Source organism: Rhipicephalus microplus, chromosome 9 (genome assembly GCF_043290135.1).
Source record: "Rhipicephalus microplus isolate Deutch F79 chromosome 9, USDA_Rmic, whole genome shotgun sequence".
In the NCBI taxonomy this organism is placed as follows: Eukaryota; Metazoa; Arthropoda; class Arachnida; order Ixodida; family Ixodidae; genus Rhipicephalus; species Rhipicephalus microplus.
Genome location: NC_134708.1, coordinates 78,490,529 through 78,547,295, shown reverse-complemented (window position 1 = coordinate 78,547,295; position 56,767 = coordinate 78,490,529). Strand labels below are relative to the sequence as shown.

Genomic DNA, 56,767 nt, shown 5'->3' with positions numbered 1-56,767 from the left:
TGTGTCTCACTAGAATGGCTTCTAGCGATTCGCCTTTACTGAAAGTTGACTGCCTCTGCTGAGATTGGATCTTGCGCCTTTGAGTCAGCAGTAAGACACCGTTACCATTAAATAACTGTTCCAAACCATTCGCCAGCCTCGCTGAGTTGCGTTGCGACATACTAATGGTGAATTCATGCTCCGATTCTTTGGTTGAAATTGTACACACCTTATGCACTTGCAGTGTGCACAAGGGTTTGTAGAAGTGGATGCATGGCACCGCAAAGGAGTTCTGCGGAAACCTGCAGGGGGGGGGGGGTTAAGAGTTAAAAAAGGAAAGAAAAAGCAAGCGCGGGTTTGTAGCATGGCATGTAGCACAGCGAAAACTTTACAGAGAATATTATAGCTAACGAAGACCCTCCATTACTGCGTCGTCAGTCAGTCATTGGTTCTCTTCAACGGCAACTTATTCATTCAAGTTGAACTACCTTGCCGCTAATAAAGTTACTTGGAAAAAAATCAACATTATTTTATTTCCCATTTAAGTAACTATCTGTCACTTAACTTGATGGCCAGTGTTCATAGGGAACAATTGTAGGGCAATATAATAACCGGCACGTCTATAACACAGAAAGTTATAGTTTCAAACAATTTGACATCATTTTCTTATTATTTTAGTAGGAACAACTGAACAGGGAGTGCGTAAGACGCGCATAAAAAGCTACCACATTGTGATGTCAGACCCAGGCATCGCATGACGAAGAAAACGGGAATTTCACAAAGAGGGACTTTGTGACAACGTCTTGTGATAAAAAGCGGCCAATCGTCTAACATGAACAAACGGGCCGACCACCTTGCAATTCGAAGTGATCTTTATTTCTCAGTGCTCTGCAAATATTTTGAACACCCGCTCTTACACATTGCAGTTCTAAATAACGATAGGACCCGACAGATGGAACCACGTCGTGAGATAAGCGGGGTAAGCAGTGGAGTGCCTCAGACAGGCTGGCCGACGTTTCGATTGAAGGACCTATCTTTGTCAAAGGCGCCTTCTATCTAACAACCTTGAAACTAACACGCCAAGGCTCTCAAGGCTCCTTTGACAATGATAGGCCCTTCTATCGAAGCATCGAACAGCCTGTCTGAGGCACTCCACAGCATATCCTGCTTGTCCCACATCTTAGTTCTAGTAATTTAGGAAGCTTTCATGTGAGGTAATGCATCACAAACCTGAAGGGATACAGAAAAAAACTTTTTTCCGCCAATATTTTCAGTCAAATAGATTAATTGGATCCTAAAATCTGCTGACCACTCTATTCTTAAAAGATACTTCTGCGTACTGACATAAAATACATTCGCTACATATGATGTAAGCGGTCCCTTTTTAATGGTAATTTCTGCGCATCAACAAGTATACTTTTGGAGGAATCACTAAATTTATAATGCTTACAACTCTGTTGGCTTTCTCATTTAAGCTAGCCATTTGTAGGGCAGTGCGAATAAAATCTCCCACTTGTTTTTTCCCATGTATTGTTTTTCTACATAAAGCTACTGAATCGAAAGCAGTCACGCTTTTATTGTGATCGCGTTGATGTCCTTCGAAGCGGTTTCGGCAGTTGCTTTCATGGTATCCTGAAGTATGTAACACATAAACATGTTGCAATTGAACATGTCCACTTACACGCGTTTCATCCTTTGTTTTGTCAGAATTGGGCATGTTCTCTAACTAAGTGAACAAAACAAGCAAGCTTCAAAATTTTACTTCTTACTCACTAGTGCTTTAATGAGTTGTTTAGCGATTTCTTTCATTTCTATTTAAAGCGAGTACTAAAAATTGTGCAATGCGAAAATAATTGACAATTATTCGGTGATATACTTCTGAAAGCGTCACCAGTCGAACGTCGTGTGAATTTGATTACTTCTGATAAGCAGTTCAGCAGTTCATCGTCGGACAAATGTATAGATGGCGCACTAACACACCTGTCTTCGCCAAGCATGCGCATCGCGAAAGCTTCAATAATTCGCCTTTCCCTCGTGTCTTTAGCTCTTGATACAACTATGGTGTTTTCGAAATCTGACTCACAATCGACAATAGACAGCGATTGCCCTGACGTATAAATCACTGTCTTGGCTGAGAGGCTGTTAAAAACCACAAACACAAACGTATATGACGGACGTAGGAGTAAATAAGAAGTCAATGGAGAGGCCTATAGTTATGTCCTACGTCGCACGGACTGAAAAAGATCGCAAGTAGGCAAGGCATACCCATCACTTTCACGGTGCTTTACAAATGAATTTCACTCTGTAACCAAGTAAATGGCCACAATAAGAAGGAAAACCATACATGTTCTCTTAAGCCTGTTAAGAAGTTTGTACCATGTGCAAAAAAAAAGAAAACGACAGGCTTGCGCAGAAGGTGCTGCACAGTCACAGCGAAAGCTAAAAGAGGAGGCTTTCAAAGCCTTTTCTAAACACTGATTGGGTAAATACTGCAAGCACGCTTGTTTGATAGTCACTAGGGCATTATTAACAAACTTTTGAGTGGTAGGTTGGCATTCGCTATGCTATTTTCCACCATTCTTCTGAGAAGCGTGGTATCGGCTAAACACTTGCAAGGAATTTCGGGCCAATCGTTCATGCAGTAGCTGACGACGATGAGGAATTATAGGTGAAGTGGGTATGCGCTGCAGTTAATAGGGGAACAAGAACAAGGTTTTGTAATGTCTAGAAGCACTGGACAGCGCACTCGCTACGCTATTCACATTGTGCTACGACAGGTTGTTTTCTCACTGTTTTAAAACGCTTTCTGAGTCGTATTAACGCGAATGATTTCCCGACATTAAGCCTGCTAAGGCAAGTTTGCTAACAAGTCACATGCACCGGCGTAGCTCAGCGGTACAATAAGGGGCTGACAACCAACAGACGCGGGTTTCAATACGTACTGTGTCTTTATTTCGCGCGATGTGGTTACGGACATCGCGGTGGTTGAAAATTGCGCGGTACGTGAGTTGTGACCTCATATAACAACTTTCGCTGTAAAAACTCTTGTTTCTAGTGTTCATTTGTCTTGCGGGAAACGGTAAGTTGGACAAACAAGTAGCCGTCTTAATTCACGTTTACGCGACTAGTATAAGCATATTATTCACCCTGGTAACTTAGTTACCCATTGCAGCAGGTGCAATTGTCAGCCATATTGCGGCGGCACATCCGTCTTACTCACAAAAGGGGTTTATTTTTCATGTAGGCAATACCTGTCTGTTATAACACTCACATGGAATCGCGCACCATTAACGCAATGCTAAGTCACCCCAGTGGAGAAGCGAGGCTTTTAGTATATAGTAGAAAGTAAATCATGCCCATCTCACAACGTTCAACAATGATCTATAGATGGTCGTCAGTATGGGCACTCGCGTGAGAAATTCCTAAATTGTTGAATGCACACTTATAGGAAAATGTTAACTGAATCGTATAGTGCAGCAAGTCAATTCACCCAAACTTTTAGTTGTGGGCAGGGTAGCAACGGTTGATATTGCTTAATGCAATAGCGTGTAAGGTGAAGGTTTAGAAGCATTTAGGGGGGGGGGGGTAGTACTGATATATTTCGGCATTCATAAGCGCCAAACAGGCAAGATCCATAAGGGAGATTAAGAAATTTAGCGCTCATTTTAAACTAAAGTTTGTTGAGAGAAACTGGCCAGGTTTCATCTTATATTAAACATGGAAGCGCATGCGTGAAACCACAACCTCAATATCAAAGGGTGGTTATCACCTTAGCGTTAAAACTACGTAATAAACAACCTACTGACAGCCTCCTGAGGTTCTCAAAACAGATAAAAAACAACTGAGAATGAAATGACGCTGGTCATGCCAAGCATTCAAAGGGCTACTGCTTGTCTGTTTTCAGTGCAAAAGACTTATACGTAAGCCACTTCACTGGTTAGTAGGTTAACAGACTGTTGGCTGACACACGTGGATACATCATTCCGTGGAGCCTGATGCCTGATGTCTCCACGTGGGGACATCATCACGTGGAGACATCAGGATAGGGAGCACCACAGATTCCTTAATGACACCCCCTTTAGGCCTGTATGTTATTTCCTTTCAAATATACCACAAACGTGTCAAAAAATAGTAATTGTTGGGGTTTCATGTCCAAAAACGGCCGCATGAACAGGAGAGATGGTGTAGTGGAGGGTTCTGGAAATTTCTAGCCCGCGGGGTTTCTTCGACGGCGACCTACATCTAATTACACGGGTTCGAAGCAGTTGCACGTACATAAAAAATGCGCTACGGATAGCATTCGCGATCTGTGGCGACCTGTGGGTCGAACGCCATGACCACAGGAATTTCCATGGCGGTTACAAATGTATATGAAATTCCCACAGAAAAGGCAACTATGAATGAAACGTTGACCAAACTCTCTCCGGCTAAAGGGGAATTAAACAACCTAAACAATACTATCACAAAAATCAAGCTTGCCTCCAGTGACATATTATTCTGACACGCTGCATCAGTATAGTGCTTGTAAACTTTTTCAGTTTTTCTCATGACAGCTACTCATTATACACGTGTTGTTTAGAAAGATCAGGAAGATATATTCACAGCGCTCACACAATTTCTGTCATGCCTCAACCCCGATACACATTTATACTTATGAAATTTAGAATTTCTCTGTTTGGCACTAAATTTAAAGACGTCAATGATAATATGGTGTTCGCGAAATCATTCATAAATTTTATAAGCAAAGTTTTTCCTAATTTTTGCGCTTTATCAACGAGAGAACTAGTCTGAAGCCGTTTAAGTAGGTGGAAGAGCCATGACAGGCCGTCCGCATTGGCCGCTTTTGTACGACGTGCTCAAACATAGTTGCAAACTTAGTACATGGCACGAAAAGTCTCCAAAGCAGTGTGTGCGTCAACTCACGCAAAGAAATGAAGACTCCAGAGCCAAGTAGCGTGAATTTTACCGTTAATAAATGAAGTTCAACAATTGCACCAAGGTTCTCAAGGTGGTATACACAACAAATCTCCTTCAGTTTCTCGAAGGAGGTCTTTTTGGAGGTCTTGCAGAGCAGCACTGAGGTATTTAGAGTTGTTTAAATTGACACATTGTCATGTCGCGTAGCAAAACACTTTAAAAAGTCGCCTGCTTTATGTGTCAATCAAGCACTGAATGGCGTGTCAGCTGAGTGTCCGTATTATTCAGGTTATTCCGTCTGCTCACCTCAGAATCTTCTGTCGAACGCACTCGGTCAAAACTTGCCCACAGATTGTCCCCTATGCAGAAAAATGAGTACTACGAAATAGTTAGGTCACACAGCAATCAAATGTGAACCAAACCACATTGTATCTCGCGCAAATTTACTTGCGAAGAAGTTGCGCAAACTTAGCTTTTCCTTCAGTGCAAGAAATGTGCGCGCATATATGACCCATCTGGAGGGCTGGTTGCTGGGCTGTGGAAGCAACGGGGTTGCTTAGCCATTATCATCATCATCTGCCTGACTACGTCCACTGTAGGACAAAGGTCTCTCCCATGTTCCGCCAGGCAACTCGATCCTGTGCTTGCTGCTGCCAATTTATCCCCACAAACTACTTAATCTCATCTGCCCAGCTAACCTTCTGTCTCCCCCTAACCCGCTCGCCTTCTCTAGGAATCCAGTTTGTAACCCTTAATGGCCAGCGGTTATCCTGCCTACATGCTACATGCCTAACCCATGTCCATTTCCTCTTCTTCATTTCAACTAAGATGTCCTTAACCCTAGTTTGTTTCCTAATCCACTCTGCTTCCTTCTTATCTTTCAAGGTTACACCTACCATTTTTCTTTCCATTGCTTGGTGCGTCGTCCTTAATTTAAGTTGAACCCTCTTTGTAAGTCTCCAGGTTTCTGCTTCTAGCTAAGTACCGCTAAGACGCAGCTGTTATATGCCTTCCTCTTGAGGGATAGTGGCAATCTACCTGTTGTCATTTGAGAGTGCTTGCCAAATGTGCTCGACGCCATTCTTATAATTCTAGCCATTATCATATCTAACCTATACTCGTCCACAGTTATGGTACGCATCATCCACATGTTCACCACATCAAGATTACGTAGTCCGCACGTTTGGAGCCATCCAGAATAGGGCAGCGAGATTCATAGCTGGTGACTATGACTGCCATTCCAACATCACCCTAATAAAACAAGACCTCGCATTACTGTCACTAGATGAATGCCACGTAATCGCCCTTTAATGTTTATTTCATAGGTACATCAACAAATCTCACTGTTTGCAACTCCATGTCTCTTTGCGCACATCTCGATGCACTCACAACTCACGTACTTTCATGCACTTTCATGGTAACACACTGGCATTTAGCTCACAACCTTTATCTCGAGCTATAGCACATTGGAACACCCTTCCAGACACATCGTATCAATTTTTAACCGTGAATCTTTTCGTAACAACCTGATTTTGTTGCTTTTTTCTACTGTATAACTTTGTTGCACCTAGCTTGATTGGTATGTGGGGTTTAACATCCCAAAACCACCATATGGTTACGAGAGACGCCGTAGTGCAGGGTTCCGGAAATTTCGACCACCTGGGGTTCTTTAACGTGCACCCAAATCTGAGCACACGGGCCTACAACATTTCCGCCTCCATCGGAAATGCATCCGCCGCAGCCGGGATTCGCGCCCGCGACCTGCGGGTCAGCAGCCGAGTACCTTAGCCACTAGACCACCGCGGTGGGGCGTCGCACCTAGCTCTTTATCTTATGCTTGTTTTTTTTTAAATAGTCTTTCTTGTGGACCTTCGACAGAAAAATTTTGGTCGCTCTGTCTGTCTGTCTGTACATATGTTTGTTTGTCTACCCTAAGATTATCTCAAGTGGCATTGAACGGCCAACCCTATCCGCAGCGCCCACCAATATTGGTCAAGGTTTAGCGTTCATAGTTGTGCGATTGTCAATTAAAAAGCGATTATTGCGCATATCTGAGGCTCCACAACAACGCTTCGATGTTTTTAGATGCGGAGCATCTTATACTCGCGCCTTGTAGTGCGCCGTCCGCGCCGTCCGCGCCGTCCGCACCGCTTCTCGAACATTCGACAGCTGACGCGCGCGCATGCGCCGTCGCGCCGTCGCCCACTCTTCCACCATCTGTGCATCCCTTCCTCCTCTACACACCGCGCGCGCTTCACTCCTCCACCATCTGTGCACCCTTCCTCCTCTACACACCGCGTTCGACATCTACAATTCTCCTGATTCTCCAGTGGACGCGCATGTGGCGTCGCGCTTCGAGAACATTCAACAGCTGACAGTGCATGCGCCGTCGTGCTGTATATATACTCAAGGTCGGCGCTCGCTCGCTCAGTTGCCGCTCGTCGGTTGGTTTGTAGGCGCGTCGACGTCCAAGGTCGCGGTGAAATGAATTCCAACGAATCCACAAACACAATGATCGACGTCCCTTCGACCAGCGCCGCCCTTTCGCATACGTGTGTACGTGTTCACTCATTTAACACCCCCTCCTACAACCACGTTAACCAATTTAGCCATCGACCCAAGTAAGTCGCAATTTAACACCCCATTTCACAACCACGTTAACCAATTTAGCCATCGACCCAAGTAAGTCGCACTTTAACACCCCGTTAACCAATTATATGGTCCGCATCCTCCTCAGTGTTCCCCCGAGGGAAGCTGCGGGCAATTTTTTTATGTCTCCCTTTATACTTGAAGAGGCACACACAAGAAACTGTAACGGATGTAGCGTATATTCGCGCTTCGCTTACAGTGCAACACGATGCCCGAAGAGGTGTTTCCAACGCTTTGCTACGACGCCATGGAGGTGGCACCTGCCCGTCGCTTTTTTCGTTCCACACCTTATCACCTCCGAGATTGGCACGCATCTTTCTCCGCGGGCTGCACGCCTTCGTTTTCGAAGATAACTGCCAGATGGCATTTGTGTATGACGTGCCTCGATGCGCTCGTTCGCCTCCGCTACACGCTCGAGGCACTCTAACGCAGCGCCTGCAGAATACCATTCACCAATTTTCTTGCGCAGAGCATCAAATAAACGTTTTGTTCACTCTCTCCAAACGCAAGACTATCGTGTTTCGACGACATTTACAGTGTAACATGTAGATTCGAGCCCATTTTTGTTGTTTTTTGTTTTTTTTTACTTTTTGACATTATTTTTTTGCAAAGTAGTAACTGATGCCTCTCTTGCTCAATGCCATTTAATGGGCCTGTAAGGCAGTTTGAATAATAATAAAAATAATACTACTACTACTAATAATAATATTAATATTATTGTTATTAACATCCCTCACAATGTATTCATACGCGCCTCGTCGTCTGTTCGGCATCTCGACAGCGTCCGTGCTCATGCGTTGGGCGAGGAGAGCCACCACCTTTCACTCAGCTTTCACTCAGCTATACTATTCAGGGCTATGCATCGATAGTAGCGTTGATACTATACAACGTTGCAGCTTAATAGGATGAATTATACCCCACATCGCTTGCTGTTCTCCACCCATTCCTTCTTTTCCTTGCTCCTAAGCTTCACGTCACCCCATACCCCCCTCTGCTCCCATTTATTGCTACAGTACTATGAATTGGTTACGCTATGCTTGGGGCTGCTTGGCACATCTTCTAATGATGGTGCGTACTCACCTTGTTTTCTCTCTAGAACAGCTACCTTCCTGCGAGCTGAACAGTAACCTCTGTAAAAAAGGCCGGAAGTGGCTCTGCGTGGTTAAACAAAATGATCTGCTCTGTTAATAACGTAATCTAAACAAAAATAACAGGCAGCGTAAGTCTTGTCAAGCTATCGTAGTAGCCATTACCGCCACTATTTTGCAAGCAGTATAGACGTTTTTTTCAGTCAAGCTCAAAGGGAAATTAAAACATAAATCAGTAAACACTATGATATATTATATGGTTCCATGTAGTCTGCTTAAAAATAGCTTAGTTCACTTTATTACCGGTTGAATCTAGATGGTATGCTGACGCGGTGCCGACAACTTTTCTGAGTGTCCTCCAAGAAGCTCAGTTGTCGAAGATGCATCGCCTGCCCACTGCCCAGGGTCAGCTGATGGAAGTGCATCATTGACGCGATAGCATCAAAAAACTCCTTCCGCTGAAAGTTCAGTCGGGGCGTCATTGGTTGTGAGCGAGAACTCGTCATCTTATGCGTGACCGAAAAATGAAGAACGTTGCCGAATGAATATTGATACATCGGAAATATTATTCACCAAATAATTATTCAGTAACTTCCTCAAGATAAACTTAATGGCAGTTGTTTACAGCAATAATTTTTACTGTATCAAATTATTGGCTCATCTATAACACAGAATTGTGTAATGTTGCACTTGACATATTTGTATTCCGATTCTAAAAGAGAGAACGAATTATTCGAGCGTGTCAGGCGCGCAGAAGAGCTTGCCACTCTCTAAAACAAAACCGGGACATACCACGACAATGAAGACACGAAGTTTACCTTGAGGCACGTCGTGGTGATGGCCTGTGATGAAAGAGGCAGGTCATCTCACTTGCACGAGCAAGCCGATCACCATGCAACTGCAGTGACATTTATTCCTTTTTACACCGCAAATGTACTCAGCCCTGACTTTAACGCTTCATACTTCAAATGATTTGAGAAGCGTTATTGTGACATCACTTATCACGAACTTTATGTGCATCATCAATTGATAATGTGTGCTACAGCTGAAGAACAAGTTCTTAACGCTAGGAGCTGTGGTTGTAGAGCTCGTCTTTAAAAGATGCCAAGTCACAATTTTCGCAACCATGCAACAGTAACAACAGCGGGATGTAATTTCAATAGAGATATCTTCAGTGGTGTCATTTCCTCAGGAAAATCCGAATAAGTATTCCAAGATTGCTTGAGCGAATGAATTAGTCTGTCTTTTGAAAATAGGTTGATTGATATGTGGGGTTTAAGGTCCCAAAACCACCATATGATTATAAGAGACGCCGTAGTGGAGGGCTCCGAAATTTCGACCACCTGGGTTTCTTTAACGTGCACCCAAATCTGAGCACACAGGCCTACAACATTTCCGCCTCCATCAGAAATGCAGCCGCCGCAGCCGGGATTTGAACCCGCGGCCTGCGGGTTAGCAGCCGAGTGCCTTAGCCACTAGACCACCGTGGCGGGGCTTTTGAAATTAGGTGGCAGTTTCGAGAGCAAAAAGCAACATGTTAATTTGGCAGAATGCACGCCTTTTTTTTTTGTCAACGGGCGTATGACCACCGACGCGCTGATCTGCTTGCGCAGGAGCAATGATGTTACGTATTTTGAGATGTTAGCTTCATCCTGTTAATGGAAAATCAGCAGGCAAACCACATTATTATGGCGCAAATAATGGTCCAGGAAAGAGAATGGTGACAGAAAAAAATTTGAGTCGTTCAATAATTACACCGATCCTCTCAGTGCTTATGGGCAACCACAGCGCTTAAAGATAAAGTTTTTACCGATTGTAAGCATTTTCATATCATAAGTTCGCCGTTATACAAAACGAGAGTACTGCAACAGCAAATGAAAGTGCTGTCGCTCTTTAACGAGTCTGGGCACTGCAGCAATATAGTTCATGTACAACTGGTAAAGAATCACAAGTGATCTCAGCGTTCAAAATGCGCTGTAGCAATATGCAGGGCATTTAAGTATGGTGTTTTTCCATGAATCTACACATACACAATTGCCATAGCATGGGTTCGTGGCAGGCCTTGTAAGAAGGAGATCATTGTTCGCGAATACTCTGTGCAGGGCAGTAACACAATGTAACTCACTGATGCAGACAAACCGTTTGTTTCCCACTGTTCCCTGTTGTGGGTATTTGAATGATGCAGTAATACTCTTCATCATGGCAGCTTGTAAGCTATTGGAGGACTGCTTTTCAAATGTTATTGTTAGATAGCCAGCAGTGCATAGCCAAAGATTAGAAAAATGGAATCGAAACAAAGAGATCTCTAAAGTATACCAACTTTGTTCTCCTTATACCAAAACTGAATGTAATCCCAAAAGTTATCCTCCATAAATAGGAGAGACTGCAGACGACCATTAGTTGACGATGGTTTTTTTTTAAACTCAGCTTCTACTGAACACCTATGTGCAGGACCCCCAAATGTTTTCCACGGGCGCAAAGTCCCACACGTCTGGATGCCCAACGTGACTGACGTTGAAGCCACTCTCGCTCCACTTGAAAAACGGCAACGGGAGCGCAGTCGGGGCGCCGACTCCGACGAACTGCAACTTCTTGAACTTCTCGTACGTGGTGAACTGAAAGAAAAACGTAAAAAGACACAGATTTGCCGCAAAGGCGAAGCAATGCACGCGATAACAATAAGTTCAAAGGTCACGCGAAGAATGGCAAGCAGATCGAAACTTGCCCTGCATTTCTGACCCACAAATTACTACCGAAACGTACACACAGGTACGAATGAACGCGAATAAGCCTCTCAGTTTTTTCTTCCCTGTGTCTGAAAATCGTGCTCTTTTTCCTAACGGAGACTGTGCGACAAATGCAGTGACCTTTTTGCGCCCGGTAACAACAATAGAATCATTCTAGTGAGAGCCCAAGGCGTGGATTCCTCCCCCCCCTCACCACAAGATAAGGGCGCGCACGTGAGCGTCCACCCCCTTCCTCTCTGCGCGGCAAAGTACGCGTGCGAGATGAGAGTGCGCGCGCCACCGCGTCATGACCATCTGGCGACGCGCGCTCATTGTGCCATTTCACTGGTAGTGATGAAAACACGGCCGTTCAACCGAGATGGACATCAGCAATGGTAAGTGGTAGATATAAGTAGCTTGCGTTTGAATGTTGAAGGAGAGGCTCCTTTGTGGCTCAGTGGCTAATTCCTCGCACTCAGAATTCAGAGGTCGGAGCTTCAATTCTGCGCACCGGAGTCTTTTTCTGAATTATAGTTCTTTTCTGTGAGATTTCTTATATACAAATGCGTATAGATATCCTGTGAATGACGGTGACGCTGGTGGTAAAATCCAGCCGAGAGTGTTCATATAATTACTATCGCAATAAAAACTGGACGGCACACTTGAAATAGAAGCACCTGCTGAAATTTACTACTCACAATTATAATACTGCCCAACAGAAGAGTAGCAGTCTTTAAAGAAATAGTAGCGTATCCACGGGGTGAATGATGGAGAGTGGGGCGAAGCATACGTCCGTCTATTTGTTCTTGATTCCATCCGTACGTACGTCTGTCTGTGTGTCCGTCCGTGCGTCCATCCGCCCGTCTATGTGTGCGTCTGTTCGTGCCTCCAAACGTCCTTCCGTGCGTCCGTCCCTGCGTTCGTCCATGCATCCGCCCCTGCGTCTGTGCAAGCGTCCATCCGTCCGTGCAGCCATCCATGAATCCGTCCATGCATCTGTCTGTGTGTCCGTTCGTCCATCTAGTCAACACTCCAAGTATCACCATCTCGCATCTTTTCATAATATATTGCGCATATAGAAGTACCGCCATCCAGCGGACATTCCAACGACTAAACGAGAGGTGGCACACGCACACTTTCTTACGGCTTGCGCTTCGTGTCTACTTCCCACATATAACCACATTGAGTTCATGGTATATACTAGTTCACTGTATTCATAGCACTGCGGCCCAACGCTCGCTAAACCTTTCTAAAACCGAGGAAGTTACGCCCAGCGATTATAACGTAGCAACCTTTTCTTGTCAGATAGTGCTCAATGTACATGCCAATGGCTGCTAATGGGAAATGAGAGACAGGAGAATTCGGCTTTTACTTTCTTACGGCTTGCGCTTCTTATCTACTTCCACCTTCAACCACTTCGAGTTCATGCTATACACTACTTCATTGTATTCATGGCACTGCGGGTCAATGCTCGTAAAGCTTTCTAAAGCTAAGGATAATGTTCTCAGATAATGTTCAATGTACATGCCAATGGCTGCTAATGGAAAATGAGAGATAGGAGAATTCGGCTTCCAGTTAACGTGCATGCTGTGAATTGTTTATTGTTCAACAACGCGCAGGTGATATTTCCTCTTCGTATTACCTTGCAGGTCAAAGCGTAAGACATGTTACGTACTACGGCGAGGGACGAACGGGTGCCGCTTTAAGGAGCTTCGCTCCTAAAATAGAGTTTCGGCCCAGCATTCATGAGTGCATTGGAAGCACACACATATTTGAGACGAATGGTGAAGTCTTAAGAGAACGAAGGGAGATAAACTTGGAAGGCTCGTTTCCTTGTTTAGGAATCCTTTACGAAAACCAGCTCACCAGCTTACCAGTTCATACGAGCTTCATCAAAAAAGACGTGAGTTCGGGACCCGTGTGTCTGGGTCGTCTTCGCAATGGTCATCTGCGCAGTAGCGCAGCAGTTGCGGGAAGAATAGTGAGACGCGTCCTTCCTGCTGGTCTTGCGGGATTTGCGATGTCGCTGCGGAACATGAACGATGTAAACGCGGAGAGGCTCGAGTTCGCTTCTAGTCAGGGCCGGGCCTAGTTTGGCAAATTCTGCTCACTAAGCCTCGGATGCTAGTGGTATACGTTCTCATTTAAAATAAAATGCATTGCCATGTGATTGTAACTTGCCGCGTGCACTCAGAGCTTTATTCCACATCTCTATGGGTGCGCCAAGGTTTCGCCTGGACAATTTCGAGAATTCATAAGCATCGGCTGTAATTTTCATAAGATATTGTCATGCTGCAGGAGATCACTGGAGCCAAGAGGGGGAGGAGGTAGAAGGGCGCGTGAGCAGTGAGCCTCTGGGAAGTTAACCATCCTGTACCAGGCGCTGCACTAAGTGCCTCTCACTTTTTTTTATTTTGCACATATATCTATTCTATTATTTATCACCTTTTTATTTATCTAAAATACTGTATACCCTCGAAGGATGTTGGGAATACAGTATGTACGAAATAAAATGGAATATTATGTACGAACAAATTCCGAACAACGCTGAAAACTTCGGCTAACTCACAAAGAACAAATATGTTGGAGTCGAGCTAGTACCAGTCAATAATCGAACGAGGCAGAAAGAAAACCTGAATGCATAAATTCTCTTAGCATAGTGGAAAATACCAGAAGGATGATACATACGTGGTGATACTCGGGCTGACGGGTGCAAGTACGAAGTTTGAATTATATGAATAATGCTTTCTTATAGATTTGATACAGAAACTTTAGGCGTGTGATAGACAGGTTCTGAAGGTTAGCCCTAGGAATTAACACAGTCACCGATTGCGTCCTCTGATAGCTCAAAAAAAAAAACGTAGCTGTCATTCGCAGGATCCTTTCTAGCTCATCAACAACATTTTCGCTGTGTGGATCTCATATAATACAGGTATATCGGACAGTTGGGCGTACTAGTGTTTTGTAAACCAACAGTATTGTCTGAAACAGATCATCTCTTAGCTTTCGCCACAGAACACCCAGCTTACGTCCATCCGAGCAACTAATCTTTTTTATATGCTTGCTCCAGGCTAGATTCGAAGGAATTTAACGCCGAGGTATCATGCCTGACTAGATCGCTTAGCTTCCTACTTTTTATTTCATAGGCAAACATCAATGGTGCTTTCCTATTTGATACCATTATGCATAGTGTATTGTCGGAATTGATTTTCATTTCAATGGAGGCGGAAATGCTGTAGGCCCATGTGCTCTGATTTGGGTGCACGTTAACAAACCCCAGGTGGTCGACATTTCCGCAGCCCTCCACTACAGCGTCTCTCATATTAATATGGTGATTTTGGGACTTAAAAAATGCCACCAATCAATCAATGAATTGATATATTTTCATATCCCATTTCTCCCACCACTCGTTCACAGCAAGCAAAGCAACATTGAGGAAGACATGGTCAACAATACTTTATAAATGCTTTTTATAAATACACACAGTCATCCGCGAACAGTCCCACATGAACGGAATAGTGAACAGCTTTTGTAACACAAATATTTAATTTTAAAAAATTGGCCCCGTAACTGCATGTTTCTGCAAATGTCGTCGAAAGACGATAGTCTTACGTGTTGAAAGAATAAACAAGACATTTATTTGATGTTCTGCGCAAGAAAATTGGTAAATGGTGTTCTGGAGGGGCTTTATTAGAGTGCCTAGAGCGTGCAGTAGAGGCGAACGAGCGCATCAAGTCACGTCACACGTGAGACATTAGCGCCATCTGGCAGTTATTTTGGAAAAGAAACACGTGGCTCTGAGACAGGTAAGCGCCCATCTCTGAGATGGTAAGGTGTAGAACGCAAGGAAACGGGTAGGTGCCACCACCGTCTCGTCTTAGCAAAGCGTTGGAAACACTCGCCTTTCCGTGCTAGCGTTGCGTGATCAGCGCAGCATGATAAGCGCTACGAACCTTAGAATTACTTATGTATGCGTTTTCTAGTAAAAGATGCACATGCAGGATATATAGGCGTTGTCATAGTGCCCCAGACATGCAGAAAAATTTTCTGCAGAATCTGCAGAAAACGAAAGTAATGTACAGCAACCTCGGAAAACAGCAGCGCTTCGAGATAGGCAACAGTGCACTTTAAGTTTTAAAAGACTATGTCTACTTAGGGTAGGTAATAACTGAGGAGCCAATCCACGAGAGTGAAGTAACTAGAAGAATAAGAATGGGGTGGAGCACATTTGGCAAGTACTCTCAATTTATGACAGGTAGATTGCCACTATTCCTCGAGAGGAAGGTATATAACAGCTGTATCTTGCTGGTGCTTAGCTACGGAGCAGAAACCTGGAGACTTACAAAGAGGGTTCAGCTTAAACTGAGGACGACGCAGCGAGCAATGGAAAGAAAAATGGTATGTGTAACCTTAAGAGACAAGAAAATAGCAGAGTGGATTAGGGAACAAACGGGGGTTAAGGATATCACAGTTGAAATCAAGAAGAGAAAATGGACATGGGCCGGGCATGTAGCGCGCAGACAGGATAACCGCTGGTCATTAAGGATAACTAACTGGATTCCCAGAGAAGGCAAGCGGGTTAGGGGGAGACAGAAGGTTAGGTGGGCAGATGAGATTAAGAAGTTTGCGGGTATAAATTGGCAGCAGCAAGCACAGGACCAGGTTAACTGGCGGAACATGGGAGAGGCCTTTGTCCTGCAGTGGACGTAGTCAGGCTGGTGGTGGTGATGATGGTAATGATGATATATAGCATTTCTTCAACAGCATCCAATACGTTACATAGTACGATACATAGTTCATTACACTATGACCATATAAAAATAACAAGTTCAGCTCCGGTCTTGTGCTTCCAAATTCTTCGTTATTGCCCAATGTGAGCGACATGAAACAAAAATGAACGCCTACCAACGCACCCGAGTCATCCTTCTTTTAATAACTATAAATTGATCTGGTTTATGGAAGTACTGTGGCCTATGAAAAGGAAAGCGAAAAATAGTAAGCAAGCCTTGTCACATGAATATGAGATGCTTGCTCGACTCAAGCAGACTGCCCGCCAGCCTCTAGCAATTACTAGACGAAGCACGCGGTAAGCATCATCTACAAATGCATATTTTCTGTCGTACAAAGGACTTTGTATAGTGCCACCTAGATGGCGTTCTATCCTAGCGATTTTAAATCACTTTTTATTTGAGAATTTTGAACAGACTGGTGCTATTGTTAAGGACCATTGCAGATAGCCAGTGTCAGCTATATAGCAATGCAAGAAAGAAAACTGCTACCTTATGCTGCTTTTCGTAAGCCCGGACTAACCTGATATAAAACTCTCATTAAAGATGCTAAAAAGACAGGAGGGCTGAGATGTCAGCTAGCGATGGGAAATTCGTTAGCAGGAGTTGTTTGCTGGAGCCATTGTTTATACAAGTAGAGTCTTTTTTTTTCAGTGTCAGTCTTCAAAAGAACAAGTCCACTTGCCGAAATTTCGGCTCTAGTCTACGCACCCAGTCTACAAATTTTCCTTCTCTTTAAAGATGCACGCTAGATATTTTTGGCTGGGTCTCACCTGCCACTATTGTCCCCAAAATAGGTATAAATATTTCCGAAACAGATTAGATCTGTACCTCAGTCATAAATATGACATGGTTGTAAGCGCCCAATAAGAGCGAAAGATATTATCTTCCTAGAGCGCGGGGAGTGCTGATAAGCCTCCAATTACGATTACCCCCTAGATGCAATCGCGTCGAAAAGAAACACGAACAGCTTATAGCATGGCTTTCTTTCTTCCATGTCGAACACCGACGAGCCCTTACTGTCACGAGGCAAATCCGCAATATTACCACAACGCTATAATCGACTCTCTAAGTTCCTACCTCGGTGTGCATATTTTGAGAGCCAGACACGTTCGGCTGACGTTATGCAGTAAGATAGCCACCCGCCAGAGCAAGATTCTGGCGCTACATTGATGGCGACTGTTGGCTGTGATTCACTTAGCAGCAGTCAGTGTTGTAATTCAACGGTATAATAGTTGCCCTATCTGTTGTCGGCGTTTATTTCCATCGTGTGAGTACATCGAACAAAGCATAGACAGAGAGAGAGAGAGAAACGAGAAAAAAAAGAAGGCAGGGAGGTTAATCAGATGCTAGAATCCGGTATGCTACCGTACTCTGGGGTTGGGAAATAGGGGGTTGGAAGAGAAAGGGAGAGTTAAAAAATAAATAAGAGAAAAACACCAACACACACGCACACATAAAATCAGTCCACTCAGAGGCATTCCGTCTGGCCAGTAGTTCGCAAGAAGCCCAGGAGCGCTTGCACGGCTTTCTTCTGTGACGATGCGTCATAACGATGGCGCAGTATACTTTCTTCTGACAGCGGCTGGTCATCTAACCTGTTTAGTTTATTAGAAAGGTGTTGTCTTTCCAGGTTGTATTTCGGGCAGTCACACAGGATATGTCGAATGGTCATCTAACCTGTTTAGTTTATTAGAAAGGTGTTGTCTTTCCAGGTTGTATTTCGGGCAGTCACACAGGATATGTCGAATGGTTTCTTCATCTCCGCAGTGTGCACAGTCGGGCGTGTCGGCCATACCTATGCGGAACGCGTACGCACGGGTAAACGCGACACCCAACCATAGTCTGCACAGAGCAGTAGCGTCGCCTCATCTCATTTTTGTTCGAAGCTGTATGCTTAACGTTAGATCAAGGGATCGTAATCTTGCATGCGCAAAGAGAGGCTTATTCCAAAGAGCCATGGAGCGTTGGCGAGCAAGCATGCGGTGCCTTCTAGCAGCGTCCATCCTCGAGAGAGGTATTGACTGGTTGTTGTCTTCTGTATGGGCTGAACGGGCAGCTTGATCAGCTCGTTCGATACCGATAATTCCACAGTGGCTTGGCGACCACTGAAATAGAACGTGGTGCCCGTTTCCTGTTATATGGTGTAGCATTTCTGCTGTTTCAAATACTAACTGCTCGTGTGGACCACGGCGTAGATTTGACAGAAGTGACTGCAGTGCCGCCTTGCAGTCGCAGAAAATCGTCCACCGTTGCGTGCTTTGGTTGTTAATGAAACGCAGCGTAGCGCGAAGCGCTGCATGCTCTGCTGCCGTTGTTGTGGTTTCGTGAGCTGTCCTGAGTATGATGGTTGTGGCGTGCATTGGAATAACGACCGCCACAGTTGAGCTGTTTGGCAGGACGGAGCCGTCGGTGTAGACGTAGGTGCAGTCTTGGTATTCTCGTACAGCAGAAGTGAGGCGAGCTGCTTGAGGGCTGGTATTGAGAAATATCATTTTTTCTGGATGCCTGGTATTATCAGGTTGATGACTGGCTGTTTGAGGCACCACGGAGGAGTTGAAGGTCTCGCCGCGGGCGTAAAACCAGTTGGTAGGCAGTCACCGTCTGTAGTTATTGTTCGACAAAAGGAAGTATGAGGTCTATCCGCTGGTAGAGAGGCTAGGTGATAATGGGGAGTCCGGCCCACGTGTCTTATGTGTGTCCTCAAAGCTTCAATTTCAATATGGGTCTGCACGAGGTGGTCTTTGGATATAGCTATAGTCACCATTGTTGAGGCACCCTGAGGCAGACCTAGACATATTCAAAGCGCCTGTGCCTGAACGCTTTATATCATGCGTCGACTTGTTTTGCTGGCGTTTGATAATGCAGGTAGACTCTATCGTAAAAAGCCAAGGAAAAGCACCCTGTACAGTCGTAACATAGCATTAGGCTGCATTCCCCAAGTATTTCCAGCGAGAAACTTGAAAAGATGGCATATGCCTGTCAATCGCTTTTCCAAATACGACACATGAGGGCTCCATGATATGTCTCTGTCGACTATGACACCCAGAAATTTGTGAGATCGACGATATGGTATATTTTGACCGTTAATTGACACTCTGTAATTCGACATGGGTTTGCGCGTAAATGCCAGAAGAGCGCACTTTCTGGAGGAAATTTTCAGGCCTCGATTGCGTAGATACGAAGCAGTTGCAGTAGCAGCTCTCTGTATTTTCGCTCGTAACTGCAGGCGAGTTACGGCAGATGTCCAGATGCAGATGTCATCAGCGTATGTTGATAGATAAATATTGTTTGGTAGGTGCGTATGGAGAACGATTAGTGTTATATTGAATAGCATGGGGCTCAGTACACCACCCTGAGGGACGCCACGACAACTGAAATGTGCAGACGTGTTCCCGGTCTCTGTACTCACAAAATAGGATCGCATTTGGAGATATCTGTGTATCCACTTAAACATTCGGCCACCCACTCCAATCTCTTCTGGTGTGGTAAGGACGGCTTCATGTGTAACATTATCATAGGCTCCTTTGACGTCACGGAACGAAGAGTCGCAAAGACGCTTATGGCCTTTCTCGTGTTCAACGTACGTGATTAGGTCGATGACGCTATCGATCGATTATCGACCACGTCGAAAGCCAGCCATTGCATTTGGGTATATCTCATGATACTCCAAGTACCACTCGAGTTGGCCGAGAATCATTCTCTCCATCACTTTACCCACGCAACTAGCCAATTCGATTGGGCGATAGGAGGAGAGTTCCAATGGTGATTTGCCAGGTTTTAGCAGTGGTACTAGACGACTAGTTTTCCAACTTAAGGAGACAGTGCCCTCTAGCCAACAATCATGATACAGCTGAAGTAGAGCTATTCTCACATGCTCACCCAGATGACACAGGGCTCTGTAGGAGATTCTGTCAGGTCCTGGTGCGGAGGTACGTTTGCATGAAGCGAGTGCTGCCTTGAGCTCTTGAATGGTGAACGGGGACTCCATGCAGGAATCACATGGTGGCAGACAACTGCTCGAAAGTGGTCAGCTGCTAAGTGCTGTAGTTTGCCCTGATAATCCGGCAAAAAACTCTTCAGCACCGTCCACATCTGGTCGATTTTGGTGAAGGGCTAAGGCCTTGATTGGTGACTTCTGAATGGGGGATTACCGCAAATCTCTAACCGTCCTCCATATCTGCGATAAAGGCTTACGAGGGTCTAGTGACTCGCAGAAATTAATCCAGCGTTAGAATTCTAGCTTGTCCAACCGACGTTCGATCTTCTTCTGCATATGTCTAGCAGTCCGTAAATCTTCTATGTCCTTCGTGCGCCAGTTCCTTCTTTCAGCTCGTCGTCGCAGGGCTCGAAGCCGCTCCAGCTCTATGTCGATGTCCATGTTTCTTACAGGGCATGGGATCGTACACACAGTCTCTTTTACAGTGCTCTTGATGGCCTCTTGTAAATCGGATATATGTTCTTGGCATTGGTCTTCCATACGAGACTGAAATTTTTTCCAGTCCACTCTTTTAACCATGTCACGCACTTTAGGAGGCGACAATCCTCTGATCTTGACGTATGTTGGAATGTGATCACTGCCATGCGTTTCTATATCCGTGAACCATTCAGTATGTTTCACTAGGCTTTGCGAAACAAAAGCCAAGTCGAGACAGCTACTGTATGTGGAGCCGCGTAAAAGTGTAGGACTGCCATCGTTCAGTAACCAAAGTTTGTTGTCGGAGGCAAAAGACACCAAGTTTCTGCCCTTCATGTTGGTATTCTGAATTCCCCATAATGTATGATGGGCGTTAAAATCCCCAATGATAACACACGGGTCAGGAGTTAACGCTATGATGTCTCGTAATCTTTTTTGATCGAAACGGCTTGATGGTGATAGGTATGCGCCAATCACAGTGATGTTGAGCCTCTTCTTTTTCATTCTTAAACATATGCATTGGTTTTCGTCATCAGGTGGTACAGGTTGAAGGATGTGAGGTCTCGGCGAATGTACACCAGAACCTTGCTGCTTTCAGTAACAGTAGACGACATAAAAGGTTCGTATCTCGAGAGTCGTATTACACTCGATAAGTTCGGCTCACAGATGACGATTACGGGAAACATATTGACGTACACAAATCGACGAAAGTCACCAATGCGCGATCTCAGTCCCCTGGCATTCCACTGCAGTATTGCTGCTTTACGAACCTCATCCCTGAAAGACAGTGGTGGGTTAGCCATGGTCTACTATAGGGCTGCTAGCACTGGACTAACGCGTCCAGTACTTGAAGGGCACTTTTGGCTGGCGGTGTATTCATGTCGCTTAAAACACGCGAATGGTGTCCACTAATGATCTTAACATCACCATCACGCGATGATCTGGCTTCCCGGCTGTTGCAGCATCTTGTGCTTGTTCTTGAGGTGGCTTCTGTTGAGGCTCAACAGGTCGTGTAGGCGGCTTCTGTTTAGGCTCAACAGATCTTGTAGGCTGAAGGGGTGGCCCTTCCTTTGCAGAGAGAGATCTCCCAGCATCTTCTCTTTCAGCGCAGATGTTTGCCATGCTAGGAGCCGCGCCTGTCAATTTCACTTGAGTTTCTGACTTTCTCGTTAGATTTGCACTGTCCTTTGTGATGACCTTTGACGGTGACCGCGCCTTCGCCTTACTTTTTGCGCAGCTTCTCTGTGAGTCGAGTTGTCTCGCACCATTTGCCTCAGAATACGAATCCCTTTCCTAATCTGAGGACAGTCCTTGGGGGAAGCACTGTAGAGTTCCTTGGCAGTTGGGGCATTTCAACGTAGTTGCATTACACTCGTCTCCTGAGTGGTGTTCAGCGCATCGGGGGCACACTGCGGAATTTCTGCAAACGCCCTTTACGTGGCCAATCTTCTGGCACTTGAAACATTGCATAGGCTTCGGAATAAATGGGCGAACCTGGTGACGGAAATGGCCAACCTTCACGTAAGAGAGAAGACAGTCACCCTTGAACGTTATTCGCACACAACGAGAGTTGCCTAGGCGACCAGCATGCACAATGACGTTGTTTTCACTCACTGGTTTTATCAGTACAGGAAAATCTTCATTGGCGATTTCAGTGTCTATATCATAGATAACTCCTGTTACGGTGTCACCATTCGCTGGTATGATGGATCGGACTTTGATGTTTCCCAGCTCCGACACATGCTGTAGCGTGTTCAGTGTACTCAGGTTCCCCACGTCGATTGCCAAAATATTCTTCCTCGTGTTTATCCTGATGTCCTTAATCGTGTTAGGAACAATGATTTCAAGGTACAAGGAAAATGCTTGCCTGTTGAGGATGCGTAGATTGGCAGTAGTAGTCTGCGGCACAAACAGAATGGAGTGAGGCCATCGCTGAGGCGCTGTCTTCACAGTGGCTGTACTTGATGCCGATGATGCGTTCATGATTCTTCGTTTGGCCTTGCGGTAGAGCACAGGTTCGAAGCCGTCTTCCGAGGACTCGTAGTCTGATGCAGAGTACAGCTCAGTGTCCTCGCTCTCACTAGATGCATTGCCACGCTTTCTTGAAGCAATGGCCGGGGATGAACTGGTACTGGGCGGGATCTCCGGGGATTGTACATTCATCACCGCGATGTAGGGGGCTGCAGACCCCGCTGTTGCGCTGTGGAACGCAGAAAATACAGCACAGACCGCAAGATGTGTCCCACAAGAGAATCACTTCGTCTTCTTCACAAAGCATAGAGTTTCCTGCAATAGTTACGAGTAGGAACTTCTGTGCTAGTATCTATGGGAGTTGCAAATAACGGCACTTCATTCAGCACGGGATCAATAAGTGGTACACCAATTAGCCCAGTCTTCGATCTTCTGGCTCCATTCTCCTGGAGCCACTCTTCCGCAAGACGGCGATCAGCAATTTTCAGTGGTTACACTTCCCCACCTTGATTCATTACGCTCATGAATTTGTATAGGCTTGCGAAGTTCACAAAGGTCTGTTCTTTTATTTGAGACAACACCAAAAGACGGGAATACACAAAGCCACACGTGTGTTCGAAGCCCGCTAGCACGAAGACTAGGCAAATTTGCGTACTACCAGTCATTTCTACGATCGCTACACAATGACAACGCTAGAGTACCCTCCTCTTAATTTTAGGCAACTCTATGACACAAAGCACCGGATACCTTTGTGTCGATGCCGCCGGCAGGCAGTCGCCGCATTCCAGGGATGTCGTATTTTCCTTGCGGGTCCAGAAGGTCATAGCGAGCCATAATTGCGTACGCCGCGTTGTAAGGGGGTGTACAGTTGCAGCGGGAGTACGGATCATGAGTGTAGTCGTTGTACCTAGAAAAAGATAAATTTAGAAGAGACATCTTCAACCATTCATAGGTGCTTTTTTTTTAGACTCGCCACCCTGCGGAATCAAGTTCTGACTTCACATTGCTCACTTTTACTGTGGCGTAACTTCTGAAACAATCACATCATTGAGCAAAAATGTACAAAAACACTGTCCGTAGAAATATATATATATATATATATATATATATATATAACAGAAAGTATTAATTATATAATCGATAACTAATTCTAATAAAGTTATATATCTAATGAATAACAGAAGTTAGAAAGGGAGAGTACCTCTACACTATCATAATAATATATGTACTGGTATTGCTTTTTTTACAGGGTTACAAAATGCATGCATCAGATGACTTACAATTTTTTCTGTCATAAGTTCAAGTGACAAACTATTTTACCATTATGACGTTTCTCTACAAAACAATTGTCCTATGAACAACAAGATGATCTGTATCTCTCCACCCCCCCCCCCCCCCCGCTTAAAGGCACAAGCATAGGCAAGCGGCTAAATCTTTGATTGATATGGGGAATTTAATATACCAAAACCACCATATGGTTAAGAAAGACTCTGTAGTGGAGGGCTCCGGAAATTTCGACCACCTTGCGTACATTAACGTGCACCCAAATCAGAGCACTCGGGTTTACAACATTTCCGCCTCCATCGAGCGGCTAAATATTTATAGCTTACCTCATGACTGCCGTCATGGATCGTGGGTTCCAGATGTCGGTGTGGGCTCTTCGAAAGATTTTTGCCCTGGGCGCCTTGTCATAGCTGTAATGGTCTCCATATTTTGCCACACGTGCTGGCTGGCCACTTATCGCGAAGATGTCATCAAAGTATCTGTATATCAAATAAAGAAGAACTGGCCCTGTACGACTTCTCTGCGTGTTTGTATTGGAGCAGACTTTGGCATTACTAGGAATCTTCATATAGCCATCCAACACCAAATTTTCTCATCGGGAACAGTATCAGCACAAGTGTCATGAAAAATAAGTATAACGTAATGACGTCCCTATATGACACCGAACCGTCAAACATGACAAAAATTTCTGACGGCATAATAGCGTTACTATGGCGCCATCATGACAAGATACACCGTGCCGTCAAATGACGGCAGCAACACATCAGCCATTGCTTGGTTGAAAACGGGCTAATGCGGATGCAGTGACAACGCAGCCAATGAGCAGAAAGCATACAATGCCTTCGATTTTGGAGGAAGTGCAGAACTACGTTAAGAAGGAAAAACGTTTTTGAGGGACAGGCGGGGAGTATGAATGCACTGACTGAAAAGGAGCAGACAACTTTCGCCTCAGAGTGATTTTCAGGAGGCGCTGCTTAAGAAGACACATAAGAGACCCTGTGTGTTTTTCTTTCCTTTGAATGCGTATCATTATAACCTCTCCTTGTGTCTATCTTGCCTATTAACCGCTTCTGTGAAATCCACACAGCTTCGTTATGACACATTTATTTGTTTTCGTTGCGTAAGATTGCCCAATTCTAGCTTCATGAAATCATACTTTTTTTTTACTCTTGAAAAGCGGCAGGACGCATATGCTCGCAGAAAGTTAAAAAGTAGTTTTTTTATTTTTTTATAAAGATTAGGCAGTTATGTTGACATTTGTCAATTTTTTCTCTTAAAGTGCGAATCTCTCAGGCTAAGTTCTTCGCACTAACATTATGTGAGATCTTAGTGAGGCCTCAAGCACAGAGTGTACTCACGCAATGTTGTAGCTTGGCCAATAGCTTTGCTTTTTAAGGACATCGCTGACGTCTCTTTGTCGAATTATGCCACTGGAATGAAACAGAGCAAAGGAGCGAGCTATGAGCGCCGTTGCGCAATAAGCAAGATGTGCCAGCACTTACGGCATTTGCTCAATAATCCACAGCGTGTCGTTAACGATTGCAGTTCCAGGCTGGAACAGCTTGTAGTCGATGACCATCCACTGGTTATTGTACCTGCAAGATCCACATATAAGCTGCGTTTTCCGTTGGATGTAGGAAAGCAACATGAAAAAAATGGCCGAGAAACACCATTTACCGACCACTTTAAACGGGTCCGAGCGAAGTCTAGCAAATAGTAAAAATAACGTGTATAAGCAGTGGCCGAGAAAACTTTTGTTGTACACAATTCTAACAGCCCGGCCTACGCCGCTTGCAGTTTAGAACACTGACCGTTTGCCCTGTTTCAAAAATTTACTTTTTTGTGCGTAGTAATTGCATGCGATGATTACGCATGTTTAAAGTGACCACCTAATGTCTCCTTCATTTTTCTTGCGTTCCAAACAAATCGACATTAATTTGGAAGTTCTGACCCACGGGTACCCTTACGACGCGTTAGGTAACTATCCCAGGTCAATCATACCCCTTAAATCAACCTGTATTACCAGCTACCTATGCTCGTTATCAAACCCATTATACTCTGTTTTGATGTACTCATCTTTGCACTCGCCATTCACAGTTCCATCGAAGTATTCATGCTCCTAACTTCTAAAGTTTCTTTGCTATTAGTAGGATTCTGTCTCATGTGTTTAGTATTGGTAACACGCAAATTTTACATTTCTCACTTCAAAAACAGCGCGAAATTGACCGCCGTGACTTGAGCAAGCCTGATTATATAATCTAGCCCATCCTTATTCTTCGGTGAATTTTTCTACCAAATATAGTATTCTCACGCTAGTAAATATTTAGAGAAAATGTTACTTTTGTTTCTACAGAAGGTTCAACAATACGAACGAGCTTGGGTGCAAAAATTATTTGTTTTGTAGGCTATATAGATTGCATCTCTCCCTTTTCCTATCTGCCATGTCGGCCTTATAGCTAATAGTGTTTGGTGGCGGAACCATAGGTACCATGCATACAAAATAAAGACATGTGCACATTGCACATGTGTGATCTGTGTGTAGGTTTGTGATTGGTTGAAAAGAACAAAAAAGCTATGCTATTGGTCTTCTGCAAATTTTAGCAGTCTCATGTCTCCCTCATACATTAGGTGGAGGTACAAATTACCGGGTTCTCCTTGACTAAGCAGTGGTAACTTATATTATAAGTAGGTGTGTCAGTTTGTCCCTATGGCATTTTGTCCATAGTTTTTCTTGAACAGTAAAATACAACGGTGTAAAAAGACGCTAAATGGATACAACAAACAATTTTTCCGTACGCTCCTCTACGTCATTTATCCGAGGAAACATGATTGAACGTTCGGAAGAACATACATCAATTGCTATTGCGTTCTTCAGCACTCGAAGAGAGAATTACTTAAGTGATGAAGATCATTCACTAAAAAAGCTGAATAATGCATGTGAAAACACGTGAATTCATATGATTTCCAGTTTTTATACGATATCTCAGCATCACAAATAAAAAAAATTTCCCAGCAAGACCTTTGTTTCGGAACGCAGAATCTTCCAGTACCATAACGTAATGAGTTACTGGAATGTGAGGTTTCGAACGTGATGCTTACTTAGGTGCTTTATTTGAGTATCCTAAACGGTAAGATACAATTACGCGCTCGTGCGGCCGTTTACTGCAATGAATTCTCTCATCTATCCACTGGATACGCTGCATGCCACCAAGATGAGACACCAGAGGAGGGAAGGTGATTTTGCACGTTTGACACTTCCATCTGTATATGACGCATTCTAAAGAACTTTCCAGAATAATTACCACAATTGTTTAACATGATTCGTTGCTTTCCTTGCGCAGAACGTTAGCACACATTCTACAAACGTAAATTTTGTTTTACACTCTAAGAAAAGTAGGTGTCATTTCACTCTTGTTTTGTATATGTGAAAATAACACGTGTCGCACTTCTTTTAAAAGGTGCTTTAAATATTTTTAAAAGAGTAATGCGCTCACTGTCCCAAGGAAATCATGTCTCCCACGGGTATCCTAAAGAGAGTCAACGTGTGGCATCTTTAAAGACGGCGAGAGTCAGATATGCAACACTTCCTTCAAAGGGGCGCCTTTACTGTACTTAAAAGTAAGTGTACTGACTTTTTTCAGGAAATTACTGCCTCCTTGAGCTCTCCAAAAGAGAGTTATTCTACCTCTCTAAAAAAGTGGTCCTCATGTGGGAGTCACATGTGTAGCACTCAGTTTAGAGGGGTGTATTGACCCTCTTCAGAACAGCATTGTACTGGCTGTCTTTGGGAAAGTCATACCTCTAGCGGCCATCCTAAAGACAATCAACGTGTTTCTCTAAGGAGTGTTACGCATATGATTCTCACATGTACAAAATGAAAGTCAAAAGTTATCATGAAGTAGCGGAAACCATTTAGTACCCAGCCTCACCGATAGTCGGTTTTGAAATCAGTAACGAAGAAAACGGTAGAAACGTCTCTCGCCTTCACACTTACGTGCCACTATTTTTCTCCGCAAAGATGTCAACCCATTCGCGTGCTGACGTGGCCAGCCTCGTAGCCACCATTGCGCGCACCCAGGTGAGTGGCGCCACCTCTGGATCGAGCAGTAGCCACAAGTCAGGGTTGCTGTTCTCAATGGACGTTTCGGTGACGGCCTGCCGATGAATGGTGTATCTATTATTTTAAGAAATGGTTTATAATAGAAACATTCATGTTTTACTATATTTTACTGAATTGCTTCAGAACTTCAGCATGCGGCAACAAACACATTAGAAAGAGAAGAAACACAAATGCTGTCTTCCTTCTCTGTTGGCAGTGCCTGAAAGACACAGCGTGTTTTCAGATGAACCTCGTAAAGCAATCCTAATTCACTTTCTCGAGAACTTTACCGCTAGATATCGGATAACCTTAGTGTCACGGTGTCTCATTGCGATCCATGTGCGCAGCAGCTGATAGCATGCATAACATTTGAGTGACGATAAAAGCTGTGCGCATCCTTTTAGGTGGCCAACAGCTGCACATCAGCATTGATGGAGGTACCAACCAAAGTAGATCGAAGTTCATAGGCAGTCGATAAGTAGTAAAACGCTACATATGACCAATACACATAAGTATTGGTGTATCTGAGTGCATGGTGTGCTGTACTGACTAGAATTACATCAAGACAACAATAACTGTAACCGAGTTAAGCTAAGGCTACAACAACAAAAAAAACGGCGGCAGATGCACAGCAAACGACCCGTGTTAACAATATGAAGTTGCACAGCTATTAAATTCTGTAACACCCCATATAAAATGAAATACTTGTTAAAGCGCAGTCACATGAAGTGAAAAAAATCTATTCTGAGTCTAACAAGCTACAAAGTGTTTCTGTATCAATGTACTTACAAAATGTCACAAGGTGGATATAAATATCTGAAAAAAACTGGCTAGTATCAGGAACTGCTAAGAAAAAAAAACATAAGTTAGCTAATTTGTTCGGTCAATAGAGCTTGACGAATTCAACCAACAAACAAACAGCAGTACACATAAAACTAGGGAGCGAGGAATATGTGAAGAGACAAGCTCGTGGCGTTGACAGTATGACAAAGATAGATGCTTCAATGCCAGTTAAGCGTTACTGGCCTAACTAGTCCTTATAACACGTCGGCCAATATAGAATTCAAGAACTCTTGACTGACCAAAATTGAGTTAAAAAGCTTGTCCGTCATTAAGGGGTTGGGAAGTCCTTTGTCTAATACTGACAGTTCATAGGTTTCTCATTACTCTTTTTTTTTGTTCGCAAATTTGTCGCACTAAACAAAAAGGGTTTAATGAACGTGCAATCACTATTCAGGTGCAATATTTTCGCAGTAAGAATCTGCATCAAATAAAAAGAGTAACAGAATGAGTATATTCTTCAAACAATTATTATAGTGTCATAGTAAACAGCGCAGCTTATATTTCTGTCAATATGATGTGCAACTTAAAATGGTTAAAATGAGTTTGCATAATTTTTGCTTTGTAGTTTGATGAACCATGGTTTTGCCTAATTAAACCAGACGGCATTGGTGATAGTGTTTGAGGATTTGGAAGTGGTGCTGCAAGCAGCATGTACAATTTCTCCATACCTTTTATTACCTTGAATGGGTTGTCAAACTGGGTTTAGTGGAACTCGAGTGGCTCTGCAATTGATATTTTAGGGTGCCTCCAGGCGTCAGAACAAGGCTGACCTGCTCGTGTTTCATCCCCGATAGCAACCTATTTATTTATTCAGACTGGCAAATTTGTCCTGCAGTTTCTTCGTTAACGAAGTCATCGCACCTCTCATCCGTTGTGGGCATGTAACCAGAGATTGTTGCTGCTAGCATTAGAGGTTCATCATCTATTGGACGCTATGAACCACACAATTTGCAGGCTCCTGCAGTGGCGGGGCGAGCGCCAGTAAAATCATGCTCGTGGGCGTTCAAAGCAGTTAAACTGACATCAAGAAAAACCTCGGTGCTTCAGTCGGGGCTCATGCGTGTTCGTGATGAAAAGTCGAAGTTCTAATACATGATGATTTGCCATCAGTTTATGTCAGTTTTGTACCTCAAGCGCGAAACGAGCGCTTTGAGACGCGTCAAAGAAGTGACTTCGTGCCGACTGTGGGGTATGCACGAGCAATCAGGCATAGCATTGCGACAGGTGAATCGGATGGTGTGACTGGCATGCCTGCTTCTTACAGTGAGTAACATGCATGCGGAGACCCCTATCAGACCATGAGGTCCGGTAGTGGTCTCCGCTGTCTGCTCTGACGTTAAATTGTTGTCTTTGTAGCACCGTGTGCCACTAGCAGTGCCGTCAGTGACATCATTCATCCCTTCACAGTCATTCCACCTAGTACGCACAGTAGTTTCAACTTACAAGTTCCTCATGATGAGGCCACGGATAGTTCGAGCAGTCGAACAGCGGACAAGTTTTCAAGAACAGCACCGACAGCTATTGCATGGGTGAATTCATGTTCGCCGGACCAGTCCAGCAGTCCGGAGACAAGAAGAGGACCAGGTTGCGAAGCGCAACAGCCACTGTCCACAGAGGATCCGGTAGCCTTCCGAGCCGAATGCATGTGAAACGGAAAGTCGAGGAAGCGGCGTTTCGAGCAGAGCAGGCGCAACGTGGCACAGACAGGAATGCGTTTGCCGGGCCCAATGCCCACGTTCGGCGGGAGGTCACCGAGTGGCGCTACAGCTTTGGCTGCGACGTCTGCAACCACCTGTAGCCGCACATTCTAGCTTCTCCAGTTAACTATCCGTACGGAGTTCTTCATTTGGTGAAAGCAAATATTTTTTCCAAGATATAGAACAGCCGCCCGTACGTCTTCATTTTGTTAGCGTGGACACATTGTTTACGCGACGCTGTGCCTGAAGCATGCAGCTTGTGGTCGGTGGGCATTTTAGGGGACTCGCGAAACGGCCCGGGGTAGACGGGGGTTGGAGTAAGAATCAAGTTTTGTGTTACCGTTTTGTGTTACCGGGAAATCATCAAGGGCGATTGTCTTCGACATTGCAGAAAAAAATAAGCCAATACAGGCAGTGCTAATAGTGTGCTTGTGCGAGTCGAGAATCATAATCATTTACGCCCCCTTACCCAGGTTTTTGATTATCATCAAGCTTAAGAAACAGGGATTTCGTGGAACACTGAGAATGCCATTGAGATTCCCTGAAGTAAAATGTTTGGAAACCCGAATCTAGGTGAATTCTAGCGAGAATATTCAAATTTTGGCGTGAAATCACTCAAGGATGCCGAAGCAACTCTGTAAAAGTTAGGCACAGTAGGCAATTCCCTGAATGCGGAAAATGCGACAGTAGCAAAAGATAGACAAGTGTGTGGGTGGCAGCTTTAAGGTGATGCTGTTGTGCAAAGTTTTGCTAAAGCATCAACATTGTTGCATAGGTCCCTCTGTCTAAAACAGACACATAATACGTAATACAACCTGCTAGCTATTACAGATAGCCCTGATCCTGAGCAAGGTATTCATTGAATTTCTGCATGGTAGCGCATATTACATAGAAGAAAATTTTCTATTACCAGTCCAGATGAAGACAAGTAGAAGTCGTCCAACGAGACCAGCTTTCCGGCATAGGAGGACATGGTTATCGTGTGCCCAGGGATTATACCATCTGTAATATGAGTACACAGTATGCACCAGAATATATAAATGCGAAGCATTTTTGAGCTAATTGTATAGACACCTGCAACGTATCTATCTATCTATCTATCTATCTATCTATCTATCTATCTATCTATCTATCTATCTATCTATCTATCTATCTATCTATCTATCTATCTATCTATCTATCTATCTATCTATCTATCTATCTATCTATCTATCTATCTATCTATCTATCTATCTATCTATCTATCTATCTATCTATCTATCTATCTATCTATCTATCTATCTATCTATCTATCTATCTATCTATCTATCTATCTATCTATCTATCTATCTATCTATCTGTGCTCTTATGCGTCTGGGTGCTCTCGTAATAACCCCCCTAACTCGCCTAAACCAAAGCTATATGCGAGTAAGGGGGTAAAACGATGCTTGGCTGGCCATCAGATGAATAACGTGAAAACAGTGCCACGAAAGACGTCAGTTTCCTCCAGACACGTGTGGCACATAACCGTTAACCACAAGCCGTGGTATGCAGGTATGCGTCACACGTTATTCACCGTATACATCTACCGACAAACGGCGAGAAAAGACGTTGGCAGCGTTTACCTGATGAATGCAAGTAATATATATCAGGTTGCCAGCAGGAATTGAACCCAAACATTCTATGTGCGATCAAGCATCCTACTACATAGCCACGCGAGGTCACCGAACGGCTTCGTAAAAAGACATGATGCAGGCGTAATGTCGGCGATATGTAAATGGAGGCTGCAGTGGTGGCTATATAATTTTACAAACATTACATATTTAGCCTATTACACAGGTGTCACGTCGGCTTAGCGTCAGTTCTATACTAAGGAGCCATTAACCTAAGTTGGTTTGTGTAGTACTAAGTAGGGCTACCATCCTAGCAAGCAGAAGTGCTACATATCAACTTATAGCTTCAGGAGTTGGTAATACCAATGTCGCTGTAAGAATCATTTTGCTTGGCCGTCCTACTGTTAAGCTGTACCTTACAAGTATATGGCAAGCTCTACCTACACTTTTGTTTTTTTAAAGACAATAGTCTTTTTAGGAACCTTCGACGCAAAACTTTTGCGTCGGTATGTCTGTCTGTACATTTGACTGTTTGTCCACCCTTAACGGTACCCTAAAAGACAACAGACGATATCCCCAACGGCTGACGCCATCCACCGTGCCCACAAATATTGCTCAAGATTCAGCATTCATATTGTGCGATTGTCAATTAAAAAGCAATTATTCCACGCATCCGAGGCGCCATAACAACACATCAAAATTCTGTATGATTGTCTTTCACTAGAAAAGGCATACATAGGTAATTCTAAGGACCATAGCGTTTATCACGCTGTGCTGACCGTGCAACCCTTGCACGAAAAGGCAAGCGTTTCGAACGCTTTGCTAAGACGACACGGTGGTGGCACCTACCCGTCGCCTTGTGTTCTACACCTTACGGCCTCCAAGATGGGCGCACACGCCGCGCGCTTCGTTTTCCCCTAACTGCTAGATAGCTCTGATATCTCACGTGTGACGTGACTTGATGCGCTCGTTCGCCTCCACTGCACGCTCGAGGCACTCTAACGCAGCACCGCCAGAATATCATTCACCAATTTTCTTGCGCAGAACATCAAATAAACGTTTTATTCGCTTTCTCCAGACGCGATACTACCGTCTTTTGACGACATTTGCAGTGTTACATGCAGATACGGGCCCAATTTTTTTTCCCTTCCTCGTCATTCTTAGTTCCGCTTCCCACACCCTCGCTATACCACGCGAGTAGGCTATGCTAGGAGATTTTGTTTTTACTTTTTACGAACACTCCATGTGAAGTCCTGAACAACCACTTTCACTTTCACATGATTAGAATAATGACTCCAAGATAAAAAAATGGATGCATAAAATTGTCATTTTCGTGCGACCCTCTAGAAATTTAACATCACTCAGTCGTATATCTTCCAAATGTGCTAACTCAAAATTTGACAACAGAACGTAAACATGGCTGAAACAATTATCTCTGCCCTCATAAATGGTAGACTTTTCTTATGTTGACGGAATGGCTGTAATTTAATTATTATAAAATGTTCAATAGCCTTCCCACATCCCCAAATGGCAGTTATCCGAAATACGCTATCAGTACAGATTTATTTTTATTTATTCTTCAAATAAATGTACTTGCACTCTCAATTATAAGCCACGTTTGTCAGCTGAGTGAAATTTGGATGCAAAGCTGGTGTTAAATTTTTTTTTGCGGCGTAATAAGGTACGCTAAATTACGGATCTCAACAGCTCTGTTATGAATATCTGCTGCCCAACAAGGGTTAGTTGCATGAAAGATGATTCATTCCCATGAAACAAAAATACATTTTACCACCATTTGTTGGTTTCACAAAGAACGCAAGGGGGTGAAAGGTTTATTATAGGAATAAGTACCACTCACTCGTTTGTAGCACGCAGCTCCACAGAAATACTATGATTTTTAGAAGAAAAGTGCTTTTGACAAAACAGTGGCCTGGTGCGGATTCGAAACTATAGGACTAAGGCGTTTTTTAGAGGCAAGCAAGGCCATCGTGTTTCGTACAGCCCCTTCCTTAGCAGAGTTTGCTTTCTAAAAATAGTGCGCGCTTTGATTTTGCTGAGCAATAATAGATATGGTTTTGCATGATGAAACTACAGTGCCATTAGGGGAAGAGTGGGTGCCCTAGTGAAGGTATTGGTATCTTGCGATTAGCTGGAGTTCTTCACGATGTGCCTAAATATGAATGCGCAGGTTGTTCTGATTAGGGTTTCATATAGATGCGCCCAGGGTGGGCGTGGTTGGACCCCAGTCTTCCGCATCAACAGCCCAGTTAACCAACTAGCCTCATTCACGAAAGATACCAGCCCAGTAATAACCATCGTCAAACCACACTATTCTCGTGGTAGTGAGTTTCATCACTGCGTCATGCAGTCTCACCTGGTCCAGTGTCGTCAGGCGCATAGTGCCAGGGAAACTTGTACATCTTTTGAATTCTCAGCATACTCTTGTACAGGAACCAAGTGTCATGGCCCACGTAGAGGTCTGTGTTGTTCCAAAGCAATTTAATCAGTGCTGAGCATGCGGGCACAAGGCTCAAAGAGTTTGCGTCTTCAGGGCGCTGCAACGCGGCTTCAAGGTCGAGGATGTCTCCAACAAGGCTGAAGTACCTGCAAAATAATGAAAAGTATGGCAGCTGCAGTGGCACCAGGTCGGATGTAGTAGCGGAACTCGTGGCGCTGCTCTGCTTCTCATCCGCACTTCCATAATTCTTTCTCTTTAGGAGGCACTTTATGTTTCTTTCTGTATCGAGGAACTTTTCTCACTTGATTTTATTCTCTCCCTTACTCGGCATAGTTTTCTGCTTGCCGATCATTTTATGGTTTTCTGTTTCATTATTACTTTCTGCCCCACTCAGTTCCCACCTTCTCAACTTCATACTTTTCGCCCTTTTATTCGCTTCAATTGATGATGATGATGATGATGATGATGATGATGATGATGATGATGATGATGATGATGAGCATTTGCTTTGCTGGCATTTGCCCGCAAAAGGGGATCAGCCAAGAACCGGTTGGCAGGATCCTCAAGTTCGTGATGCATCTAAAATAATTAAATAGAATTTCAGTATAAAGCAAGAACAAATCATAAAAATATATGAAAATGCTACGTGAGCAAGCAGTCAGGAATTCATATAGTCTCGCAGCCAAAATTATTAATAATAGTCTAACTAGGCAATATTTTTGTTACCATTACGTACGCACACACACCAAAGCAAACATTCCTTTGGCAATAATATAATGTAATTAGTGCAAAGGATAAAATTACTGCCTCGTTTATTTTTAAACCTAGCTTCTCAGTTGATTCGACAAGGTATCTTTTTCTTTGATAAGAATGTTGGTTACAGGATAAAAATAAATGATTTATTTTTCTAATTCCTTTCAAAAGACGCATAATGGAGATGCTGTGAGTCCAGCTTTATTTAGGTAATAGTTCAGGTGTGGAATTCTGCATCGTATTCAGGTAAATGTAATTTATGACTGCATGCCGAGATACGTACCACTCTTTTTTCAAGAAAATCTTATATAAACGACGTCTCTGACTTTATCTTATGATAAGTTGCCTATTTCCTTGTGCTATCTATCTATCTATCTATCTATCTATCTATCTATCTATCTATCTATCTATCTATCTATCTATCTATCTATCTATCTATCTATCTATCTATCCGCCAACGACTTTTAGCTCTCCGGGCAGTTTCGATAATGGTATCGATAACATACTTAGTGCGGTACAACATGATTGTATGAAGAACATATTTGACCAGTCATTACATGAAAATCATGACATGTATGTGATGATTGTCATGATTTACATTTCATGGTCCTGCAGCTCTTGCGGTGGTTTCGTTCACATGGCATGTTGCAAAAGTTGTATATGGTATGACATGATTGCATGCGGAACACAAGCGACCGACTGTAACATCAAAATCATGACATGCGTGTCATGTAACAACATGACTATATGCCACGCTCATGATGCGCTCGAGGCCGTTTCGCTAGCGTCACATATACCGAATTTGGTATTACGGTACGTCAGTGGATGACGAATGTATATGAGTGGTGCAAACATGATAATCATGAGATGCGTGTTATGTAACAACATGTCGACATGCTACGCTTATGATGTGCTCTTTGTCGTTTCGCTAGCTTCACATGTACCAAACACGGTATTACGGGACGCGTATAGGTGACATAGGTAAACGACCCATCCAAACATGATAATCATGACATGCGTGTCATGTAACAACAGGATTACATGCCACACTCATGATGCGCCCGCGGCCGTTTCGCTAGCCTCACATACACCAAATTTTGTATTGCGTGACGTCAATGGATGACAAAGGTATGTGACTGGTACAAACTTGACAATCGTGAAATGCGTGTGATGTGAGAACATGACTACACACCTCAGTCAAGGCGCCAATGCATTTCGACGTGACGCGTTGCGCGTGCTCGCCGGCGTTTATTTCGTCGCGTCACGCCGGCGTTGCCATGCCAGTTGCCAGTCCTGCCATATACTCGCAGGCACGCGCTGCGCTGCGTTGCTTTGTCGCATGCGCGTTTCAGCGCGTCTAGCGTCCCTCCGTCCCGAAGAGGGAGACGTAGTGTTGTCTGGGTATCGCATCGGCATGAAATGCAGCATGTCGCAATTAGCGCTGGTTGCCGTCGCGCCGCGCCGACGGACGCTGGTCACGCTGGTCACGCCTGGCGTGAGACTATAGAGTGCTCGCGTTCTGCTAACGTATCGTCGCTGTGCCCAGCGTGCGCGTGCGTCAACGCTACATTGTAATATATAATTGGGCCCTTCATGATGCGCTCGCGTCTGTTTTCCTAGTTCCACATATACCAAATTTGGCGTTACGTGACGTCAGTGGATGACAAAATATATGACTCGTGCAAACATGATAATTCTGACACGCGTGTCATGTAAGAGCATGACAACGTACCACGCTACTAGCGTGTTCGTGGCCGTTTCGCTAGCTCCCCATATACTACATTTGGTATGACGTGACGTGTATAGATGACGATGGTAAACGGCATGTCCAAACACGATAATTATGACACGCAAGTGATGTACGGCATCCTTTACCTCCACTTCGTAATGTTGTGCTGATTTTAGAGTGACATATAAACCTTCCTCATGCGTGGTTCGCATAGTATCGATTCCGACTGTACGTGGGATCCGCCAATGTTCTATCGTTGTAGAGATCACCCCATCAGGTCCGGGAGCAGCGGGCGGTAAGAACTTTATAAATTCGCCAGTTTAGCTGAAAATACCTCTTTGAGATCATCAACCACCTTTAATTTCACAACCGCCTTTGGCATAATTGTCGTAAACCTAATTTGCAAGCCTTTACCAATATTTTGCGAAAACATAGAGAGTTCGCGAAGAGGCATAATGGCGGAATCAGTGCTCTCTGACCATAGAATCATTTTTCTTGCGCGCGAAAACCTGAAAAGCGCGTTTTTATTTTTAGACTTAGACAAATAATTGAATTTATTCATGTCATATTTTTGTTTTTTTGCGCACTGTACGCTTGAAATCAGCGGCCATGAATTTAAAATCACACCAATTTTCGGGGCATTGGTTAATTAACAGCTTTTTCCAAGCCGCTTCTAGCTTTCTATACTACCCCCTGACACAATCTACATTCCACCACAGACTGAAAGATCCCGCAGTGTCTGAGTTAATAGTTAACGTTGAATTTTTATTGATCGTTCCAACACCGCACACAGACTCAGAGTCCTAATGTCTCCCTGCATTTCCTCGCGAGAAATTACCATAGGTTTTAAATGTTTTTGAAGTTTACCATAATTTACAAATGCGCCTACTTTTCCTGCCAAACTTGACCTCGGGAACATCCTTTCAAAACTAAGAGGAAGGTGATCGCTGGGACTAGCACAATCTAAGATATTCTACGAGGATATGCTTAAAGTGGAGCTGGAAAATGTAAAATTTGTAGTCGATTTAGAGTTACCTTTTACAAATGTAGCAGTACGTGTGTTCAAGCAGGAATTCTTTTACCAAGTGTCCATTCCCACAAACGTCGTCCACATAAATCAGGTCTGAAGCCCCAAGACACATGGTGTGAATCGAAATTAACACACAGTATTATATCTTTTATGCACGAAGCTAACATGATATCAAGACATCCCATGTACTGAACTTCTGCCGGAAAGTATACATTTGCAAAATAAAAGGCAAGCAGTCTGTTAGTGTTATGTCTAAGACCAAAGTTTAGCAATCCGTATCCATGCACTGATACGATTTCTTGACTTTGTGACTAAACTTTGTTGATATTAGAAAAGCCAGACCACCACCTCTACTCGTTCGATCCAGCCGAATTAACCGATAATGTTTAGGTAAAAAGTTTTATTGTTAGCAAGCCAGGTTTCCGGAATAGCAATAATGTGTGGATAAATTTTCGAAGAAATATATTGTTAATCTGTAATTACCGACCAAATGATCGGCAATTCCACTGCAGAATTTTCGGTGAACCTATTTTGATGCTTGGCCAGCAGTAAAAACTGCCTGGTTTAGAATATCTTTTTCAAGAATTATTGTTTTTGATATGTTTTCAAAAATTTTTTTCTTTGACAGGTATTTTTTCATTTAAAGTTCTGATGAGATTTTTTTAAGAGGGAGATCTATTACGCTTCAGAGTCCTTTAGGATTCTGTGTCCATATTTGTGAAGTCTTCTTAATCATCTGTTACGGGTTCTGACTCCACCTGAACTATATATTAGAAGGGCCTGCTTGCGGACAGACAGATATACGATTGACTGCCAGATTTTCCTCCTCAGTACTTCTTGAAATCAACAAAACCTGCGAATCCTGATTTTGCACAGAAACTGTACCATTAATTTCACTCAGTTGTTGAGTTAAGACGTTAGTCAAGGCTTCAGAAAGAGTAGACGCCAAACACTCCATCGCTTTTTCAGTAAACTTTTTAGTGGCCTTCGTCATCGACATTGCGAGTGATGCATCCATGGTAGCTGTGTGCCGGGACGTTACGCCTGCGTAACCTTTCGTTCTCTTATACATTTACGCGATCCCCTCCCTTCTAGAGCAACGCATGTGGTCTATAATTTTTAGAAGACCCAGTTCTCTCTCTTTTGTGGCACATTCAACCGAGCCTGGAGGGTGTGCTTCATTACACAAACAGCACTTTCATTGAACAGAGTTGCACTCATGGCTGTCACGGCTCTCTCCGCCCAGTCGACATCTAGCACTTGATCGGCATCTTTTTATGCCGTCGCTAAATCGCCAACATTTCAAGCACTGCAATGGTTTCGGGAAAAGTGGCTCTACTTTGTAGATTAGTGGCCATGCCTTAATTTCTGTCAGTCTGTTTCTTCCTACAAACAGTACTATAACCGATTCGGTAGGCGATTTCCTATTCTCAGTTATTCGGATGCATCGATGGACTGATACTGCCCCAGAAACAGCAAATAGGTCCAGAATATCTTGAGCTGCCAGACTCGTATCCACCACGCCGACTATGCCCTTCGTACATGCTAAATGAGCTGGACTAAATGAGATCACTGGCTGTGCAGCTCATTCGGAACACTTTAGAAGCTCTTGGACGAAATCCCGGTCTACAGAGCAGCTAAAGAGCAACATAAGCAACAGAGCAACAGAGCAACATAAGAGACAAGGACTGCGCTCGTCCTTGTCTCTTATGTTAGTTGTCTGAAGTTTTACGCGCCTAGAAGTTTTATATGGATTACCAACTAGCCCAATCCCACACTTTACTTACTACAGAGCAGCACAGGATACCCCCATCGGCTGAACGGCGGACCTCAGTGATCTCAAAATTTGACGAGGCTTTGCGAAGCTCCACTTGAATCGCCTTCGGATTTTTCGGCTGGAATGGAACTTCCCTTGGTAAGAACCAGAGTCACAGGGATGCAGTGTGTTCACTGCGACACAAGAAATCAAGCGGCCAATCCTTGACCGTCATTCAGGTTAGCCTAGGGGAGTGCCCTTGACCAGGTGATAAGAAAGACATCAGAATAATCTGACTTGCCTGATTTTTCGAGAATTGCAACAATGTACCAGTTAAAAGAAAGCAACAAGAAACACGAGAAGCCAGAAAACAAACAAACTCTTGGATAACACAGATTCTGCCACACGACTCGACAAGAATCCACGGGACGTTCTTCTTCCACTGTCACGATCTTCCACAGTCACTTCCACTGTCACGCCCCTTCAGTACTTGTGCTCTGCCAGTCACATCCATTAAGATGTTGTGTAGGTGGTTTAGAATCTCACTTCGCGTAAAAGTTTAATCCTCACAATTGTTCCTGTAGTGTACTTGTTCTTGTTGTTCTGTTTTTTTACCTCTATATATGTGTCTTCTTCCTCACCGGTGTTATTGTATTCATGAAGTAAACTTCTCTGTTTTGGGAGTGAAGTTGAAGGTAAAGACGACGATGAAGATGAGTGAGGAGACTTACTACCATTACTTCTCCGAATATTTTGTCCTATGAGGCTGCTTCATTAGGACTTAGTGACGCCCTCTCCGAATCTCCATGTGACACAAAGAGTTAGCTTGCTGAGCCATTGAGCCGCTTTTGATTTTGACTAACCCATCTTATATTTAGTATTTCATTATTGCACTTTAATGACTTGACCTTTAGGAGGATTTCATATAATGATTACACCTCAGTTATTCAAGAAACATAATATTTCTTTTCTTTCATTTTTTTCTTCACTCTGTGCGAAAAGAATCTCGTCATGTCAAAACAAAGTATTTTTATTTGCCTAGCTTGGATATTTCTAAGTAATCTTACACTAACCGTCGGCTTTTTGGCCTGTCTCCCTTGGAGGGTAAGAGCCACAAGAAAGGATCAAGCAAGAAAGCAAGCAATGAAGAGTTTGCGGGTTGGTCCATGGTTATGTGTTTTCAGTGACACCGCACAAAATATGTCAAGCAACGATAGCTTCCCCGCTAAACAGAACGTCTTGTAATACAAGGGTTAACAATCAGGTCAGTCGAAATGAAGTCCACGGGGACACACTAGGGTCATATAAGTCTGATGTCTACAAAAAGAGAGATTGGGAACATGAAACAGAAGTAACCCTCAATCATAGATAGCTACTCTAACTAGCTTGCGGCAACCTGTTTTATGCTTATTCATAAATAACTTGTAGGTTATACTCATTTTCAGCCTGACCACGCCAACTGCTGGGAAAAGGCCGCTCCAATGTTGCGGTAATTAACCCAGGTCTCAATATACACACCTCTTTAATTATTGCTTTTTCCAAGTAATTTTGTCGTAGAGGCTGTAAGAGAAGGCATATCTGTTTTTTGCAGAGGATTAGGTGTTCAGGACTATAATCGACGGCGCACCACGAATGGTTCTGCACGGCTAAAATAAATTTTCTTATTGTGTTGTCAAAAAAGCTTACAAAGCTCTGGTGATGTTTGTGAATTCTTGGGATGCGTCAAGAGTGGCGTTTTCAAATGCGTCACTCAGGCCATGAAGCTGCTTCATTTGGAGGCGCACCTGTTGAATGAAAGAAAGAACATTTGTGTACACTCTCTGAAAACGCTCCTCTGAGATCGCACCTAATCGACCAGTTTCCGCTAAGACATCTGATGTGCTGGCTGATGATCCTTCTTTTTCTGCTTTTTAAAAACTTAATTTTTGAATGTGCAAGAAAAACGGTAGTTAAACTTGTTTGAGATTACTGGCTGCTTTGAACGCTATCGGTCATGATAGTTTACTTTCGAAAAAACCTCAATGTTCAAGGTATTTGAAGAGAGTTGATATTATCTCTGTAATTGACTTGTAACACGCATGCACCAATTTATACCTGTGTCGATAAACAACATAAGGCAAACTATTTTAGACAGGCTTCTCTCATTGGAGGTTTTTGGGTCAGCCTATTTTGGTAATTTAGGTTGACAAACTATAGTGTGAATGAAACGGTTCAAGGTTCAATTTACAGTATCTTCTCAAGCCTCTACTCATTAGTGTATGTTTACAAATGGTAAATAGACCCAACTAAACGCTTTCAAGAACAAAGAGCGATTCTCTTGACTCTGAAATAGAAATAAAATATTAGCGTTGCTACTCTGTTCCATGCAGTCTCGTGTAATGTGCGTCCAACACAACTAGAACGATTTAAATAACTCGTCAAATATGTTTCCCGAACTGTGACACACGTATGTTGCCTTTGCATTGTTGATGCCGTTTATGTACTTTCGTAATATTGAATGTTATTTTCCATGAGTGAATGCATAATTCTCACTTGCAGTACTCTACAAAGAAAACAATTTTTTTTGACAAAGAACTTCACAAAACTAGTTTGCGAAGCTGTATGTTTTTGCCACAAAGTGCTATAGCTCTAAAGTATTTTGGCTAGAATCAGGGTCCAGAATTAGGCGTTAATTATTACATATGGCACGCAAATATCGTAATTAAGAAACGTTCGTCAAATTGTCGTTGTTTAAAATAGAACGCATTCCAGTTGCGATGTGCCCCGCCGTGGTGGTCTAGTGGCTAAGGTACTCGGCTGCTGATCCGCAGGCCGCTTGTTCGAATCCCAGCTGCGGCGGTTGCATTTCCGATGGAGCAGAAATGTTGTAGGCCCGTGTGCTTAGATTTTGGTCCACGTTAAAGAACCCCGGGTGGTCGAAATTTCCAGAGCCCTCCACTACGGCGTCTCTCATAATAAAATGGTGGTTTGGGAACGTTAAACCCGACATATATATCAATCAATCCAGTTGCCATGTGAGCCTCAGTAAGTTCTAGTGCACCATCCATGTACAAGTGTTCGCTATTTCTGCGCAATCTGACATGGTAAGGTCTCTGTACGTCAACACGCAGAAAACAGGGCACCCCGAAACATAATCGTGCGCTCACTGCTTCTCAGTAACAATATGAACTAGCAGTACCCCATGCCGACACATTGAGATGCTGGATCCACGATAAAAACACAATTTCAAGTCATTGAAATCACCTTTGCTTTGCTTTGGGACAGATGACACAATTGGGCACACTTCGACAGTGGCACCATATCTTCGAACCAATCATTCCGTTTTTTGAGTAGACCTCTTTGAAGACCAGATGTTTCAAGACCTTTTGACCCGCATCACATCTTTGATAGCGTCCATACGCCATGCCTGTCAGCGTAGGAGCGTGAGGCGCTCTTGTTCTATGGGTTCAGTGAAAAACCACTGGTTTTTATGCTGTGCAAAATAGTGAGATAGTGAGGAGAAGCACTAAAAATTAGCCCTGTAGAAACATACCTTGTCTCCTGCTGAAAATAAGTAAAGATATTTCTCCGACAACGTTGACTGCTTTCTGACCTTAGCACAATGGCACACACATAAAGAGAATAGATTCATCCAACTACGTAGAAGGTATTGCGAGACTTGAGAATTGCTGCTGCAGAAGTAATAACTGCACTAAAATTATTGAAGGAAAGCTCATAATAACATCGAATTGCGCTGTTGCAGAGCCGCAAGTTTCCCGTATCGTTCATTGTCACGTTTTACGAAATAGAATCTATGATACGTGAATCACTTCTTTTTTAGCGTGCGGGGGGGGAGGGGTGATGCCATTTACAGTGCGCCGAAAACTCAAATGATTGTTCTCGCTCACCTATATAAATTTTTGTATTATTATATATTAAAATAAATAAATGAAATGTTGCATTTATATGATATGCATCTACCAAAACTACAATATACACCGCCTTTACTGCAGAATAACAACTTTTAACCTCAAGGGATTTCAACAAAGGTTGCTTATTTACTTCTCAAAAGTCTTTAACGCTGCTTTTTGTTAAAACACTTCTGTCATTACTGGTAGCAATCTTTTCACAGCCTACGTAATACGACCCTCATCAAAGTAAATGGTTGTATTAAATGTCAGCTACTGTATTCCAAGGAGTGTTACTTTTTTCGTACCCCGCGATGCTTTCCTGCCTATGACACTTGTCCACACAGAAACGTCAGGCATTTTATTTTCAGCTGCTTTAAAGCAATACGTTACCCAAATGTTATGAATCGCTCACCATGTTCCAGTAAGGATCACTGACGCTCAGGCGCTTCTCGTTGAGATACGAGTACTCGAGGTTTTTCTGCAGAAAGTCGTTCAGTTTTGTGCAGAACTCCGCCTGGTTGTCGCAGTAGTGGGCGAACATATTTTCCCACTGTGCCTCCATGAGATAGCGAGTCAGATACGCTTCCAGCGCACCAGCAGCGTACGCCTGCACTTCGTCCGTTACGTTCGGGCTCGATTCAACCTCAAGGTAGCCCCACCTGAAAAAAAAAAAAAAAAAAACAGAACTTGATTCATCTACAGGCCTCACGTTTGAGACACTTATTTAGCACATGGCGAAAATGACCCCATTGTTCTAAATCGCACCTCTTCCCGTTAGTCTGGTCTGTGAACTAGCTATGCTCGTGTTCGTTTTTGCCTACTCCTCCTTTTCCTACAGTTGGTGCAGAAGTGGCGTCCCCACTGGTGTTTGCGTTGTGAGCGTAACCGGTACAGTTAACGCGAACGAAATAGAGCGGACGCAAAGTCTCTCGGTATCACGAGCCGCTGGCTTCAACATGACGTGACATGACAACAATTTAGGTCCTGAGGAACAGACATTTAGAAGAGCCGTAGCCCCCCCCCCCCCCCCCTCATATCAAGTCGGTCTCTCTATATCATCGCCATATCATTCTCGGATTCGCGTACCGCAGCCATCGTTCTCAAACGCCACTGGCTTCAATCTTCGCTTTTTTTCCTCCTTCATACAAGCTCGAACCTCGGCCAGAGCTCATGCGCATTCAGGGCTGTCATGTGCAGGACGGCAGGCTTCGGTGGTCGTAACGAGGCCATCGCCGTTTCACATAATTCGCAATGACTGCACTGCACAGAGGTGAGTGCATGGCACTCCAGCACTGACATTTTCTCTGAAAATATGTAATCAGCGTTACATAACTATGACTGCGGAAGCCCAAAACTTCGAACACAGTCGGCCTTGCCGAAACACGAAGCCGCGCTCATAATCCACATAGGCAGTATCAATATTGTCGATGCTTTTAAGGTGCATTCGAAATATTTGCGTAATGAACAAGAATGCATAGAATGTCTTTGCAGTTACACAAAATACTGCATACATGGCGTTTGTAGATATAGTCCATTATTATGATATTGCTTACCATCGTTTTGGTATAAACGGTGATACATTCAAGTCAAGATTTGCACTCGCACAACTGCTCTCCTCGTCAGCGTTATCTGACGCTCGTTGGGGCTATATGATAAAACTGGTTGGGCGAAGAATCGTCTTGCCCAATTTACTAAACAAAATACATGTAGGGATTCACGATTTATGATTTATCAGGAGCGCAAATAGTGTTAAAACAGAACGAATGACCGTGGACAGGCACCGAACCTGCGATTTTCGAATAACGTGTCCGATGCTCTACCAACTGAGATACCACGGCGGCCATGTCCCCGTATCCTCTTTAGCGCGTATATGTGCACTAAAAATGGGGCGCCACTCAGATTGAGATGCATTGAAAATGACAGAGTAATTTGCATTCGAAATGTTTCGCAGTAAGCAAGGATGCCCAGTGTGTTTGTACAGTATGTTTGCAGTGTGTTTGTACAAATACTACATGTAGAGTATGCATAGATTTTTAGAGAAAGGGTGCACCCGTCAACAGATATAGGCCATCAGATATAGGCCAAGTATAATGCCTTTGCGTCCATTCTTTCTTTTACTAATAACCGAAAACAGTCACCAAAGACTTAGCGAGAGGTTCCTTGAAAAGCTACTAAACCTAAGGTGTCACCTAACAAGACCAGAATGCGAACACCACCTTCTACTTTTGCTTCTTACTCGATCTTTTGATACTACTCCCTTCCGAAAGATTTCTACTTTAAACTGGGTTTTACGTTTCACCTATAGTCGGAGGCATTGAAAATTTTCTGCACCTCATCCGTTTATGCACAGCATTCATTGTCGGCCCTTTCTTGACCAGGTGACAATAATATGTGATGAGGTCATCATGTCGTGGCACAACGAAGTCGAGAGATGACGTAACATATTTCGGCGGCATGTCGCGTTATATTGACGTTTTATGGAAACGTAATCACGTTAGGAATTTTGTATCAAACATGCTTATGTTGAAGCTGAAGGAGCCCATGGTCGATTTTCCTGTTGAATGAGGAATTAAGGCCCTGGCGCCAATAACTCAGTGGATAATATTTTGCTTGAATAATATGGTATCTTGTTCAAGTATAACGCGGTGAAAGATGAGATCTATGAAGCCGGCTTGAATTGCATTCTCATAACCACATACACCCGGTAAATCATTTAGTAAAATTGAGATGAGGTATCTTTGTCAGCCGTTGAGTGCCGTCTTCGGAATATGTGATAGTGGCTGGGATACGTTCTCGAGGGCACCCTATCTAGGGCAACGTTTGCGCCCATCTCCAGTGGTTTGCATGTAGCCGTAGAGTGTAGTATTATTTCAGTACCATGAAATTGAACGTTCCACTCTTACATTAGTTTTGCAACGCGGGCAAAAGGCCGTCTAAATAGCCACAGTGGTCCAGTAATTACTCGAGTTCTGACCTGAAGGGTGTGTAATGAAACCCTGGTGATGCAGTCGCATTTTCGATGGAGGCGGAAATGTTTGAGCTATACGCACTTAAATGTAGACGCATGCTAAAGAAGTTCAGGTGGTCAAAACACGCTCAGCTATAAACTACGCCGTCTTTGATAAATATATTGTGGTTTCGCGTCGCGAAACCATAACAATGTTTATTCAAAAGGCTTTTTATGATTACGTCATACGAGTCCACTTGTGCAAACGCTAGTGCGTTGTCCAGTAGGTAACGCACTTGACTTCGGTTTGTAAGAATTTGAAAACTGGGTTAAAGGCTACCACTGTCTACTAACTTTGTTTTGTTTTGTTCCTGTACTTTCTTTAGGGCACATACCATCTTGCGTGACAAGGCACTATTTGTATAAATGTGAACGAATGGCAGAACACTACAGTCGTTGAATCGGCACAAAAATGCTCATTTTATAGAAACTGAAAAGAACATGTATTTCACTGGAACATTGAACCAACTTACTAGACTCACCCGCTGTTTTGGGTATCATCACGGAAGTTAGCCCAGGCCACCGGAGCCAGTGACGAGGTGGCGCCATTGCGAGAGGTGGCCGGTGGCTTTCCTTCGTAAATGACGATGCGACTAGTTCCAAGTTCGGGGGCGGCATAAGCCCACTTGCATTCTATCGCTTCACACGGGGCCGAAATACCGACCTGGACACAAAGCCAAAAGAAGATGCTGGCGACCACCCGTGCGTGCCCCATTTTTCAGCTCGTGGGTCACAAAAGAACTGAAAAAAATGAAGAAAAATATATACAGCCCAAGTAGTAACACACATATTTAAGTTGACGCTTGAAAAGCGTTAGGTGGAAGGTAGATTTAATAGCAAGTGAATTTCGTAACTAACAGAGAGAGAGAGAGAGAGAGAGAGAGAGAGAATTATTTTATTGAGGGGCTGGAGAGGTGTGCCTGGTTTTTCACCTGACAGGCTACTACAGGTGCCGGGGGATGACAATGATATATACGATGATAAATACACAACACGCACAGTTATGCGCACAACACGCGCATAACAATCTCATAACAAATACAGTCACTCACACGCACTGCGCTATTTACAACGTTTCGTTCATGTCTGTGGCCCGTAAGAATGTCAGTAGCGCTTTTTTGGAGTCTAATGCACTGGAGCTGTTGTGCCATGGGCCTAGAATATTGTAGGCCCACGGCAGAATAGCTCCAGCACATGACAAGGCTTTTGTTTAATTGTCTGTAACGTAACTAGAGATTATCTAACGGTACACTAAATAACTGGCGTGGTTCATGAACAAAAAAAGTCTTGAAGGATCCTCGATCTTCACCTTCAACAATAGAGTGCGATAATCCCGCGCATCGATTCCTCAAATGCTAGCCTTGCTTAGGTCCATGCCTCTACAATGTCGCAATATAGCGAGCACCTGTGTGCGTAAGACAGGCCAGTTGAATAAATCCTAGAATGCTTGCAGCAAGTACAGTTGTGCACTGCCCACTAAGCCATACTTCTTCCTTTTGTGAATCAGCGAAGGGATCACCACGACTCCGCAAAACACATAGTGGGCTCACTGTGTTGTTGCTTTTTGATTTATTTTTTGTATAATAAACACGTCTGAGCGCTTTGTAATAGGTTGACCATAAAAAAACCGACTCCTTTGGCAATTCACAGGTATGGACGCCTGGCAAAATATTATGCTCCTGCAACGTGTGTTAAGGATACTTCCCCTATTGCATGATATTCATACAGCGTTTCTTTGTGGAGCATATTCAAACAACGTAATGGGCCTTTGAGACCATGCGTCATAGACCATGCGGTCTGCTTGGCACTGGTGTGCCAAGCAGACCGCATCGGTTCAATTCTCAGTCATAATAAACATTTTTATTTGTTTCGTTTGCATCCTTCTAAGCGTTTCGGTTTCAGACATCTTTCGCACACAATCACCGACGCCAGTACCGACACCATCATGCCTGTAAACGTAGCTGTCTAACCCCATTGCGTTAAATCATTCGAACGTGAACTCAGCTTCGTGTGTTATTTTATATTAAAAGGTAACATTTTTAAACAGGCAAGATCAGTAATGTTTGGGACTTCATATGCCAAAAGAGCGTTGATTGATATGCATGCCCTAATAGGTTCTCAGAAAGTTTTGACCGTCTGGTGTCCATTAACGTGCTCTAATATGGCAAATTACGCGGGCCTCTAACGATTCTACTCCACAAAAGTTCGCGTGCCGTGCCTAGAATTGCACCCGGGAAATTCTGGTTAGCAGCCTAGCACTGCAGTCTAGCACTCCAGCCAGAAAAAAAAGAAAAATTATGTAACTGTGCGAATGTTACGTGTTAAGGGCAAAATTACTGTTCTTGTAGACATTATTACAATACTATTCGCTTCATATCTAGATCGCATTATACACGCAAACAGTAACAGCAGCGCTGCAATAGAATTAAATTGAAACGCCAATAATTGAAGACCTCTAAGGAGTCCTGTAATGGGCGCGTTCAAAGCCGAGGTGACCAGGGACGGAGGTCGCAGCGCAAGGACCCGCAGTGACGATACGCACGCTCCGCGTCCCCGACAGAAGTCACCCCGTTTATTCATAGATCACGCTCTATCTAAGCATTTCAATAAGGGCGCCCCAGAGCAAACATCTGGAGGGATGGATATCACGTGCCGTCTACAAGTACTGCACAAATACGTAGATAAGGAGAACTAGAAAGGACAAAAACTACTGATTTTAAGTCATGAATGCCCATCAATCTGACCAACTTGTCGCATTTTTTTAGCATTATCTGTTAACCATTTTATTCACTTCGTCTAACACAACCGACAGCAACTGTGGACGTCACGACGACATTAGCTCTGTAATTTTGAACAGGTTTGTGAGTGCCATGTATCTTTTTTTTTACAGAGCTATATTGCACGCAGAAAACAATATGCCCTTTGTGGAGTAGAACGCTATTAGAAATTTATTGTGCATTGTTTTTAAAACAACCGTAACCATGTAAGTATTTGGCGGACATAGTTGGCCCATTCATAAGAGATTTTCGAGATATTAATGAATCACGTGTGGTAACATCATTAAAATCATGTTACCATTACCAACTAGAAAAAGGCTCTAAATTTTATTGAAAAGAAAAAGTCCTCCCAATTGAAAATTTTGAATATATGGTGTGAGCTGTAAATGCAGGGCTTATTAAAGAAAAATTTTCATTTCCGAAATCAGCAGCGACTGTGTTTTGTAATTTCGTCGTGGCGCGTTTACGGTACTTGAAGTAACAATGTTTACTACCACCTAGCCTACTAATCACCGTCCCAAAACTGAATTTCGCGCATGCTTCACATGGAACACCGGCAGTTGGTTGCATGACTGACTCACTTGCTGTATTTTTAGTATTTTGAGGCTACGCTGTTTGTCGTTGTGGTGTGCTGGTTTTCACGTTTTTGGTGCAGTGCTTAATATAGATAAAGCACAAATTTATTTAGCAGTTTATTATTTCTGGTAAAGGAAAATGGACACTCGAAGATGCATCTATTGTGCCGCAAAGCCTAACTTGGGCGAGATTAGTATGGTTGTTCGATAGGAAGTTCTTGGGAAGAACTTTATGAACTTTTTGGCTCAGGGGTTTAGCTTCAACGGCCGCCTGGACAAAGGTCATGGCCATATCGCAGTTTATGAGATGTTTTCAGAGACGAACTGCAGCAAATATCTTCTAGAGGTTTCGTATTTGCATAAACACATTTCAAACGCTGTACTGATTTGGTAATATTAGGAAGCTCTTTCGTTTGTTCAAAAAAATTATAAATAATGAACATGCTTCTGAAATGATTTCATGCTGTGTAATATTAATGAAAACTATCAAAGGTTACGTGGAAAGTATAGCGAATGTTATGAGAAGTAATTCTAATGTAAATGCGAAGAATTAAACGTGGCCGGAAAGATAACTTGCCTCCAGTCCCTCTTAGTGGCAAGTCCTTGGCATAAATGGCTGGTATTTATATCAACGGCATTGTGTATAGCAAACAAAAACAAACCCTTTATTTTTACTGCATTCCTATATTTATATGGTCTAGAAAAACCAAACATCAAATTTGTACATATGCTCCACAAGTCATGAGTGTAAAATGGAACATAGAGGACACAAATCGCTGCCTTGCGACTCCTTGCATTTTAAAAAATATCTAAATGTGCAATCGCTAATGAACGTTCATTGCTTTATTTGTGAGATTCAGGAAAATATCTTAGATACCAGTAGTCTAGTATCAACATGAGTGTGACGCGATTAAGTGTAACACGGAGTGTTATTGACACACGAAACAAATTTTTAAAATGGAGGAGACGAAGGGGGCGTTACCACAAGTGATACTTAGGTGAAACACAGAACACTTCAAAAACACAATGGTACTGGATGGATCACGTTAAGAGCCCCTGTGTACCTAAACATTGGCATAAACATGGATATACCCAGATTGTGCATGCACAGAAACGTAGAAAATGAGTCTGCCGATAAGAAATAGTACAGCAGCTCAATGTAATATGTCTATTGTGGCTTGTCGGCTGGGAACCTGTATAAATATGTATAGGCATGATGAAGTTTTGCCAAGCACTACGTTTTCCTAAACGCTGACTTCTATACAACGTCGCAAAAGCTTGCCATGAGACAGATGAATCGCACTTACCAACGCAGGAGGACACCCGCATCCGACTGTCTTCTCTGCTACGAAGCTGTCTTATCGCAAGAGGCCGGCATCACGCGCGGGCACTCTGGAATCCGTTGTGAACACTTCAGAGTCGGCGCTTCCGGGCAAAGGGCGCACTGCGATACAAGGGCCTTTCAAAACGCGATCGCATTTTTTACTTCTTCTCCGTCTGCATTACGAAACGGAGAAGGGTAAAGGGAAAGAACGCAGGAACTCGTTTGCATGCCGCTGCGTTTTTCTTTCAGTACTCACATTCTGTGCTGTAGGTCAGAAATCTCTGACCTCGTATAGCCGGCTTTTTAGTCCAGTGGGAGCCGGGGAAGCGCAAAGATGGGGGGAGACGCCTTTGGAGAAGGAAGCCATGTATTTATAAAAGGTCTCTCTCCTACGTGTCGCATATATGATTGATTTCAGAAGCTCACCTTCCATCCGTTTTCAAGAAACATATCGATACCAGGCGTCGTACTCTTTCCACTGCCATCTCTGTTCTCCTTCCCCGCTGTGGAAGGTCAGTAAAAAAATATCAGGCATTTCGGAGGAAGAGACTTTCGACTACCTCAAAATCACTTCACGAATGACAAAGATTCCAACAGAATGCCATGCGTGCCCATTGCCCATCAAGCTTCTCTCTGATGCAGACAGCTGTCCATTGCCGGTTCAAGGCTCCTGAACTTCACCTGTATAGGCTCCTCAAGAACGGCCATCACCGTAACTTCTACTTCGATCCGCGCAACCTCTTCTTCCTGTGCTCTCCGTCTCGACATGTCGCCCTGTCCGAAATATATATGGGTCATTCCATATCAACTAGATCCGCTCAATTTTTGCCAATCTCCGATCGTGATAAAAAACTCGGGCAGGAATGCTTGAATTCAAGAATCACTTATAGTGGTGTTATATTTAAAAATAGTGTGTTGCGTAGAAGGCACTAAACACTTTGGGCGCCCAAGTCAAACTGTATTACGCTAAACAATTTATCTAATAATACAGGTTCGCCCCACCGCTGTGGTCAAGTGGCTAAGCTACTCGGCTGCTGACCCGCAGGTCGTGGTATTGAATCCCGGCTCCAACGGCTGCATTTCCGTTGAAGGCGAAAATGCCCTTGGCCCATGTGCTCAGATTTGTGTGCACAGTAAAGAACCCCATGCAGGTGGTCGAAATTTCCGCAGCCCTTCACTATGACGTCTCTTATAATCATATCGTGGTTTTGGGACTTTAAATATCACAAATCAGTTTATGTTACAGGTTCTAGCAATTACTGGGAAAACACTGTTGCCTTAATCTCAAGGCACTACTCTTTGATGAATGGAATAGATTAACCATTTCTTAAGCTTTCTTTACCGCCTTGGCGAAAAATTGCAATACGCTGCATCCTTAGCAATTCTTCTACAAAGCACACGTTTTTTCGCCAGTATTATATATATGTTTTCTGTCTCGCGTGCTCACGTATTCACCAAAAAAAAAAAAAACTTCGGGAGTGAATGAAGAATTAACATTGCCAGAATAAAGCGAGGTAGCCTCAATTTTGGAAGCCATTTGCTACGGCGTCTTTTATATTTGTGTTATGGCTATGGCACGTGAAACAGCGCCTGTTATTATTACAATAAATGCGAAGCAATCCTTTGCGACTGAAGATGCTTTGAGCATCTATCTATCTATCTATCTATCTATCTATCTATCTATCTATCTATCTATCTATCTATCTATCTATCTATCTATCTATCTATCTATCTATCTATCTATCTATCTATCTATCTATCTATCTATCTATCTATCTATCTATCTATCTATCTATCTATCTATCTATCTATCTATCTATCTATCTATCTATCTATCTATCTATCTATCCGTCTACGTTTGGGAGCTCTCGTTCTCACCCCTTAAATTGAAAAACAAAATTACTATGGAAGAGTAAGAGGCTTTGACGAATATAACTCAATCTTCATGACATGGATAATGTCACAATGTCGTCGCGTACCTCGTCAAAATCTTTCGACCAGGCGTGTTGCACATACCTGCCAACGGGGTAGGCCATAGGTATACTGGTATGTGCCACAGGTGATTGATAGTTAATATCTATCAAGGAGTGGCGAGAATCATCATCGTCATCATAATCATCATCAGCCTGACTACGTCCACTGCAAGACAAAGGCCTCTCCCATGTTCTGCCAGTTAACTCGGTCCTGTGCTCGCTGCTGCCAACTTATACCCACAAACTTCTTAATCTCATCTGCCCACCTAACCTTCTGTCTTCCCCCAACCCGCTTGCCTTCTCTGGGAATCCAGTTAGTTACCACTAATGACCTGCGGTTATCCTGACTACGTGCTACATGCCGAGCCCATGTCCATTTCCTGTTCTTGATTTCAACTATGATATCCTTAACCCCTGTTTGTTTCCCTAATCCACTCTACCCTCTTCTTGTCTCTTAAGGTTACACCTACCATTTTTATTTCCATTGCTCGATGCGTTGTCCTCAATTTAAGCTGAAGCCTCTTTGTAGGTCTCCAGGTTTCTGCTCGGTAGCTAAGTACCGGCAAGATACAGCTGTTATATACCTTCCTATTGAAGAATAGTGGTAATTGACCTGTCATGTTTTGATAGTGCTTGCCAATTGTGCTCCACGCCATTGTTATTCTTCTAGTTACTTCAATCTCGTGGTTCGGCTCCGTGGTTATTACCTGCCCCAAGTAGACATAGTCTTTTACAACTTGAAGTGCACTATTACCTATCTCGAAGCGCTGCTCCCTTCCGAGGTTGTCGTACATTACTTTCGTTTTCTGCAGATTAATTTTAAGGCCCACCTTTCAGCTCTCCTTGTCTAACGCCGTAATGACGAGCTGCGATTTATCCCCTGAGTTACTTAGCAATGCATTGTCATCGGCGAAGCGCAGGGTACTAAGGTACTTTCCAGTAACACTTATCCCTAACTGTTCCCATTCTAGGTCTCCGAAAAACATCCTGTAAGCATGCGATAAATAGCGTTGGAGAGATTGTATCCCCCTGCCTTACGCCCTCCTTGATTGCCATTCTGTTGCCTTCTTTATGAAGCACTGTGGTAGCAGTTGATATCTTGTAGATTTCTTCCAGGATGTTTATATATGCTTCATCGACGCCGTGATCCCGCAGTGTTTGCATGGCTGCTGATATTTCTACGGAATCAAACGCCTTCTCCTAATCGATGAAGGCTATGTATAGTGGTTGGTTGTATTCTGAGGATTTCCCTATCATCTGATTGATGGTATCAATGTGGTCGATTTTTGAGTAGCCTGTTCAAAATCCTGCTTGTTCTTTCGGATGATCGTATTCTAATGTTTCCTCAACTCTGGTAGCAATTACCTTTGTAAATATCCTGTATACTACGGATAGCAAGCTGATCGGCCTGTAATTCTTCAAGTCCTTGTCGTCTCCTTTCTTATGTATTAAGGTGATCTTAGCATTCTTCCAAGACTCTGGTACTCGTCCCGTCAGGGGACACCTCGTAAACAGGGTGGCTAGTATTTCTAACACAATCTGTCCTCCATCTTTCAGCAGATCTGATGTTACCTGATCAACACCAGCAGCTTGGCCTCTTTGCATGCTCTCCAAGGCTTTTCTGGCTTCTTCAATCATTACTGAAGGGGTGTCATCTGGGTTACTGCTAGTGCTAATAGTATTAAGTTCGTGGTTGTCGCGGCTACTGTACAGATCTCTGTAAAACTCCTCCGCTATTTTACCTACCCTATTCATATTGGTAGTTATTTTGCCTTCTTTGTCCCTTAGTGCATACATCTGATTTTTGCCTATCCCAAGTTTTCTCTTTCCTGTTTTGACGCTTCCTTCGTTTTTCAAAGCGTGTTCAATTCTATCCAAGTTATACCGTCTTACATCGCATATCTTACGTCTATTAATCAACTTCGAAAGCTCTGCCAGTTCTATTTTGTCTGTTGTACTTGACACTTTGATGATTTGACGCTTCTTAATTAGGTTCTTCGTTTCCTGGGAAAGCTTGCCAGTGTCCTGTATAACTACCGTGCCTCCCCCTCCTTAATGATACTCGTCAGATTATCATTCATTGTATCTAAGCTAAGGTTGGTTTCCCTAATAAGAGCGGCGAGAATAGACATGGGTAATGTTAAAGGGTGAGCGTTAGGGAAAAGCTGACATCTGCAGCATTCACCCTAGAAATGCAAAGAACAAATGTCAGTGTCCCAGCAGGAATTGATCCATAGCATTCTCAGTGTCCACAAGTATTCTACCTCGGAGTCATGCGAGATCTCGGAAAAACGTTTCAAGCCCACCCTAATGTTCGTGAGGAAGCAAAAGAAAGCGAGGCAGTAAGGTCATGGTCGTAAAATGTCGATTGTGGTTCCAATGCTGGCTATTCAAATTTACAAACATTACATATGTACTCCTATGATACTGCTGTTAAGTCGGGTTAACTTAAATTAGGATTGGGTGCCATCCGCTGAATCTCATTTCGGTACCACTGTCCTGGGCTGCCATTTACTCGAGAGCACCGCTGCTTCATTTGAGCTTACCGCTTGTGGTGTTGCTCTAAGCAACTGATTATACAACACACAAGCGGCTGTTTAACGTATGTGTGTGAGAGCATTAGTTCAGAATCTCCGCGCCACTTCGTAATGTTTCACTCAATAAAAAGAACAAAGTCACCTTCTATATGCCTGCTTCACCTGACATCGTTTTCCAAGGCGCATGGGACGTGTCAAATTGGCAGTATTATTACTTAAATATTTTTATTGTAGGGAGAAAGAGGAACACGATGAATTCGTTGTAGTTGCTACTGTGCACGAGATCTGCGTTACTGTCATATCGGATCTACCGTGAATAGCATTTGTTTTTACATTCGCAATAACTCGTCCTACGACATTTGGTGGAGGTGCTGCAATCCCTACCTTCGCCTGGAACTGCGCAACCGCACGTAGCCAGCTGCTTGAACTGCTGACATGGCTGACAGTGCCCACCATGAGCCCGAAATGGCCACGTCTTTCAATTTCAGTGGTGCCATTAAGCGGTACCGCGATCCTCCCATCTTCAGCGGAACAGGTGAGACTGGCCTGGACGAATGGCTTTCGACCTATGAGCGTGTTGTTGGGACCACCATCATCTTCAGCGGAACAGGTGAGACTGGCGTAAACGAATGGCTTTCGACCTATGAGCGTGTTGTTGGGACAAACAACTGGCATCACCAGGCGAGGCTCCGTGCCGTCATATTCAACCTTTCTGGCGTCGCCAAGCTTTGATTTTACAATCATGAGCGTGAGATCCCTTCTTTGTCCTGTTTCAAGAAAGCCATCGCAGACGTCTTCAGCCACCCAACCTAACACGACAGTACTGCCGTCCTGGCCTCAAACAGTAGAGAACTACCCCGAGTATTATCAAAGATCCTTTCCTTGGCGTACTGGAGTTACACCAAGGAT

The 56,767-nt window shown here is 43.6% G+C and overlaps 1 protein-coding gene across 1 annotated transcript; it reads right to left on the bottom strand.

Moving 5' to 3' along the window:
* Positions 1–10,935: 10,935 nt before the first annotated feature.
* Positions 10,936–51,457, bottom strand: LOC119163191 (putative phospholipase B-like 2). The gene is made up of 12 exons (XM_037415137.2): positions 51,332–51,457; positions 47,155–47,413; positions 44,078–44,324; positions 41,462–41,559; positions 34,424–34,653; positions 31,368–31,459; positions 27,813–27,973; positions 25,321–25,413; positions 25,177–25,248; positions 24,145–24,297; positions 23,282–23,441; positions 10,936–11,248 (listed from the first exon to the last, which is right to left on the bottom strand). Exons 2-12 carry the CDS (start codon positions 47,385–47,387, stop codon positions 11,075–11,077), a joined length of 1,713 nt encoding a protein of 570 aa, XP_037271034.2. The 5' UTR covers positions 47,388–47,413; positions 51,332–51,457; the 3' UTR covers positions 10,936–11,074.
* Between the last annotated feature and the right edge of the window lie 5,310 nt (positions 51,458–56,767).

What these genes read in the sequence shown, in the direction of transcription:
- LOC119163191 (XM_037415137.2), bottom strand. Translation starts at nt 47,387, where the DNA reads ATGGGGCACGCACGGGTGGTCGCCAGCATCTTCTTTTGGCTTTGTGTC. An exon ending in GCGGAGAAAAATAGTGGCAC is followed by an intron (nt 25,414 to 27,812) that starts GTAAGTGTGAAG and finishes TGGATCTTGCAG; the next exon opens with GTACAATAACCAGTGGATGG. An exon ending in CCGGCGGCATCGACACAAAG is followed by an intron (nt 11,249 to 23,281) that starts GTATCCGGTGCT and finishes TTTTTCTTTCAG; the next exon opens with TTCACCACGTACGAGAAGTT.